This window comes from Triticum aestivum, chromosome 1B (assembly GCF_018294505.1).
Source record: "Triticum aestivum cultivar Chinese Spring chromosome 1B, IWGSC CS RefSeq v2.1, whole genome shotgun sequence".
Lineage (NCBI taxonomy): Eukaryota > Viridiplantae > Streptophyta > Magnoliopsida > Poales > Poaceae > Triticum > Triticum aestivum.
The window spans coordinates 40,685,668-40,757,756 of NC_057795.1; positions in this window are offsets into that span (position 1 = coordinate 40,685,668).

Here is a 72,089-nt window from a genome sequence, read left to right on the forward strand (position 1 = left end):
CCGTCACCGTTGGCAGGAGCACGGCGCGGTGGCCGGTCGGCCAAAGAGAAGCCGTGTGGGAGAAAAGGAGGGTGCAAGCGCGACCCTCTCTCTCTCTCTCGCCACAGAAAAGGAAGGGAAGCGCGGCGCCGCGTGGTGGCTTTTTGCCGCCGTTGCCGGCGACCGGCGCAGGCGGCCGGGGCGGTGCCCCTGTTTCACGGCCGCCGGACAGTGACGAGGGAGACGAAAGGGGATCGGGCGGAGAGAACGGAGTGGCGCTATGTTTCCGTCGGGGCCGGCTTCCGCTAGTTTTGTTTGACCGAACAGCACGGACGATCGTCCGATTCAAAAGAATGGCTGAGATTGAAAACCTAATTCAACGCGGGCCTAGAAGGCTGAAAAGGAGCTGAGGCCGTAGCCGTTGGCGGCCCAGGCCGGCTCAAGGCGGCTCGACTCGCTCAAGCGCGCGGGGGAGCAGGCCGTGGGCCGCTGCGGGCCTCCCGTGCCCAGGCCGAGTCGAGGCCGCTTGCTGCTGCTGTTTTCTTTTCGGTTTTAATAGTTTTTGTCCATATTTTGGGCAGATTTAAAATAGTTTTTCTATGCAACTTATTTTTCCGACGAAATTTTTTGTTTAGGAAAGTAAACATAAAAAGTTTCTGAAAATGAAAATAGAACATTTTCAGAAAAGAAATGTTCATGAATTTTATAAAGAAAATTAAAAAGTTCATGATTTTTTATTCGGTCAAAGAAAAGTTTCTGTAATGATTAAAAAGTTCGTGAATTTTTATTCACGTTTTGCCGCTGCGTAAATAATTAATAGTGCTCTTTTACAAAGAAAATAAAAGTTTAGATAGAATTAAATTTAAAGAGCGCATTAAAGTGATTATTAAAATGAATATGATTATGTTATTTTTATGACCAACGTTGTTAATAACATGATCATGTTTTATTATTGAAACTAAAGGTGCATTTATTTCTATTTTTGTCCAACGGTGATATAGTTTTAATTGCATAAACAGTAAAGGCCTATGCGGGCGGGTGCATATTGACCATGGGTCAATTTTGCGGCTGGGCCGCATGCACAAAGTACACCTTGTTAGTCAAAGTCTATCCTTTTAGAAGCATATTTTTGATGAATTATTGATCTCTACTCAAATTGAACCAACGAGATATTTGTTTAGAGATTACAAAAGTAACACCAATGCTTCTGAATAGTATGTTTTTTTTTCATGATCTAAAGATGATTTAATTATGATGAGTACAGATGAGTTTTTCCCTGTGTGGGGAAACAACTTTTAAGCTTAAAGTTCATAAAGGCTTCTGCTGTTTTAAGTGAAAGAAAAGTTGAGCATTAGTTTGTTCTTACAGTTAAATCCATAAAGATGAGAAATTCTCAAAGAAAAGAATTTTAAAATTAATTATGACGTTGTCATTTAATGATCATAGCTGACGATGACAACATTATTATATGATATTCGCAAATCCCGTTTCCGCCCAACGGTGGTCTAGGATTCAAAGTACAAGAATATCGTATGTTTTAATTTTGACCAATGTTAAATTAAAACACAATATTTTTCCTGGAAGAGAGAAATTTTGCAAACAACAGTTGATTTCCATCAATGCTCCAGTTAAAGTTTTAGTACTTACTCAGCTGCACTGCTGATGTTAAGAAAGAAAAATCGAGCGTCGTTCTGATTTTTTCTCGGTACAATAAAAGAGAAAAGGGAACAAATATGTTCCGGAAATGAGTTATCATTTCTCTCTCTCTAAAGTTTTCATGATGTTTCAGTTTGTTATTTTTTTTCTGATTAAATTGGAACCAACGAGAAAAATTAATAGGAAAAATAAAGTATAAGTGCATGCTTTTAAGTCATTATGACTAAAGGTAATCAACATATTGTCCTTCAATAGTGATTGAAATAAATAACACACATGTTCAATTTGACCAACGTTGAATTAAATATGTGGGTTATCAGTGCATTGATTGTTAACAATGCATTTAAAGTTTAATACCGCATGTCAGAAAAGTTTTGGCACTTGTGTCATTCATAACTTTGCATGGCAAAGAAAGTTTTTGCGATGACTCACGTACTACTTCAGTATCACATACAAGTGAAGAAGTCTGGGGGAGCTTTTAAAGCTATCCAAACAAATCCCATGCATTTCCATAGTGTCATGCTGGACAGTGACTTCGAAAGAGCCGAAGGACAAAATAAAGTTATATGCGAACAAAAGTCAAGATTGCAAGCATAACTTGCAAAAGTGTACCAATATCAAGAACTCTGATGAGTTCTTGAAAGTGCAACAGAATAAAGAACTCTGATGAGTTCTTAAGAGGAATGAGGAAATAGTACTCCCGTTGTTCTTGCATGACTTGATCATGTGACCACACCAAGTAATAAAAGACTCCTCGTTCACAAGTGTTACAAATAGTTTTGAAATTATGGCAACAAAGTAGTTTGTGCCATATTTCGAGGGGGAGAAAGATTAGGAAGATAAGAAATTCTCCTCAAAATTGAATACGATGCATACAATGTATGTTTAAAGTAAGAATGATCTATTAAAGAAGAATATGATCGAAAAGGGAGTACATCGCTCATATCATTGATACCCCAAATCAAATAAACCCAAACGAAAGCTAGTAAATATACCATCTTTACAATAGATGGGATAATCTGAGGCGTAAAGTATGTTGAGAACTAAAGCTTGAAGAGAAGTGGGACCATATGTTCACTTCGAATGATTCAAGCACAACAGTTGTCTCGGTGTTGTATGAACGACAGAAGTTGAGATGACAACAGATGTACAACACCTGTCGTTAACTCTTCAAAAGAAAATAAAGTCAAGGGAACTCTTGTTACTCAGGACTCTGTAGTATCAACCGTCTCTTGGCAATGAAAAATAGAAACAACCCCAGATAGAAAATAAAGTGATTCCGCCTCTTTTGGTGAAGCCATGAGAGGCGCTCATTCGTCGAAATGGCAAGAACAGAAGACGTCATGAGACCTAGAAATTCCTACTCATTTTGGAACAAAGAAAGAGTTCACAATGAAGCCAAAATAGTAGGCTGTAATGGGTCTACAAGATTAAAATGTGACTCCAGAGGGAATATGAAAAGCCACTAAGCGCGACTTGTGGCAAAAGGCTTTATGCAAATAAAAGATAAGTGATAATGGCATTAGAATCACAATGGCATTAGAATCATAATGGCATTAGTGGCATACTAATATTTTGGAATTGCATCAATTGGATGTAGCAACAACATCCCCCAAATGGAGATTTGTATGAGAAAACCCTTACACAACACAACCCAAGGTTTTTGTTGTGAAAAGAAAAGAAAAATATGGGATGCCACATGAAGAAATCCATTTATGGATCAAGGCACGCCACTGAACAGTGGTATCTAAAGATTAAAGAGGACGAAGAGAAGTTTTGAGTTTTAAGGAAGGTCAGGATGAAAAATTGAATATTTGCAAAGTTCAAAGATGGGAAATACTTTCCCGCTTTTGACGTGTAGACAATGTACTACTTACTAGTAGTGATGTTCAATCTACTGTTGAAGAAAACGAAGATTATTTGTGACATCAAGTCATGATCACAGTAATCTCAGTGAAGGTCTATTCGCTCAAAGAATGGAAATTCACCGGGATAAAAGAAGAGGGGTATTAGGATTATCGCAAAAAGCATACTTAGAAAAGGATTCTAATGAGATATAGTATGCATGCGAGTAAGCTTACGCCTGTCTTATAGTCAAGGGTAATAGTTTGTGAATATTAAGTATTCCAGGAACCAACATGAGATCGATCAAAAGAAAGAGGTTCCATGTGCTTCAGCTGTTGGAAGCAAAATCAGTGCTATTTACCCTGACATAGCTCAATTACCCGGGAAATTTTTGGCAGAAGTCTAGTCCAGCAATAGATCACTGGAATGGAGTTAAAGAACGTTTTGCAATCTTACAAAGTATTGCAAGCCTTATGCTAAATAAGAAAGGGACACATACTCTCAAAAGGTTGTGAGTAAAAGAACTAAGTTTTGGCGGGATGTTTAGTGAAGCCACACTAGTAGCTAAACACACGTACCTTTGGAGTTTTATTGTGGAAAAGCTCCAAAAGCAAAATAGTTGTGGTGTCATGAGTTATGTATACCGCAAAGTATAGCATGATATGGGGCTACATGACATGCTAAATGGTTAAAGAAAACCTTACCCGGAATTGATGATGATATGCAGCAGCAATATATCATCCAAGTATTTTATCTCCTACGTCAACATGTCAGGTGTACTGCCAAACACATTGACAAAGAGTTATATGTTGCGAAGGAGAAAATCCAAAATCATATGATAGCACTAACGGTGTAAGTACCAAACAGATGCTTACAGATCTGATTATCAAAGGCCTACCACCCAGCGTGTTAAGAGAACATGCAGTCGACATGGGCAATATGGGAGGTCTATGATTTCTGGATTACTAAAGGGCCCAAAGAAAGGTTAAGGTCTTGTTTCAATACAGAAAGATGCATTGTGGCTGTTAATCTGACGGTAACTGATAACTGTTATGAGGAGGCACGCCCTACGTATTGATCTGCACTAAGACAAGGACCAAGAGCAAATCAAGAGAAAGTCAAAAGAGTTACGTCAAAGTGTGAAATTAAAAGTATAAGGTGAGATCAAGAGAGAGAATGTTAGTGTTGATCTCCTCTTAGTTGGCCCAACGGCCAACTGGACCCTTGACTCAGTCCTGATCGGGGACACTCAACTCAACTGGGTTGCGGTCCCCTGTCGCGCAGCTCCATATAAGGGAGGTGGGGGCCACGAGTGCAGTACGCCAAGAATGATTCGCACCCCACCAGCCCTACCTAATGATCGAGGCGGAGCTGACAGCGACGGGAAGCTCCGCCACCGCTATTTCTCTGTCCACTCATCGCCGCCGTCATCATCCCACCATGGCCACTGGCGGCAGTTCATCACACCAGGAGAAGGTAATACCTATCACTACTACCGAAAATCTCAGGCCGATCCGATCCAGAGGGATCTATCACCCCTATCAATGGAGACTCCTATTAATAATGTCTTCTAGCCAGCGGACTGAAATATATTGCTTTCCGCTGCACCCTGAAGGCCCAAAGCAGGCAGGCAGTAGCTATCAGTGGTTCCCATAGACGCACATGAGAGAGAGAGAGAGAGAGAGAGAGAGAGAGAGGGGTGGATTCCCCTTTGTTCATGGGAAGGAGAGGGATCGGAAACTAGGTGGGCTCATTGCGTTCATCTGGACGAACGGCGATTCTTTTTGTTTGAGAGCGTTCTACCACAGAACTTCATGCCGAGAACGATAGTGTCGGGTACCAGATAAATCATGCTTGAAAGATCTTACTACACTTAGCTACGGTTCCACCATACACTGGCGAAAAGTAGGTGCTGCAAGAAATTACCTCACTTCCCGTCGTGTTCCCGTGGTGAGGCCTGACAACTAATAGAAGGTGCCTTTGTTGCATACAAAGCACCAATTGATGAAAAGATTTAGGCTGCAAGCTTTGCGGACCTTCTACATAGGGAGTGCCATGCCCAATACCATGGATCAAGAGACACCATACAGGAGCTGCCTGTCTGGTACTGGGAGAGCATCAAACAGTAGCTATGGACATCTGGGTTTCCAACTGTTCAGATTTTGCATTGATGTACGGAGTATCTAAGCCAAACTCTTTCTGAAATCATAAAAAAAGGAAGAAATTTGGCAAGTAAAACTCTAGCTTTTTAACACTGTTATAGTTGTGTCGAATATTATTGTATAAGGTAGGTTACAGTTGGACTTGGTTTTGGACTATGTGTAGACAGGGTATGAGTTGTGTCCTAATAGGACGCCTGTATCCTAGGCCTCTCATATATATCGGGGATAGACACACGTACGATGTAACCCGGCGATATTGTGACGGTGTCATGGGGAGGAGCCCCCGTAGTCATGCCTCGGGGATGTAGCCATATCGGTGAACCTCGTTAACAAATCTCGGTGTCGTGCTTGCGTGATAGCTTGATTCTCGGTAGATCGACGGTGGCCTTGGATTTATTTTAACAAGTGGTATCATGAGCAAGGTTCAGTTTGAGGCCAATGTGCGGCTGTAACGGGAAAACTCAGATGGAGATGTGGTTTGCAAGCGAGCTTGACAACATGTCTAAAGTGCTGGAACGCTACGGAAAACAAAGGTGCGGTCGCAAGTCCATGAAAGATTTGACAAGATGCAAGTCGATGAAGATGGACGTGTGCGGCGATAGCCGCGTGCGTACACTGCTCAGGTGGAGTCTGGAGCATGTTGTGGCAGGATCATGCATACGCAGGGCGTCAAGCAATGCATGAAGATGTGCGGGAGGACACGACGTAGGGTGGAGCATGGTTGCAGTCGGACAAGATCGGCTGGGTCGGACTGGATAGTCTGATGGACTGACATGGATGTTGGTCAAAGCAGAAGATGGCGGTGATTTCAGCGACGACGACGTAGGAGCGTGATGCTGATGGTGGCTGACTTCTGGGGCGTGGAAACACGTGGTGCAAGCCTGAGGGCTTGTGCGGCTTCCACAGACTATAGCGCAGAGTTGATTCAAGATGGTGCACACATGAGAGAGCTTGAAGTCGACAGGGTGAAGGGTAGCATAGCGCAACTACATGGAGTCATGTTGAAACTGGAGCTAGAGTCTGATGGTCACTCTGTGCTGATGGAGGGGTCACTAGTAGAAAAAGGGTCAAATGTGAGACACATTAGTCCCGGTTTGTAACAGAACCGGCACTAATGTGTCCATTAGTGCCGGTTCCAACGGCTAGGCGGGAGGAGCTCTTTAGTACCGGTTCGTGGCGAACCTTTAGCACCGGTTCGTGCCACGAACCGGTACTAAAGAAAGTGGTGGCAGGATGTTGTCAGAGTGGGGCCCTTCCAGCACCTTTAGTACCGGTTCGTGGCACGAACCGGTACTAAAGGTCGTCCTATATAAACCCTTCGTCCACCCGCACTCTGTTCTTCCCCCTTTCCCCTCTCCCTCTCCTCTGTTCTTCCCTTCTTCCTCTCGAGTTCATCACAAAATTTGCCCCAAATTTGTCAAGATTTGCAGGGCCCCATCCATTCAAATGATCACCAAGGTTAGCAACTTTGTCCTTTCATCTCTCATTGCTAGATTAGCTCTTGCATTGGTTTATATAGTGATTAATTGTGGGTTTTAGTAATTTGGGAGGAATTATATGTGGTAGTATTTGATTTATATGCAATTTGAGGTCAAAATAATACTTAGTTTGCATATGTAGGCGTGTTTTACTTAGTGCCTTCTAAATCTTCGTCGTAACCACCGTCGATCGCCCGCACCGTCCCTTCGCCGGCACCACCTTGTGGTGAGCCTCTTGTTCATGAAATTTTATATAAAAAATTGATGTTTGTGTGATTTGGATATATAGTTACTCGTATAATTATCTTACCCGTACGTTGTTTGTTATACATAGTGTCATGGTTTTGATATCCGTCCCCGTCGACCCTCGTCCTTGTTATGATTCGGATGTGGTATATTCTCTTTTAAAACTATTTGTTGCATTTCGTGTTTATGACAAATTATGCCCATCAAGTTGACATAGATATTTTTATCTAGGAGGTATGTGAACCGGAAATTCCAACCGACCCTATTGTCGAGAGGTTAAATTTAGTTGAAAGAGAAAACGAGTACTTGAAAGAAAAATTGAAAACAATTGAGGGGGAGAAGATGGAATTGGAGTTGCATGTTGCCGATGTCGTCGATGATCACAAGATCAAGATGGAGAAAATGCGCTTGAAGATTAGAAAGATTAGAAAATATGCCATCGATAGTGAGGCTTGGTATCATTATGCTGTTGGATCAATTGTTACCTTAGTTGCAATCTTGATCGCATTTGTTGTTGCATTTAAATGCTTTAGCTAGAGAGTTATTTTTTTGTTGCATTTAAGTGTTGTATGAACTTTATGTATGAACTTGTATTAATTTGGTCTATTCGGTGTTGTGTAATGAAGATGAGCCGGCAATGGATGTACGATGACCGATGCTCTCCCCAGCTCGTTGAGGGCGTGCATACTTTTCTGCTTGCGGCTGAGGCAAACAAGCGGGCGGATGGTTTTATGCCTTGTCCATGTGCTGGCTGTAAGAATGGTCGCAATTACTCTACGTCAAGAACCATTCACGTCCACCTGTTTGAGTCCGGTTTCATGCCCCACTATAATGTTTGGACCAAGCACAGAGAAAGAGGGGTTATGATGGAAGACAATGAAGAAGAAGAGGACGACGACAGCTATCCTGGCCATGGGTTCCCTGAATACGATGATACAACAATGGGGGAAGAAGCTGAGCCGGTAATGCGGGAGGAAGTTGAGCCGACAATGCGGGAAGAAGGTGAAGAAGAGGCATCAGATGAGCCTGTTGATGATCTAGGTCGGGCCATTGCCGATGCAAAGAGAAACCGCGCAAGTGATTTGGAGAAGAAGAAGTTGCACCGCATGTTAGAGGATCACAAAAAATTGTTGTACCCGAATTGCGTAGGTGACAAGAAAAAGCTGGGCACCACACTGGAATTGCTGCAATGGAAGGCAGAGAATGATGTATCTGACAAGGGATTTGGAAAGTTGCTGGTAATGATAAATGATATGCTTCCAAAGGACAACAAATTGCCCGAGAGTACGTATGAAGCAAAGAAGGCTGTCTGCCCTCTAGGGTTAGAGGTGCAGAAGATACATGCATGCCCTAATGATTGCATCCTCTACCGCGGTGAGTACGAGGATTTGAACGCTTGCCCGGTATGTGGTGCATTGTGCTATAAGATCAGCCGCGATGACCCTGGTGATGTCGAGGGCGAGCGCCCCAGGAAGAAGATTCCTGCCAAGGTGATGTGGTATTCTCCTATAATACCACGGTTGAAATGTTTGTTCCAAAACAAAGAGCATGCCAAGGTGATGCGATGGCACAGAGAAGACCGTAAGAAAGACGGAAAGTTGAGAGTACCCGCTGATAGGTCACAGTGGAGAAAAATCGAAAGAAAGTATGGGAAGGAGTTTGCAGATGATGCAAGGAGCGTATGGTTTGGTCTAAGCGCAGATGACATTAATCCTTTTGGGGAGCAGAGCAGCAACCATAGCACCTGGCCTGTGACTCTATGTTTGTATAACCTTCCTCCTTGGTTGTGCATGAAGCGGAAGTTCATTATGATGCCAGTGCTCATCCAAGGCCCTAAGCAACCTGGCAACGACATTGATGTGTACCTAAGGCCATTAGTTGAAGAACTCTTACAACTATGGAATGGAACAGGTGTACGTGCGTGGGATGAGCACATGGGGGAAGAATTTAACCTAAAGGCGTTGCTGTTCGTGACCATCAATGATTGGCCTGCTCTCGGTAACCTTTCAGGACAGACAAACAAGGGATACCGCGGATGCACGCACTGTTTGGATGATACCGACAGTATATATTTGAATAGTTGTAAGAAGAATGTGTACCTGGGACATCGCCGATTTCTTCCGAGCAGGCATCCCGTAAGAAAGAAAGGCAAGCATTTCAAAGGTGAGGCGGATCACCGGACGAAGCCTCGCCACCGTACTGGTGCTGATGTACATGATATGGTCAAGGATTTGAAGGTGATATTTGGAAAGGGTCCTGGCGGACAACCTGTTCCGAAGGACGCTGACGGACGCGCACCCATGCGGAAGAAGAAATCTATATTTTGGGACCTGCCATATTGGAAAGACCTAGAGGTCCGCTCCGCAATCGACGTGATGCACGTGACGAAGAATCTTTGCGTGACCCTGCTTGGCTTCTTGGGCGTGTATGGGAAGACAAAAGATACACCTGAGGCACGGGAGAACCAGCAACGTATGCACGGAGAAGACGGCATATATCAGGGTCATGCAAGCTACGCTCTTACCAAAGAAGAGAAGGAAATCTTCTTTGAATGCCTGCTCAGTATTAAGGTACCGTCTGGCTTCTCGTCGAATATAAAGGGAGTAATAAACATGGCAGAGAAAAATTTCCAGAACCTATAGTCTCACGACTGCCACGTGATTATGACGCAACTGCTTCCGGTTGCATTGAGGGGGCTTCTACCGGAAAACGTTCGATTATCCATTCTGAAGCTATGTGCATTTCTCAATGCAATCTCTCAGAAGGTAATCGATCCAGAAATCATACCAAGGTTACAGAATGATTTGGTGCAATGTCTTGTCAGTTTCGAGTTGGTGTTCCCACCATCCTTCTTCAACATGATGACGCACGTCCTAGTTCACCTATACGAAGAGATTAACGTTTTGGGTCCTGTATTTCTACACAATATGTTCCCCTTTGAGAGGTTCATGGGAGTCTTAAAGAAATATGTTCATAACCATGCTAGGCCAGAAGGAAGCATCTCCAAGGGCCATCAAAATGAGGAGGTCATTGAGTTTTGTATTGACTTTATTCCTGACCTTAAGCCGATTGGTGTTCCTGAATCGCGGCATAAGGGCAGACTGGATGGAAAAGGCACGCTAGGAGGGGAACAAATAATATGTATGGACGGACATTCTCTCACTGAAGCACACTACACAGTTCTACAGAATTCCGCCTTGGTGGCTCCATATATGGATGAACACAAGAATTTGCTACGCTCCAAACACCCGGAGCGGTCTGATGACTGGATTACACGTGAACAAACCAGGAGTTTCGCCAGCTGGTTGCAGATACGTACCATGCATGACATCTCTATTGAAGATGACCTGTACTTGCTGTCCCAGTTACCATCTTCGAATATAATGACTTTCAAAGGGTAAGAGATAAATGGTAATACATTTTACACGATCGCCCAAGATAAGAAGAGCACCAACCAAAACAGTGGTGTCCGCTTTGATGCAGAAACCAAGACGGGAAAGGAAACATATTATGGTTATATACAGGACATATGGAAACTTGACTATCGACGTGGCTTAAAGGTCCCTTTGTTTCGGTGCAAATGGGTCAATATGACACGAGGCGGGATAATGGAAGACCCGCAGTACGGAATAACAACAGTGGATCTCAACAATCTTGCGTATGCAGACGAACCATTCGTCCTAGCCAATGATGTGGCACAGGTTTTCTATGTGAAGCACATGTCTACCAAGCCAAGAAAAAGAAAAGATAAGGAAGCGAATGCATCGTACGATGAGCCAAAGTGGCACATAGTTCTTTCTGGGAAGAGAAACATCGTGGGAGTGGATGACAAGACAGACAAGTCAGAAGATTATGAAAAGTTTAAAGAAATTGCTCCATTCACAGTGAATATTGACCCGAGCATCCCATTAAATGATGAAGATTTTCCATGGTTACGGTGCAAAGGGACACACGCGAAGAAAAAGTTTCACACCCAAAGATCTGGGATGTGATCGGCTTCACTATCATCACTTTCTTCTGTGTTTCACACCAAGAGGGGATTCTCTGTAATAGTTAGGGTAGTTATGTGTTTTGGCATTTGAAACGCGAAGAAATTTTATGTGCAAACAAATTCTTTCATGCCTTTACTGATTTTTATAGTTAAGTTATTCACAAACTAGTGATTCACACTAATTTCAAATAATTCAAAATTTAAACTATTCAAATTTGAAAACTACGGGCACTAACAGAAAGTTTGTAATTTTTTGTACCTAAAGCAAAAATATTCACAAAGAAACTCTAAATACACAGAAAAACAACACAAAAATAAATAAAGCAAAAAAAAAGCCCGCCTACTAGGCCAGAGCAGCCTGCATACGACTAGAAACCCAACCTGTTGTTGGGCCAGGATGCAGGCCCGCAAAGGCCAAGTGGGCCCACAGGGCAGCAAAGAACATGTACGCCCAGTAGGCCTGCTTTGGAGAGGAGCTCGAGAGAGCGACCGCACGGGGGTTTATAAACCAGTGCGGTCGGCCCCTCGGCTAGTGAGGTGGGACTAAATTTTTCTATTTTTTAGAAATTGTTAGAAATTTTTCCGTTTTTCAGAAATAGTTAGAAATGTTAGAATTGTTAGAATAGTTAGAAATGTTAGAATAGTTAGAAATGTTAGAATTGTTAGAAATTTTTCTGTTTTTTAGTTATTGAAATAGTTATAAAAATGTTAGTTATATATATAGAAATGTTATAATTTTTTTCTGTTTTTTAGTTATAGAAATATTAGAAATGTTATAGAAATGTTAGTTATATATAGCATTGTTAGAAATGTTATAGAAATGTTAGTTATATAGAAATGTTAGAAATTTTAGTTATCAAAATCCAATCATTAAAAAATGTTACTTTTTGCGGGCATATAGCTAGTATTTGTTCTCGACGATGCCCGACCCGCATCCTCGCCGTCGACACGTCCGCGACGACGTCCGGCTGACCCATGTCCAGGACTGGGCTCCGCCGGGCTGGCACTGGGAGGTGCTGCCTGGAGGGGCGCACCGCTTGATGAGGAACCCGGCCCCGGGTCCCGTCGTCGACCCTGATCTCGTTTGGTGGCGTTCGCGTGGGCCAGTTTCAGCGCGGAGGGAGCCGGCCCAGCCGGAGGTGGTACGTCGTCGTGTCAGGGAGGAGGACGAGCACGTCCATCGCTACATGGTTGCGTTAGAGGGCGGCAGGTTCTCCAATACCTGACAGTTTCTTCAGGGATCTCACTTCAGCTATGATCCTATGAGGGTTCCTTCTCTTTGGGTGTCCACCGCCCGCGCCGCAGGAACCGCGAGTGTCCTAGATTCTTCTGTAGTATTCGATCTTTATTAGCTACCTAGCCAGTGATGTATTCGATATTATATCTATTATTCGAGATGATGTATTCGAGATTATATCTATTATTCGAGACGATGTATTCAAGATTATATCTATTATTCGAGACGATGTTTTCGACATTATATCTATTATTCCAGATGATGTATTTGAGATTATATCTATTATTCAAGACGATGTAATTTGAATACTAAATTGTTTTATATTTCTTTTGGATTAGTTAAATAAAAGCTATGGCGGACAATACCCGCAGAGAGGGAGAACAGGCCATGTTCGATATGATACGCCATCCTCACGGGCCAGATGATGATCAGAATGAAGAAGATTATGACGGCTCCGAATTTCTAAACAACACCGGAGAGGGTGATATGATATTCGATCGCGACTACCGAATTGATGAAGTCATGAACTATGATTATGATGATGACGAAGAAAATGTTGATCTTGAAACAACAAAGACCGGCGAGGTATATATATTTATATAAGCAGGCATCTGGTGATCATCACATGTTTTAAATGACTTGAAGATATATTAACGAATCTATCTTTGTTCTTTCAGCCATCCGGATCGAGCAAATCTTCAGGCAAAAAGACGAAACGAGGCCCGAACAAAAAGTTGAAGGAGGGCGTAAAGTACAATATCGAGGCAATCAGACCTAATGGCGAACCATTAGCGCCTAAGAAGATTGCGGACAAGTTCGTTCGTCAGTGCGGAGTTGTTGTGAAGGACCAACTCCCGATCTCCCTTCAAGAATGGAGAGAGCCAGCAAAAGACAAAAGATAAAAAGACAAAAAGGACGCTGCTCCACGTCCAGATGTTACTTTTGTCGACAAAAGACAAAAAGATCTGCTTTGGGATACTCTCATGGAACATTTCACCCTACCGGATCATTTCACAGAAGCAGATGTGCAGAAAGTCAAGGACGCTGCTCTTCGGAAGATGGCGGTTGCATTCAAGAACCACAAGAATCGTGAATGGGACAAGTACGTCATGGGAGGAAGGAAGACTCCAGTATTCGAGGGAACACTAGAGAACCAACGTGCTCATTGGGACGATTTCGTGAAATTCAAGGATTCGGAATTAGCTAAGGAACGGTCGAGAATAAACAAGAAGAATGCCGAAAAAAAGATAAGTTCCATAAGCTGGGGCCAGGTGGCTATGCGGTGGCAATGCCTAAGTGGGATAAGTTTGATAAAGAGATGGAGGATGCAGGTGTCACTCCGGTTACTAAGAGCTGGCCCCCCTGGTGCAGGACTTGGTTCTATGCGCATGGGGGGGAGTTGGACCCGAAGACAGGCAATGTTTCGACGAGGGCAAGTCTGAAGGGAGCCGACGATGCGATACTTGTTGCAATAGAAGAGGCACGATCGGGGGTGTTCCAGCCCAACAGAGAGAACGACGAGCTTACGCGTGCCCTGGGAAATCCTGAACACCCGGGAAGAACACGAGGCAAGGGCGCTATTCCGTGGTATGAGGGGTTTTCAGACTGGAACACCGATTACAGAACCCGTGCGAGAAAGAAGATTGCGGAGGAGAAGAAGAGGAAGATGGAGGAGGAGCAGAGGAAGCGGGACTATGAACGCCTTCAAGGCCTAGAAGCAAGTCAAGCAGAATTGGCAGTCAAATTCCAGCGGCAGCAGGAGCAGATCGACTCACTTACCCAGCAAAGGGGGTCTCAGCAGCTGCAACAGCTAGCGAATGATCCAGCATTGGATAGCACCGCCCCATCCATGCCGAGAAGCAGCGTGGGTTCCGCCCCGGACGATGCAATGCTGGGTAGATACCCCATGGATGACATCACGAAGAACACTAACTGCGAGCTACACGTCAAAATGAAGAACATATCCATGAAGGTGGCGGACGCCGTTGCTTTTACAAATCCCCCCGAGGCAACCTTCCATTGCAACCCGATTCCAGCGGGCTATGCTCGTGTCTTGGTTGATGAGGTGGTGGATCCATATTCGGAGCTAGAGCTTGACATTCCTGGAGGTGACGACGAGCACTTTCTCGGAGAGGCCAACCATCATATCATCCTATGGAAAAAGGATTGCATCATCTTTCGAAGGCCACCGACACCGCGTCAGCCGACTCCTCGTCGAAGTCCGCCACCGAGTCAGCAGACTCCCGCTCCTGCAAGTCCACCAAGTCCGACAAAGTGTCAGGCCACTCCTCCTCCAAGTCCGGCAAAGTGTCACGCCACTCCTCCTCCAAGTCCGGCAAAGTGTCAGGCCACTCCTCCTCCTCCAAGTCCGCCGAAGCATCAGACGTCCACTCCTCCTCCAAGTCCGGCACAACCTCAGGCCATTCCTCCTCCAAGTCCGGCATAGCTTCAGGCCACTCCTCCTCGTCCAACTCAGCCCCGTCAGCCGTCTCCGCCGCCTTAGCAATCGCAGAAGAGACACCCCGCAGCTATGGTGCGTAGCGGTACGAGTCGAGGTAGTACATGAAGTACAGGCGAAGGCAAGTGATATAAATATGGTCCAAGCCTCAAGCCTCTTCCGCAGAGGCCTTATGACAAGTCCGAGGAGGAAAACACAGCCATATCGAAGGCCGAGGTGGAAGCCCATTTTGCACCGAAACCGCCACCGCCACCAAGGGAGAAAGTGCCTGAGGAAACGATTGACCACTTCATTCGTATGGCTCAACCACCAGCTCCCAAGCCTGTTGACACAGACTATGAGCGCCACATCAGGAAGTTAAATCGAGCACGTCTACGTAAGGAGGCGAGCTCGGGATCGAGCAAACAACAAGCAGCTGTAAAAAAATGCGGGAAAACCATTCCCCAGCTGGGAGAACAGACGGCGCAATCGATCCCCTCGCTTGTTGTGCCAACAACACGTGACAGTACGCACGCCAATATTATTGTGGGCAAACAGTTTACGTTCCCGAGGTGGGCAATGTGGTAATAACCAAGGACCATATAATGCAGGCTGAAGTTCTCAACATCACTGTTGGACAACTCCTCGAGATCGAGCCCATGCCTGTGCTTACAGAGGATGAAATAAAACGGAAATATGTCCGGGGCCAACCTTTGGTCGAGCCAGACAAGGTCAAGAACCTCCCAACGAGAATGTATGAATTGCATCAATGGTACATGAACATTACCAAGATTTCCGATCGATTGTCCCTCATGGTGAATGTCAAGGAGGAGCATTACTTCCATGAGAAAGCTCTGTCCATTGAGTATTCTGAACTGTTTCAGTTATACAATCAAGACGCACTCGACAAATCTATCGTCAGTTGCTATTGTCTGTAAGTGATTTTTTTCTGTAATTTAAGTCTCAAGCTAGTTGTAGTGATCCTTTTGATCAATCATTACCTGTAATTATCCTCACTATATTATTTTCTGTGGTATTATGCAGGATGAAGATGTATGAAATGAGAAAAGGTGGACGCTTTGGCATTGGGTTCATTGACCCAAACACCGTTAATGAATACACATGGCTAATAAATCCACATCATGAAAAGGCCGTAGAGCACAACATGCTAGAGTTCTTGAAGCGCCTCAAATACAATGAAGATATACTACTTCCTTACAACTTCCAGTGAGTCACACTGTCTTGTACTACAAATTCTCTGTTTTTGCCTACTAGCTAGCTACATTTTTTTGCTTACACATGCCCACTAAATTAAGACATGCAAACGTGTGTGGATGCAGATTTCACTGGATCTTGTGTATCATTAAAGTTGACGCCGGAACAGTTGAAATACTGGACTCACTACTCAAAGAAAATACTGACTATAACATCTTGTTTGGGATAGTCAACAGGTAATTTCAATCATTATTAACTATATATCTCGGCCTATTTAGTTCGTCATTTCATGATATGAACTATTTAATAACCCCTTTATTCATTTTCTTTGTCGACGGGCAGGGCTTGGGCAAGGTTCATCAGCGTCACGGAAGGCGAATGGAAAAAAAGCTTAAATGGTTTCGACCCAAGGTAAGTAATTAAGTAGTACTAGCTAGCTAGCTAGCTGCCATCTCTTTAATTATCATGCTTGATTAATTATTTCTGATCAAATTCCATTCTCGTAAAGGCCCTGAAGCAGGCGCAGGGGACTGATATGTGTGCATTCTGCGTTTGCGAGAACATTCGCATGATGGCGTCCGAAAGGAGCAGATCTCAAAGACAGGAATGGGTACGCTTGTCAGAACACTATTCACAATTTTTACACCATTATCGATATCTAGTCACACAACTAATACACATGCATATTGATCTCCTTCTTAACAGTTCAGAGAGGTGCGGGAGAAGCTCCTATAAACGGAGCGCGTAGAAGCACTTCAAGAGGAAATAGCGGGATTTTTGCTCGACCAGGTCATAAATCCGAAGGGAGAATACTATTACCCGCTACCGCCCCCATGAAAACCACTTCCAATTGTCATCGTGCTCCGAAGGCACCAATTAGGCTAATGCCACTGGCTCCGAAGGCAACATGCATATGTAGGAGAAATTGTATATAGCTATACATGTGTGTATGTGTGAATTAATTAATATGGTGGTTTGTGAGACATTGATGATATATATATGCATGATTGGTTCTACTAGAAATTCTATTTATATATATATATATATATATATATATATATATATATATAACGTGTACAATGTGTAGTATCGTAAAATACCAGCAAATGAAAAAGAATTAAAATGGAAACACAAAATTAAATGAAAAAGAAATCATAAAACTAAAACCCCCCCAAACCTTATAGTACCGGTTGGTCTTACCAACCGGTACTAAAGGGCTCCAGGCCCCCGGAGCTGGCTCGTGCCACGTGGTTGCCCTTTAGCACCGGTTCGTGCTGAACCGGTACTAAGGGGGGGGGGCTTTAGTGCCCACACTTTAGTGCCGGTTATGGAACCGGCACTAAAGGGCCTTACGAACCGGTGCTATTGCCCGGTTCTGCACTAGTAGGCTACGGCGTAAATGCATGGAGAGTCGAAGCCTATTTCAGCGGGATGGCGAGAGACACATGGATCGGATTGGGTACCAATGGACTGATGGAGACATGATACTTGGCATCGGTCGGTGATGATTGGTGGTTCTCTGTAGTAGTGGTTGAGTGGTGTGGGTACGCGACCCTTGAGACTCGACTAGGACAGTAGAGGCTCGGTGCGGTGATAGCGACGAGGCGTGCGGTAAGCACGGGACACAGGGACAGGCCAAGACACTGGTGGTCAGACATGTGGTCAGACAAAGTGTGTAGGGGTGCTGAAGCAGTGTTGACGAGTACCAGATTCAAGTTGGTGACTGGGTCTATCGGTGCCGGTTGATGGATAGGAGTTGACCATGAAGAATCTGAGAAAGTGGCGGAGAGTCTGAAATTTTCAAAAGCTGAGAGTACATGGCCGTATATTCTGTGGTGTTCAGTGCACATGGCAAAATGTGGATGGAAAGTATGTTGGGGAACGTTGCAGAAAATAAAATTTTTCCTACGGTTTCACCAAGATCAATCTATGAGTTCATCTAGCAACGAGAGAGAGGAGTGCATCTACATACCCTTGTAGATCGAGCGGAAGCGTTCAAGAGAACGGGGTTGAGGGAGTCATACTCGTCATGATCCAAATCACCGGAGATCCTAGCGCCGAACGGACGGCACCTCCGCGTTCAACACATGTACAGTTGGGAAGACGTCTCCTCCTTCTTGATCCAGCAAGGGGTAAGGAGAGGTTGATGAAGATCCAGCAGCACGACGGCGTGGTGGTGGATGCAGCAGCGATCTCGGCAGGGCTTTGCCAAGCTTCTGCGAGAGGGAGAGGTGTAGCAAGGGGAGAGGAAGGCGCCAAGAGCATGGGTGCGGCTGCCCTCCCTCCCCCCTCTTTATATAGGGCCCCTAGGGGGGAGCCGGCCAAGGGGGTGGCTTGCCCCCCAAGGCAAGTGGAGGCGCCCCCCACCCCTAGGGTTTGCAGCCCTAGGCGTAGGGGGGGCAAGGGGGGGCGCACCAGCCCACCAGGGGCTGGTTCCCCTCCCACTTCAGCCCATGGGGCTCTCCGGGATGGGTGGCCCCACCCGGTGGACCCCCGGGACCTTTCCGGTGGTCCCGGTACAATACCGGTGACCCCCGAAACTTTCCCGATGGCCGAAATCTGACTTCCTATATATAATTCTTTACCTCCGGACCATTCCGGAACTCCTCATGACGTCCGGGATCTCATCCGGGACTCCGAAAAACTTTCGGTTTACTACATACTCATATCTCAACAACCCTAGCATCACCGAACCTTAAGTGTGTAGACCCTACGGGTTCGGGAGACATGCAGACATGACCGAGACGCCTCTCCGATCAATAACCAACAGCGGGATCTGGATACCCATGTTGGCTCCCACATGCTCCTCGATGATCTCATCGGATGAACCACGATGTCGAGGATTCAATCAATCCCGTATACAATTCCCTTTGTCAATTGGTACGTTACATGCCCGAGATTCGATCGTCGGTATCCCAATACCTCGTTTAATCTTGTTACCAGTAAGTCACTTTACTCGTACCGTAATGCATGATCCCGTGACCAGACACTTGGTCACATTGAGCTCATTATGATGATGCATTACCGAGTGGGCCCAGAGATACCTCTCCGTCATACGAAGTGACAAATCCTAGTCTTGATTCGTGCCAACCCAACAGACACTTTCGGAGATACCCGTAGTGCACCTTTATAGTCACCCAATTACGTTGTGACGTTTGGCACACCCAAAGCACTCCTACGGTATCCGCTAGATGCACAATCTCATGGTCTAAGGAAATGATACTTGACATTTGGAAAAGCTCTAGCTAAACGAACTACACGATCTTTGAGCTATGCTTAGGATTGGGTCTTGTCCATCACATCATTCTCCTAATGATGTGATCCCGTTATTAATGACATCCATTGTCCATAGTCAGGAAACCATGACTATCTATTGATCAACGAGCTAGTCAACTAGAGGCTCACTAGGGACATGTTTTGGTCTATGTATTCACACGTGTATTACGATTTCCGGATAATACAATTATAGCATGAATAACAGACAATTATCATGAACAAAGAAATATAATAATAACCATTTTATTATTGCCTCTAGGCCATATTTCCAACAAAGTACATAAGGAGGTGGAGTGCTATAGCTGTGGGACATGCCAGAGACTATCCGGAAGAAGGGTGAGACAACTGTGAATTTGATTCAAGGTGACACAGGGCGACGGTGAAATTCCTTCAAGTTTCAGACAGACAGTCAAGAAAGAGTGGTGACGTTGAGTTCAGGAAACTCTTATATGTGGCGTCTAATATGTGAGTTGTTCATTTTCACGCACACAGTGGTCGGTGTGTGATGACGTTGGACGGATACTCCGGAAGTTGGGAGCACAAGGTAGAGTAACGAGGAACTTAATTTTACTCGAGTGTTGACTGTAAAGAAGATGAGAAGGGACTACAGTTGCAGGTGGAGTCACATGGAGTCTAGGGGTAGCAGCGGTGCTCATGGCGTATCTTAAGTCCAATATACATGGAGGTTCGATGCATTGATGAATTCAAAGCGGTGAAGAATATTCGCCAATGTGGAGTTTGTTAGAGTTGTGTCGGATATTATTGTACAAGGTAGGTTACAGTTGGACTTGGTTTTGGACTGTGTGTAGACATGGTAAGAGTTGTGTCCTAATAGGACGCCTGTATCCTAAGCCTCTCATATATATCGGGGGTAGACACACGATGTAATCTATGCCAACATAATAGCACATGCACGCGGGGGAGACGGCGATGTGTGCCGGCGCCGGGCGGCCAGAGGTGTGATATTGTGACGGTGTCATGGGAGGAGCGCCCGTAGTCATGCCCCGGGATGTAGCCATATCGGTGAACCTCGTTAACAAATCTTGGTGTCATGCTTGTGCGATAGCTTGATTCTCGGTAGATCGACGGTGGCCTCGGATTTATTCTAACAAACACAAATCATTTTTAAGCTACCTTAGGCATACCCAGTAAGGTAAGTGTCGATTTCGTATAATACTTGGACAACGATTCGATGCAGCATTTCGTTGAGAAATACTACTCCCTCTGTTCTTAAATATTTGTCTTTCTAGAGATTTCAACAAGTGACTACATACGGGGCAATATGAGTGAATCTACACTCTAAAATAAGTCTACATACATCCGTATGTTGTGTCCGTTTAAAATGCCTAGAAAGACAAATATTTCGGAACGGAGGGAGTATATCGGTATTATATTTTTAGGCTATTGTTGCTAGCTAGGAAGGGTGAAATGCCTCCTGGCTGCATGTCCTCAATGGATGAACAGTAAACTTGAAAGCACATAACAGATTGAGTTTTTATATGTTCTAGTAAGTTTTCATGGGAACTTCTGGTGCCATTTGTAAAATACAGTTCTTATCAAAAAGCGACTTTTGTAAGGCTAGACCTTTTTTACACAGGGTGCAAAGCTCATTTTTTTGATGAAAATTTGCAAGGCCTCGAAGCATGTACTCCCTCCGGTCCTTCTACTTCGCGCATTAGTTTTGTGTCAGGTCAAACATTGCAAAGTTTGACCAACTTTATATTAAAAAATATCAATATTTACAATACCAAATATATATGCTATGACACTACATTCCATAATGAATCTAACAATATTAATTTGACATTGTGAATGTTGATACATTTTTCTATAATTTTGGTCAAGGTAGATACTTTGATTTCGGACAAAACTTATATGAAGACTAAAAAGAACTGGAGGGAGTATATAAACAACATGTGCAGAAAATAGGACAAAGCATTTATATATGAAACATGTATTGGTCATGATGGCTACCAATGTACTGTATGTGTTCGATAAGATGAAATTTTCTTTCCCCTTGCTTGCTTGGTCTTTGCTTCAGCGGCTGGAGGGCCGGGAGATGGTTAAGGAAGTAGACACAAAGGTAGAACGGCGACCAGCGAGTTGCCTCACGTCTGCAAGGTCGACCCGTAAACCTCGCGCATATGTTTGGACTGTGTTATCGATTTCTCCACGCCCACTTCTGACCGCCCTGACCCATCCAAAATCCCTCCTCCATCACGCGCACTTTTGGTCAGCACTGCTTCAGAGTGTCAGTGTTCGCATTCATGCTCGGCTAGAGCAGACGAGACCGCTCACTGGCGCGTGCATTGAAGCGACATGTCGGCTTAGAAAGTGCCGCTTCCCGGTGCATGCTACTGCCGCGCGTTCAAACGACACGATGGTCACCCGTCCGTCCGTCCGTCTGCCGTCCACATTGATGGCATGCGGTTGCCGAGGCGTCTCCTCCGGCGCCACCCATCCGTCCCTCTGCCACCCACCATTGCTTTATAAACCGCTGCCTCGGCCATAGCCGTAGTCATCCACCTCCGATCGCTCTCTACATCACTCCCACCATGGATTCCTCCCCCGCCAAATCTCTCTGGGACGGGCTAATGCCAGACTAGAAGAAGGAGATGGCCGCCAATGCTGCCGGCTCGCTGGTCGGCAGGCAGCCGAAGGGCGACGATGTTCCAGTGGAGGACGTTGCTGACGACGAACCGGCGCCACTCTCCTCCTCCGCGCCAACCTCACCGGTGCATTGCAACATGACCATCGGCAAGGCTCGTGCCCATTACATCGACGTGGTGCGGGAGGAGCAGTTCCGGGAGGCGCAGGCCGACGCCGCCTACAACCAACACCTTCTCTAGGAGCATGTGCAGGCGGAGGAGCATCTCGCCGCGGGCAGCGCGGTCACGCTGGATGCGGTCCCGGGCGAGCAGGAGGCGCTGCTCAAGTCCTACCGCTCCGCCCGCGAATCCACCTGTGGCGGAGGGGGCGGCCGCCTAGAAGGAGTGTGACGATGCGGGCGAGGCGGTGTTCGGTGAGACCGACGAGGAGGAGGAGGACATCGCCGAGGCTGTGCCCCGCCGTGACGACCACGAAGCCGGCACATCCGCGGGCACCGCCGGCAGCGAGGAAGAGTAATGCACGGTAGGCCGCCGCCGCTTTGGTCTTAGGAAGGCCACCGCTCCTCTCCTCCCGTCGACACCAAGCTTGTTGGGCTCAGCCTCGGCGGTCGATTAGTCGCTTGACGGTAACATGGAGGCGGACAACTTCACTTCCTGGGTCACTGGAGGTGGAGCTGGAGAGCGCTGAGGCGAAACTGGAGAAGGGGAATGTTCAGTTCTCGGGGCTTATGTCCGGACACGAGGAATGGACGCCGGCGACCATTCAGATTAGATATTAATTATATCTTCAGAGCCGGACTAGCACTGCTTAGTTGATGTAGATGTAATAAAATCCCTCATGTTTATACAAAATCCGGCCGTCTTTATATGAAATCTAGCCGTGTTTGAACGTATTTCATCCGATTAGTTTAAACAGTTGATAAAATGTATGCGGCTATGGTAGGAAATTTGTGGGTTGCCATTGGAGATGCCCTTAGTGTTTGTCCCCTTATTTTTTTTCTCAATCTTTGGTACTACTATACCTGCGCATTATAAAACCCTTCTATATATTGGTTATGTGCATCCTCAATTGTTGAGATCGGAGATTGAACTACTACACAGTTGTATTGGTTTGGCAAGATCATAAAATAAGTATAGGTTCCTATATAAATGAAATAATTTAACATGCGGTCAGGATGCTTGAATAAAACACTGCTTTATGCACCTAAATATCTTTGTTCCTTTATAGTTTTCATATAAAATGTTAAAGTCAGGTAGGTGCAAAATTTCCCACAAAAAGATGTACGTGCAAAATTAATGTGTGTCCATGAAGTTAGATGCGACATGATGTTCCGGCGGTGCGTCTAGCATCGTTGATTAGTAGGTATGTGGACGTGTGTCTCCGGCGGATCTATCTTTGGTGGATTTGCTCGGATCTTGTCGTTGCCCGTCTGCGTTCATGTGTCTTTGGGTTGGATTCTTCCGATCTATGTTATTTTTCATTGGCGGAGGTTGCTGTTCTGGTACGCTGGTCCTATGGGGCCATAGCACGACGACTTTTCTACTGTCCACTATAATAAGTTGTGCCTGATTCAGGCGATGGGGGGACGATGACGGCGGCGCTCCGGCTCGCTTCAGTGCTTGTACCTGTCGCTAGGTGGTCAATGAATCTGGATGTAATTTTTATTTTTTCTAGTGTTCGTTATACTGTCATGATAAAGATGAATAGGTCAGAAGTCTTTAAAAAAAGATGCGACATGTTTTTTCACCAGGGCTCATACGCAAGAACAAATTCATTCAGGGAATTCACTCCCTCCCCGAGGAAAAAACCCTCCTATTAATGTCTTGTAGCTAGAATATATTGCCTTCCGCTGTAGAAATATACCACTTTCCGCCTCACCCCCAACGCTCAAAGCACCCCCAGTAGCTACCAGTGACGAGAACCAGTGACTCTCGTAGAGGCACATGCGGAAAAGGGAAAGAAGTAAAGGATGGTAGCTCGCATATGCCTCATGCAGGCCTGCACGGAAATGTTTTGGCCTATTTGGGTATCCATATTCACTGTTGTGCCTGCATAAAATGAATTTTAAAGTACTTTTGGGCCTGCATCCACAGAAATGCTTAAATCGGCTGTTTTTGTGGAGCCAGACACGAGCGGTGCAACCCTAGACATGTGGGCAGGGCGGTTGCACGTGTGGATGCGGTCTCGAGACGTCATGTTGTTTTCCGAAGCGTCGTCATAAATTACCGTCACCTCCCTTCCTCGCCGTTCCCTGTGTCCTCTTCCCCACTCACACCGGTGGCGGCGACCACCGGAGCGACTGCAGGACGATCCAAGACGGCGGCTACCACCGGAGCGACTTCAGAACTCCACCAGTGCATCGGCCATGGCGGTAAGTCCTTGCCTTGTCTCTAGATTTATAGCTTTCGACTCGGGCTAGATTTGATTTGAGCACACGATTGGAGAGTTAGGGAGGGGATTGAACACATCAGAGGTGGGGGATTGGATTAGGGGAAACCCTTTTGATGAACACTCCAATCCATAGATTCTGCACCGACGACTTCTAGGGTTAGGGTTCAAACTTTCTTGTCCAGCCGCGGCGACCCTGGAGTCGCGTCGAGCGGCGGCGGGGGGGGGGGGGGGGTAGCCATCTTATTTTCTCCATCATCGTCTTCGTCAAGAATGATGGGTCTTGCACGGTCGCCTGCCGTCGGCGCCCTGGCCACCATCTGCACCGCATCGTTGTCGTCCTCTAGCGAGACGAATGTCCAGTACGTTGCGGCACGCTAGTCTTGAGGCTCCTTGTACTCCCTGTACTTGGCCCATCTTGCCCCTTGTCCAGCGGCGCCTTTTTGAACAAGTTTCAAAAAGAAAAATATAGTTTAAAAAGGAGAAAAATGAATTACCTAAAAAGAGAAGAAGAAAAATGAAAAAATAGAAAGAAAAAAACAACTTAGGCCTTGGCCCAACTAGGTGACGACATCGCTCTGGTCCCGCGCCTATTAGGCCGGGCCAGGCGATCACGGATTTGAAAAAAGTTCAACGATTCAAAATGTCCCTGTTTAAAAAATTTATTCACAAAATAAAAAAATGGTCCCTTTTTTCGAAGTTGTTCAGAAACTCAAAAAGTGTTTGGGGAGTTTCAAATAATGTTCACGGTTTCAAAAATTGTTCCTATTTTCTGAAAAAAATATACAGAAATAAAAATATGTTCAGGGCAAAGTAGTTAGTTTCAATTTTTTGTTCATATTTTATGATTATTTAAAATTAAAAATTTGTAATGTATTTAAAAAATGTTTGTGTTCAAAAAAATTCGCTCTTTTTTTAAAAGATTTGTTTTTTGACATTTTGAGGAATTTTGGAAGACACAAACATTTTCTAAAAATTTCTGTACAATTTTATAAAATGCGAATATTTGTAAGTTTTTTTAAGATAGCAAACTTTTTTTTTGAAATTTTGAACAAATCCTGCGTGGCACCATCTTTATAGGATCTCCAAGTCATCGCTTTAAGCGGCGTGTGTGTGCAGAACACACACGCAGACACCGTGGATCATGGACGTCCTTTTGCTGATTCGTGAGTGGGGCGCAAGGTGATGATCTACTACACGGAAATGCATGAAAGTTGACACGATGATTTCCTAAGTTCGGGCCACATGGTTGCGTAATACTCTACTCCTACTTTGTGTGTGGTTTTCTTTAGTGGACATCGAGCTACTAGTCCTCCCCGGGAACGGAAGAGTAGTGTGCTCATACTGGTGTTCTATCAAGTGTCTAACCTTGTTCTCTGCCTCTCTTTTTCCCTTTCTTCCTTTCTTCTCCCCCTCCATTAGTAGCTAGGTCCTCCTTTTATACTTTTATAGATCAAGGGGTGCCACAATGGCTTCACCCCTAAGGAAGTTACGTGGGTCTGACCAAGTAGGTAGATGCATTAACTGCTTGGTGAAGGGTCTTTGCCTTCTTGCTCCTGGGAGTGACCACCTGTCTTAGCACAGCTGCCCATGGTGTCACTCATGTGGAGCATGACACGTCTCCATATAGGTGTGCGCCATGTGACAAAGTGAGGGAGTGATTCATCCCTGCTAATGTCTTGTCCCTGTACTGGCGCGCCTTCCCTCTTGCCGTGTGGCGCAAAACCTCTATGTGCACAGAACAACCACGCCACGCATGGGGGAGGGGTGATGGCTTGCTGTCGACGCTTGCTGAATGCGGGCCAACTGGAGGTGGTCGTTGTCGGGCGTGGTCGTTCCGGGGTCTTGATCATCCAGGCTCGTTGCCGGACAGTTCCATCTTACTACTTCCACCTTTGGTGAACTCAGATGCTAACTATGAAGATCTTTTGAAAAAGATCTGCATGCCACCACGGAGCCTGAGCTCCTTTCTAAAGGAGTTGTTGATGTAGTTCCTGACGAAGATCTACATACCACTACTAGTTAGGGGAAAAGAAACCTTTTCATGAGCACTTCCTTTGTCCTTGTGAGTCTTGACCATAGGCGACCGCGGCGCTTGCGTAGTTGGGTCCGTGAACCCAGCAGTCACCGTACCGACAGAGGGTGAGGAAATAGGCGCTCGTGCGCATGCCAGCAGACCGCGGCCCAATATTGCGCAAGCTAGCTCGCCCGCTTTACACACTCGCTCGCTTCGCTCACTAGCTTTGAAAAATGATCTTGAATTTGAAAAGTTGAGAAGTTTGAAATACACTTCATGAATTTGAAAATTGATCACAAGTTAAATTTTAAAATGTTAATAAATTTGAGAAAAGGTCATAAGTTTGAAAAAAAGTTTGTAAATCTGAAAATTATTAGGAGTTAAAATTTTAAAAAATACTATGAATTTGGGAAAAGTTCATCAATTTGAAAATTGTTCACGAGTTAAAATTTTGGAAGTTTCACAAATTTGCAAAAGTTCACAAGTTTGGAAAACATTCACAAATCTGGAAAAAGTTTGCCTATTTAAAAAAATGTTTCACGAATTTTCAAGAAGTTCACAAATTCAGAAGAAAGTTTGTGAAAAATTAAAATGAAAAAGGGAAAATTAAATATAAAACGGAGATGAAAAAAAAGGAGAAAAATCCGAGGGGAAACCATGGTACAAAACAAAAAGAAAAATAGCATGGAAAACCTATGCAGAATCTCAACAGAAAATATAGATAACAAGAAGAAAAAGAAGTGGAAGCGTGCAGCAAAGGTTATTTATATGAACTGGTAGCTGTGGTAAGAAATAACCTGGAGGTATTGAGTTTGACTCCCAAGTAGTGCAATGTTTTAAAGCTAAAAAAGGGGAAAATATAAATGGGCCGTGTCCAGGAAAAAGCCTATAATAACCAACTCCTATACGACATATACATACAAAACTAGGTATGACTTGTGAAAGGGCTATATTACCCTTTGTAAGTTTTGTGTGTGTGTGTGGTGGTGCGGGGGGGGGGGGGGGGGGGGGGGCTTGTGAAAGGGCTATATTATTTTATCAGGGCTCAAATCTTAACTCAACCAACAACCGAGAATTTCTGATATATCTTGAGAGATACTTCCTCCGTTCCATATTAGTTGTCGCTCAAACGGATGTATCTAGCACTGAAATACGTCTAGATACATCCGTTTCAGCGACAACTAATATGAAACGGAGGGAGTAGAAACTTTAGCTTTTAATAAATGTCTTGCAAAAAGGGCTATATTATTTTATCAGGGCTCAAATCTTAACTCAACCAACAACCAAGAGTTTGTGATATATCTTGAGAGATACTTCCTCCGTTCCATGTTAGTTGTTGCTCAAACGGATGTATCTAGCACTGAAATACGTCTAGATACATCCGTTTCAGCGACAACTAATATGAAATGGAGGAAGTAGAAACTTTAGTTTTTAATAAATGTCTCGCAAAAAGTTTATTTGCACGTTATCACATTCATCGCTTACTCAGAAACTCTCTCTCCTCCTCCCCCCAAAGTAAATACACAAATAATCATAATCTCATGATATAAGATGAGGTAGCTTGCTTGCTTTTCCCATGTCACTTCTGATGTCCATTCATGAGATTGTAACTGCTAGAAATACAAGTTAGAAAGGAGACGACAAAAGTTTAAAGTCACGTTGATAGGACCGAGAGGCATCAGAAATAGATGCCGGATGTGTAGAATGTGTATGTTAAAATAATATCCAAAGAACTGCAGCCTTGCGTCGAGGTGATGTGTCACTTGTTACTAAACCAAGGCACAATAACATATTGGCATCACAAGCTAACTTTTCTTACACACCTTGTAAGTCCCGACGAGGGATGGTGATGACAGTGGTGTACGTTCGGCTCGCTTCAGTGCTTGTAGTCGTCACTAGGTGGTCCACGGATCAGTTTTTTTTTTACTTCCAGTGTTCTCTGTACTATCATTATTTATCATGATATCTTTATAAGTTTCTCCCACAAACAAAATAACAACATCTGATACATCTTGAATAGTAGATAGAAAGAAATATAGTTTTAAATTAATGTCTTATAAAAGTTTATTTGCACCTTATAGCAACTAGCTCAGTGTCAGTGCGTTGCCACAGAATGACAAAATAAAGATTGAGAGATTAATCACTTGGAATTTCTATTATGAATGTGGTTCTCTAGGATAATGTGTGTGTGATGTCCAACCAACATGTTTATCTTGTTTTCTCTCATTTCTTTGGCAACCACTATGCACCCCTCTTGTTGTTGTTTATCTATGCCACCTATCACCTACATGCCCATCTTCAACAGATTTTTTCTCTTCTTTTGTCCTTCATCTTCTTTTGCCACTTGGCTCTTTTGTTATTCTCTTCAAAAAAGAACCACCTTGCTACATACCCCTCCATATTCTTCCAAAGTGAAATAGTTATGATCCTTCACCCTCTCCAATTCCAGCCTCCCGTTCATGTGTTGAGTTGCATTCTAGGCTTGACAAGGTTTTGTCAAATAATTTTCCATTTTATGATACTACTACTTGCGCATTTTAGGATGTTGAGGCAGCAACAATAAGGAGCATGATTGCGGTTGAGATGTAAGGTAGTGTTGAGGGCACCACCAAGGCACTATGCCTTGGTTGACAATTGCATGAATAGGTATGCTATATCCTTTGTCAGCATATGTCTTAGGTAGCAAAGTTGGACACTATAGATAGTTTTACTTTTCTTTGGATTTCAATTAATTAGAAACAAAGGGACTAGTTATCTTAGTTATTTTGTATCCCCAAGAGGAGCATCTTGTGTTAACAAGTAATTGTCTACTCAATCAAGGATCGTCCTACATGTTGCTAATAGCTGTTCAAAATGGTATGTTAGGGTGTTGCTGACATTAATAGCACTTCTACCTTTGGGGAACTGGTGAATGTAAATGTGCTCCTAACGTTGGGTCAATTGACAAAATTTATTTAACCAATCATTTGTTAAACAAGTAATTTGCTGATACTTAATCCGATTCCAGTCCAACCATCACTTCTAGCTTGGATCATTGATGGTGCGCATTGCCGCGCTCGTCAATTTTGACAACACATTTAGATTTTTTGTAAAATATGGAGATGACATATGCCATTGTGCCTGTCCATTTTCATTTTGAAAGAACACAAATATTTGTGTAAGGCTATATGGTAATATTTTTAATAAAAAATGAATGATGCAAGCTAATATACACGGTGCAGTTGCTCAATTCGTATAAGATTTGTAGTGAAAGAAAACACAAAACATGAAAGAAATTGACGTCGAATTAGTGTTCACGTTTTTACATAAGTCACACACCACTACATGTTCGAAGTTGTAACTACTTCCGAGCAGCCTTTTGTCATCCTTTAGGCGGCTACACGTGTACCGTCCTGGGCATCATTGCCACCATTCCTGCAAAAGTGTCATATCAATCCAAAACGACCACAATAGCTCCATCTATGTTGCTTGTTCAAAGATTGCTCGCGGACAAGTTGATACCTAATTTGCAATTCAAGAGTAAAGAGAAGCAAGTCTTGTTTATTTTGTTACTCACAAATTTTTTGATTAGAAGTTGGCACGATGAAGTCTCGGTTGGAAACATCATTGACTTACATATTTGAAGATACAACATAAGAAATACTTTTATGTGATTTACATTAATAGCTTTTATCGAAGCACTGAGGATTGATGCGATGCAAAATAGATGGAACAACTAAAACAATAGTATAATGACATATTAAACCAAATGATCATTTTGAGGTATATTTTCAATACATGGAGATAAGATCGTAAGGTGGAGATGAAGTTAAATATAAGTGAACTGCAAAATGAGAAGAGCTGTGCAAGATTTTCCATGTGATAGTTTCTTAACTGAAAATAGCAATGGGAAACATACATAAAAATTAACGTTAATGTTTATAATGGAAAAGTAACAACAACACGTGGAAATACTATCAAGGGAATGCTAATTATATATTTGTGTTATGGCATCTATTTTCTAGTCAAAGTAGCAGTTTCTAGGAAATAAGCCAGCTTATACCTATGCCATGTATTAGGTGAGATACGAGATAACTCGTTTGAGAAAGTTGCAAGCGAAGAAAATTAGTACTCGTGATTAATTGAAGACTAAGGTCAATTGAGGATGCACCTCATTGCAGGGGCTGGAATGATAGCACTACCACACAAAACTTGGAATGCTATAAAGAAGGAAAATTTACAAGAGATATTGTCGTGGCATTGATCTCATTCATAAGAAGAGAACACGCAAAATGGACACAACAGAAATTACAACATTCTCTACCTCTACTAAGGAGGCTAGAATCTTCTGGTCTTGCACATATTTCAGCTCTTCAAGAAGTGAAATGGTCAACTATTCAAGAAGCAAAATGGCGTGCTCTCCAAAAACTATTGCAGTGCAATGTCATTCTAAAATTACTAGGCATCCACAAAAGTGATAAGAGCATACCTCCTAGTCTTATTTGTTGATTGAGTAGTCGTGCTGGTGGTGTGTGCCGTACTCCTGGACATGAATGCTTGTTCTGGCCCATGGCACCCTACTACTCCTACTACTACTACCGAGGATTCGAGGTGCTGGTTACGTACATCGAACACATTAACATGTGGCCCACCTCACACTGTGGCCAAATTTTCTGGAGTCTGTGGTACATTAAAAAGTGTTCTTTGTGAGGCTGGGTGGCTGGTCTCAAGTTTAAAACGTGTTGTATTACGTATACGTAGACGTAGAGATAGTGCAGTAGTTCTGAAAGTTTGAACCCAAAACATCAGAATGCAATTTCTACTGGACTCATCCGAGGACCTAGGATGATGGGATTCCCCGCTACAGTAAAAACACCCGCCTGACACGCGAAGCATGTGAAGCTAGTATAAATAGTGTACTATTGTTGATTGGCCTCATCCGATAACCTGTTGCAATGCACGCACAATTATGTACTATATGCTCCTTCTCGGTCGTCGAGAATCTATGTTCTTGCACTCTTTCGTTTAAGACATGAGCTTTGTTCATCCTTTTGCCGACACGCGGGACATCTATATGCCTCCATTTTAAAAAGCATACTATATGCCTCCATGACACACGTGACATCTAGCATTAAGGTGGCGTGTCATGCAAGAAAATGGAGATATGCAGTGCGTAAGTGAGTCGTGCACTTCGATGGCTCCTAGTACTACACAATATTTTTTCTCCTCGATGGCACGTGAATAGTGCACGTACTCATTGACAGAGCACGGGATGGTAGCCATGGACATGGTCGGCCCTTTTTGAAGAGAGTACCCATAAATAACTTTGATGTGTCCCATGAACTCGCAGAACGACGAGAAGCATGCTTACCTTGTCCCTCGCCAACACGTGTGTGGTGGCTCGCAGCATGAGGAGAAACTTTTTCTTACAAACGGTGGACGTGCAGCAGTTCATTTGGTGTCAGATTGCCAGAAGTACTACAATAGTACCATCATTATTGTTTGACTTCCGAAAGAGGAGAAGAGCCAAACGCAAGGTCACCTACTAACGTAGTACAGTACTACTATATCCAAAGATGGTCCACCTTTTTAGAGCATGGTTAATTAATATAGGCGGCTCTTGCAGCGACACATCATTTAGAGCAAGTACTCTCTTCGTAGGAACAAAGGAAGTGAAACAAAAGTTGGAGTGGATGCTAGATTGCCAATTAAAACATGATTACATATTAAAAAATCCTATAGTTCTATCATATGAATCAAATGACCAATGTAGGAAAATTATGAGGGGGGTCTCTCCAACAATGTTCCTCGGCTCGCACCTAGCATCAAGGTGGTCGAACTTGGAGTCATTCATCTGGTACATGTGGCATCTCAGATCTGGACACAAGGTGACGCGACCTATCACTTCGTCCGCCATTTGAAGCGGCGCGCCGGTGGAGGACTAGCATACTCCAATATTAGGTTGGCTCTATGTGATGTGGCAACTTCATATACTAACCGGATGTTGGCTACAGTACTATGGTACTCACACTCCAAGAAGTGACTCAAAAACCATTCATAAATTGAGCCTATGACATGCATTTGCAAATGTACCATTCTTACATACAACAAGTCATCAACACACAACGACAACGAGGATAAATGTTGGATTATAGATTATTTCCAACAAAACATTCTAGTAAATACTTAAGTTTATATCACACAACAAATAACAAGCAATGAAATGAACTTTAACTCAACCAATCCTCGGTGTTGGAAACGCTTGCTTTGAACCATAGGTGCTATGGGAAGGGCCAGCTATTATCAATATCGAGAGCAACGCAGGACTGATCATCCAGGCTAAAGCAGCACATATCAGGAGCAGGGTAGGGAACCGCCACAATGTCCAAGGTATAGATACAGTTGCTTCTCATAAATGGTAGTAATGTTGTGTCAATCGCAGCTGTATCGCCTTTAACCATCATTGGATAGTTTGGTCCAAGGAAGAGCGAGTTTTCTCCAAGACTATCAATACTAAACCAGGGAGAAGGTGTTGGCACTAGCACACTAGTATCCATCCCGAATACCCTGCAACGGGTGTTGGAATAGGTCCGGAGAGGGAGAACATGGGAGACAACATGTGCTCCCTCAGTAGTAATAATCTCAGTGCACTGTATACAGACAAGAAGAGGTGATCGATCGGAATTAGTTGCCAGGCACCACTAAGTATATAAGTCCTGCTCGTCCTCATGCTCATGATCATCACCATTGTCATCTCCCCCTTGGTTATAATTTTTTTCAAGTACAGGTGGTGGAATGTTCACAGGACCTTGGAAACATAGGAAGAAGGTTTATTAATAAAGGGAAACTTGCTAACTCATATGCATGTGGATGAAACAATTATAATTATGGTGGAAGACAAACGTACCGAAACTACGAGGATCCCATGCAAAAATAGTGCCATGAGTGGTGGAAGCAAACACAAGATCCTCGTATTCAATTGCGTCATAGTACTCATCATCCGTGTATAGAAACTGATTTTTGAGCAATATCCATGGACTAACCGTGGAATCAGTAATGATGGCAACAAGCTTGTCGAAGATAGCAAAAACTTCATAGTTCTTGTAATTCCAAGAGCGGTTGGGAACTCGACAAATTGCTATCTTCCGTAGACGACAACCACCATGGTCATATTTGAACGTACGTAGATCATCTGTGTGCTCAACCTCAGGGCACTCTGAGATTTTTGGAAGTGGAATCCGCTAACGAGTGTACACATTCACAAGTTCGCACTCACAATTGTACGCAATATAAACAACCCAATCTCCGTTTGCGCCAGCCCATTCCTTACCCTTAAGTGATTGCATCTTGACATCACACATATCATTATCAAGTGGCATCAACTTGCACAAGGCAAGGCCTCCGTCATCAGCGCCCATGCGAACATGCTTATAGCGAAGAAGACAGGGGAGATCAAACCGCTCCTGGACCCTTGGGTTCCTTGTAATGATGTTATTAGTTGAGTCGAGAATGGTCTTGAACGAACCTGCCATGCTAGCCGAGGTGATGACATCACACCGATCAATGAGTTCCTCCACCATGTCATCTTTCAAATAGGGGCAAGAATAACGGGGTCGTTTCCAGCCTGTTCCCTCCATGGAGAAGATGATTGAACAATGGCAGAAAGAAGGGTGAAGGCAAATGGAGGAGGGAGGAAGAGCGTGCGATAGCAGTTCCAAATCGAGAGGGAAAGGCGAGGAGTCAGTGGATGGTTGCCAGTTATCCACGGTACACGAAGAGGTGCCCCGGGGAAGAAAAGGATGTGCAGCGTTGATGCACTCGTCGTCGGCGAGCAAGGTCACGCACCGACGACAAGGCCATCCTCTCAGACCTAGCACCAGCGCGGGATGGCCTCCGTCCCCAAGCTCGCTGCCGTAGTGTGTGTGGAGGATGACGACCACGAGCGAAGCCACTTCCTGCCGACCCTCAGGTATGCTACCTCTTTTCGAACCATACCCTTGTTCTATTGCCCCATCTGCCATGGCGCTACATGTGGATCTTTTTCCACTCCACCATCTTCCCAATTTGCTATCCTCTGCTCTGTTGGTCACAAAGATGAAAATCTTAATTTGCACTATTAAAGGAAACCCAACTTCATGCAGACTAATCCATGTCTGGGTTGAATAAGGAAAGGAAGGGAGACTGGACTGTCCAAGAGAGTAGGCATCGAACCCGCATCTAGGTTGAAAAGGGGAAAATCAGTAGCTAAGGAATGAGTCTCATGTCTCTTGGTTGAAGAAGGGTAGAAAGGCATGCCAACGCAATAGAGAATGACCAGGTCGATCGGTTTGTTGTCCTCACATAGGAAAAAGGTGGATAAAGAGAACAAAAATGGGACGTAATCCACGTATGCTGCCTGGATATTTGTTGCTCTGGGCAACCATACCTCCCTCACCACTCTATGCATCCGTGGAGGTACATCGTACTGGTGCGCCCATTGTCCGAATGGGCCTCCCATGCTCTTATTGCCACTTTTTTTGCTGTTAGTGTAACGCCAGCAGTCAAGTCAAGCGTAAGTGCATCTAGTGCCCCTTAATGATTTTAGTGTATTGAAGACTTATAGGTTAAGGGACTAATATGTTTGTGAGAGTACACAGGCTCTATAAGTCGATGAGGAGTTTGATATTTACAGTGAAAGTCGACCCCTAAAAATGAATGTCTTCGGCTGAAGACTTTGGTTGTCCTGAAGCCTTTGAAAGTGAAGAAATTGGTGTCACCTTGAAGACTTGTATATTCATGCGAGCATTATGAAGCGCGAAGACTTTTGTTTTCATAGTTTGATTTTCTTCTTCTTGAGTCATAGGAAACACCGTACTGTTAAAGGGGGTTAAGGTAATACTAAGGAAACTAATTTCCAAGTGATGCTCATCTCAAAATCCTACACCTACCCAATCCTTCGAGTGAAGCCTTTGGAAATCTCATATAAGTCCAGTCAATTTCTTCAGTGACAGAGACGAAGATCTTCTGGTCTATGAGGAATTTGTTCTGACTGAGGATTTAGGAATGCGCGTGTGACGCCCGGATACTTAAGCTACAGTGAACCATTGCTAATGATGCCACGTCTCCCCGATTACTGTTGCTAATCTCGCGTTAGTTCGAAACCGATTCAGATTCAAATTGAAAATCAGGCAAACAACAAAAGTTTTCAAACTTTAAAACTAAAATGTTCGAGTTGTGCCAAAAGATTGCAAAGGTAATACTGGTGCAGAAACCCCACTTTTGTAAAATGTTTTACTACACTAAAAAAAATAAAGTGTAACTAAAATAAAACAGAAAAGAATAAAAAGAACAACAATAGAAGAAAATAAAAGCCCTCCCTCACTGGGCCTTGGCCCAGCTGGCCATTGGGCTTGCCAGGCCGGCCCAGTCGGCGCCCCACTCCCCTCCTCCATATCCCCCACCCCGATCGAACCCTAGGGCAACCACCCCCCACTTCCCCCCATCGATCCAGATCTGGATCGGGATCATCCCCGTTGCCCCGCACGAACCCCCCACTCCTGCCGCACGAACACCCCACTCCTCCTGACGGAGACACCCACCCTCTCCCGTTCTCCAGCGCCGCCAAGCACCCCGCGCCCGGCCCCCTTGCCGCGATGGAGCTCCACCTCGCCGGCGTGCCCGTTGCCTGATGTCAGGACCCCGACTCAATGCCACATCGACCTAGCATGTAACACCTCATATCACTTTGCGGCCTCACGCACAGTATTCCCACGGGTGTCGCCTTACCTTTGCCCGGGACCGTTTGCGCCTTTTGGCACACGTATATGACAGTGTCGCTAGCATCCATATGATAAGGAGCCCGGGCTGACATGGCTAGTCGTAAACCCAAAGTGGCACAGACTTACAGGGACAGGCATCCATGACCCAGCAACGAACGTGTCGGTCATCAGCGAGTGAATCCAGGCTGTAGCATTGGGCTAGCAGGACTCCGGTGAACCGGGCTGTAGCGGGCTAACAGGACTCCGGTATTCATCGCGTGACATTTCCCCGAAGGGACAGACACAGGAACGAAGAAGGACACATGCCGGCCAGCCTAAGTGTTCCGGAGCAGTAGCAAGCTACCAAGGCTCAATGGAAACACTAGGAGACATTTCCCGGTAAGAGAGGCTACTAAAGATAAACAACTAGATGGTCAGATCCCACACATACCAAGCATTTCAATAACATACACACAATATGCTCGATATGTGCAAATACAACATGGCATCACAACATGACTCTACGACTCAAGTAATTTATTCATTAGGCTCCGAGGAGCGAGATATTACAAACAGGGGTCTCATGACCCAACATTCAGAGCATACAAATCAAAGCACAAGCGGAAGCTATCATGTCTGGGTACAGACATCTATAAATGAAAAAGGCTGAGAAGCCTGACTATCTATCAGATCCTGCCGAGGGCACAAGATCGTAGCTGAGGTAACAAGCTAAACGTCGAAGTCCACGTGGAACTACTAGTGAGACTGAAGTCTCTCTGCAAAAACATAAAATAGGCAAACGTGAGTACAAATGTACCCAGCAAGACTTACATCAGAACTAACTACATATGCATCATTTTCAACAAGGGGATGGTGGGGTTTAACTGCAGCAAGCCAGCTTTGACTCGGTGGCTATCCTGAACTACGACTGCAAGTAACTCTTTTGAGGTGGCGCACACGAGTCCACATATTCACCATATCAATACACCACTATGGATCCGCTCCCGTCTCCCTACGAGAACGCCATCCATAGCACTCACGCTTATCTTGCGTATTTTAGAGTATCCACTTTCACTTGTCTATGAACTGATATAAGCAACCCAGAAGTCCTTTTCCGCGGACACGGCTATTCGAATAGATGATGTTAACCCTGCAGGGGTGTACTTCTTCACACACGCTCTCACCACTTACCGCCGTTTACACGACATGTACTCGGCAACCTTCAAGCGGAAGCCCAACGTGGGTGTCGGCCACGGCCTACCTAATCACCTAAGTCTCTAGTCCAGGTTTATCGCCTATTCGGGTTCCATCCATGAGGAGATCCGGCCGGAGTTTCGCTCACAGCCCCAAACGATGTGAACAGGGTTCCCGAGACACCAAACGGGCGCCCGGTACACCGTGCCACGTGCCTACTGCGTCACAGCCCACCCTTACGGTCAGCATTGCCCATGGCCTCCAGCATACTACAAACACCAGAAACTACTTGCAACTCCTGGACAGAGGACAAGGGTGATCAAGAAGCCGAGAGGGTCCATTGGTTTCGGGCCCAATGCGTGGTAGTAGCTGAATCATGGATCACAAACACAGAACTTAGTTCCTGAGGACGGCTGCAATGAGACAACCCACCATGTACTCCTACATGGCCTCTCACCGCTACCTTTACCAAAACGTGTTCACACACTTAGCTCACACACAGTAGGACATGTTCACACGCCTCTGATTCATCCCCGATGAATCAGACCTGACTCAACTCTAAGCAGTAGCAGGCATGACAAACAAGCATGAATGAGTAGGCACAACAGGGCTCAAACAACTCCTACTCATGCTAGTGGGTTTCATCTATTTACTGTGGAATGACAGGTCATGCAAAGGATAAAGGGGTTCAGCTACCGCAGCAAGTAACAGATGAATCGGTGTTGTCCTAATGCATTAAAAGAGAGCAGGAGCGAGAGAGTAGGATTGTATCGGAATGAACAAGGGGGTTTTGCTTGCCTGGCACTTCTGAAGATAACATTGAGTCTTCATCAGGGTCAACGATCACATCATCGGTATCACGTCTATCGAGAGGGGACAAATACCGGCAACACAGAAGGGAACACAATCAATGCAATGCACAATATGATGCATGATCATGACATGGCAAAATGAATGTGTTTTGGGCTAATGCATCTAAAACCAGATTAAATGAAGTTGGTTTGAATACAAGATTCAAATTCAAACTCCATATGTGATTATTCAAATGCCATTTAATTGATTTGTGCTATACAGCAGCTATAAGTTGTTCTAACATGCATTAAAATGGTACAGATGGATTCCTTGAATTTTTCTGATAATTTTTCATATATAATTTATTTAATTTGGAGTTACGGTTAATTTTCTATGATTTATTGAAGTTTAGGGCATTTTCTGAATTTAATAAATCATTTAAGAATTATTTAAATTCCAGAAACACTTACTACGTCAGCAGTGCGTCACCGTGACGTCAGCAGGTCAACAGACGCTGCTGCTGGTCAAACCTGACGTGTGGGGGCCACACGTCAGTGACACAGGGCTGTTTCACTCGCTGACAGGTGGGACCGGTCAACGGCCACGTCAGCGTAGTCAACACTGACGCGTGGGCCCACCGGGGTTAGTTAAAACTAAACAGGAGCTAAACTAAGTTAATTAGGCAGTGGGGGCCGTATGTCAGTGAGAGAGAGGGCTAGTTAGTGGAGTCATTAGCGACTAATGACAGTGCCACGTCGACTTCGCCGGAGTTCGGCCGGCGACAACCAAATCAACGGCGGAGGCTCGCCGGAGTTGAGCTACAGGCAATGGATGGGCGCGCGAAGGCCACCAGGAGGTAGCCCGTGCTCTTCCGCATCCAACGGAGCAGGAAGGAGCGGACGGGGTGCGCTCTACTCGCCGGAGTCGAGCTCGCGGCGGCGGCCGGAGCTCGGGCAACAGCGGAGATGGCGCTATAGAACATGGCAGGGAGCACCCGTGGGTGTTTCGGGTTCGCAGGAGCGCGGAGCTCGTTGACCATGGCGGCGGCGAGCCTCGGCGGAGGTGGGGGAGCTAGCTAGGGGAGGGGAACGACGGGGACTCCAGGGGGGAAATGGAGAGTGGCTCACCGCGGAGCTGCAGGGATGGTTAGTGGGCTCGGGGGCGCGCCGGAGTGGCCGAATCGACGGAGAAGGGCGCCGGGGCCGAAGCTTGAAGACGATGATGATGGCGGCTGCTCGGGGCCCTTCTGGTCGCGTGAGACGACGAGGAGGACGAGGGCGGAACAGTGGAGCTCGGGAGCGCGTCGGAGAGGAGAGGGGGTGGCGGTGGTCGCGGCAACGGCGAACGGCGGCGATGGGCGTGTTCGGTGGCGAGAGAGAGGGGTCCAGGGGAGAGGATGAGGGCGAGGGAGAGCGAGAGGGGCCCGGGGGGGGGGGTGCGTGGCGATGCCAGGAGAGTCCAGGGCGAAGCGGCAAGCAGGAGGTGGCCGTCGGTGGCCGTGCGCGTGCTGGCGCGCCGTGGGCACACGCCCTCCTGCCCACTGGCAGGAGGTTGAAGACAGTAGGAGTGAGGAGGAGGTGGGCTGGGCCTAGCTGGGCCGGTCCTGTTGGGCCACCAGGTAAGCGCCAGGTAAGATGCTCTGTTTTATATTTCTGTTCTGTTTTATTTTATCTGTTTTGCCACTGTTTTGAATTTAAAAATAATTCAAACAATGCCAAAAACTCCTCTGAAAATATTTATGCTGCTTAATGGACTTTTCCAAAAGCACATAAAATGTTTCAGGGTATTTGGAAATATATTCTATACAAATTATGAATATAGTTCCAAATGCAAATAAAGTAATGATTTAAATTCAGTGCTCAAAATATTCCTCAAAAATGTTCATTATTTTTGGTTTGGTGCAAACCCTTGCCAAAATATAACCAACATTATTTAAGGCCATTTTGAAAACATTGAATGCATTTTCCAGGGTTCTTTGCCCCTCTTTTATTTAAGTTTTTGAGGCTTCCAAAATTCCTCAGTTCAAGTTTTGAAAATATAGACATGATGCACACATGAAGCTAGCCTAGAGCACTACCAGCAGCTAGGGATGTGACAACTCACCCCCACTAAACAAGAATCTTGTCTCGAGATTCAAGCGTAGGGTAGGGTGAAGGGGTAACGCAACTAGTACAATCTTCACGATCCAGGTTGCACTTCATAGGAACGTTGATTCGAACACCATCTTTGTCTTGAAGTCTTGCTCTGAGAAATCCTGTCAACATGACATGGAGGGAAGAAGGAGACTCTAGAAGGGTCGATCTTCTCGAAGATCGAACAACTCACGGAATGAGACATAGGACCATCTCTCGGGTTGAGACACGAGATACACATCAAGAGGGGTGGAAAGAAACGGATGACGAAGGTTCACTAGGTGGACAACAATTCCACACTTAAGAAGGTGGTAAACGATTGTCCACGTAGCAAGGAGTTGAGTTGCCATGATACCACGACGAAACATCCTGGAGGAGGGTGATTCGTAGATTATTTCCTTAAGTGGCAAAAAGAATTACCTTTGATTCAGAGATCATTGAAAAACCTTTATACCAGCCTAAGGCAATTCTCAAGCGATCATTTGGAGGGGGTCAGTAGAATGGCATACTCGGACTTGGATGATGTGGATTACCTTGTTGAAGACAACGCAATGGATGATTTTGCTTATCACCGGAAATGGAAGAGACCCATGGTAGAATGACACATTGGCGGTGCAAGCTGGGAACAAAATGCAAATGCTGGGAATGATTCTGGTAACTGGGGAAGAACCCAACAATAGGGAGTGAATTCACTGTTTGAAGAGGTCATAGCATTGCCGAGGAAACTGAGAGTAATCCCAGTTAGAGCCGATGATAACACGTAACGCTTGTGCGTGCTCTCAAGAACTTGAGCATTTCCACAATCATCAAGGTTTTATCAACATCCGTGTCAAGGGTGCCGACAGCACAACATACTACCATGATGAATGGTGATGGAGGATGCAGATGCAAAGGAAGATAACACTTCTCAGATTTCATCTTAGCAGGGCCAAGGAATAAAATCTGGATGATCGACCGAGAGACATTTAGCACTCCGCTTCTAATGTTCTCCTTGAGGTGCTAGTGTAACCCATTCATAGATATGGTTTGATATCTAAAACATCAAGTAAAAGGTCGGACTTCGGGAACACAAAAATCCATAGGGGCAACTAGGGAGTAAACCCTACGAAATCCCTATGGGGAGGTGGCCAACTTCATCAATCAAGATATTATAATAACAGGTCTTCCGGCTGGGTGTGTTGGCCACGACATCCACCTTACCGGTTTCCGAGGGACCAATATTATAGTTCTTGGGAAATGTTCCAAACCATCATATCTGCCTGAGATTCAGATCTGGTTGGTGTCAGGACATTCCAGACTCATCGAGTCTAGGAAGGAAAACGAAAGTTTGCAACACAAATCGACGAGATGACGTTGCGAGATTCTCGGGAAATGAACTACGATAGTAAGCTCCAAAACATGAGCTGGTTCTGCTACAAACATGTGAACACGTTGTCCCAGACAAGCATGACCACGTGGTAGTGTTATAATAAAACACTACCGAGTTCAGGAGGGGGAACCATCATTAATGACATCGAAGTCTCCATGCGTGGAAGTCCAAAGAGTTCACCTTGGACAGACTCCTTTATCTTTGAACAACTCAATCAGTGGCTTGGTGTGCTCGGAACACATATGGAATGAAGGTTGCAAGTCTCCAGACCACAGAATACTTCGCACGTATGCATGACTGACTTGGGATGATTCCAGAGGAAGCAAAACTAACTTTGTCAAATCCACGGCGGCAACTTTCACCAAATGCACGTGTATAAGAGTAAGTCACTCCTTTCATCAAACAAATACTTCATGAGTTAGCATGAAGAAATGCTTTCAAAAGTTTCCAACACTAGCTTAATGTTCAACAAAATCATGGAGGAGATAAGGATGTTGTCAATGGGCTCAACAACAATTCTTCCGGGTTTCCCTTTAAAAGGAATTCCATAGTTAAGAGAACAAGTGTTAGCATTGGTCAGACCCAAACGATATAATGGTGTATGCTCGAGGGATCAACCACGAGTAAGACAACATTACGAATATCGTTGGTTCTGGTCTGATTGGATGATAGCCCATACTCAAATTATAGATGGGGTAAGACAATAGGTCCAACAACTGATCACAAGGACCAATTAATGAAGATATCATCTTTCTTCAACACACACACATACACAGAAAGATATCCCTTAACATGAACTAAGTCAGACAAGCTTTTATCTTTCAACTCTCCAAGTGGTTGTTTAGCTTATCCAACTAGCTCAGGGTATCCAACACGGATTCTTGGAGAAGGGGTGGTTTACAGGAATAAACCAACTTGATCACGAACTCAACATAGCAGTCAGGTGACAACCTGGTAATACTTCTGAGAAGATATTCAGAAAATCACGAACCACCGGTATGTTACTAAGCTCGAGAACAATCTTGCTTTTCAGGGCAAGACGATATGATCAGTAAGGCAAGGATTTGAAATAATCCTAACTCATCGATCGAGGAGTGAACCAGGAGAATGGACTAGGTAGCACGATCAATCTTAGAATGATGATTCACTAACCAACATGCTAAGAATGAAATTATTGTCCTTTAACTACCAAACAACGGAGTTGCTAGCAGTATTGATTTCACACATCACGACTCACTTGTCGACATTCCGGTTGCATCAACACGAAGACCGAGGAATGACTAATGATGGTGAGAAGTATCACTGTGTCAAGAGTTCATAGGATGGTGTGCAATTCCCATGACATTCTTGATATAAAGATGGTAATACTCCAAGGTAGAACAGAGCAAAAGCTGGATTGGCATTTTGATCTGCGGAGTACAATTGTTTTGACCCAATCCTAGATATGGATGAGGTACTGGAGTTTGTTTCTCCTAGTCATTCCGGAATAGAATGGCTTGACGGACCACAAGAGTAATAGGTATCGATGAACGATTGCACGCATACTCTTGACTATCAATTGATAAACGAGGGTCAGAAGACAACTAAAGAGGGACAACTCAAAGGAACATACGATTTTCTGAGTTGTGGATGCATGGTTTAGCATGTTGAACGAAGTTCAACATATTTCTTCCGGATAACCCATGCAGAAAGGTAGAACTGGCAGAGTCACGATTTATGAATGGACAACTCCTCAAGAATAATCCTGTTGTGATATTTCAATTCAACGAGGAACTTCTGCCATAAGTAGTTCATGGTATTTGGAAGAAGAAGATACCACGGACTTCAAGGACTATCGCAAAGGTTACTAATATCCTAAAGGCACTAGCAATTACTATCAACATGAAGTGGGTAGAGTGAATCTCGGGTTCAAGAACCCAGGGACAGAATACCTATTACTAAGTAGCATCACGGGATGCTTTCGAGAATGATGGCCAGAATCATCACACTGGGAACACAAATCATGGCTAAATTACTAGATGATCCCCTAAGACACCTAGGGTCATAATAATATCTCCAACATATATGTCAAGGTAACAGAGTACCTCAACTCACTAATTAGTGTGGTTAATCTGGCCCAAAGGAACATTGAAACGGGAGGAAGGAATTTGCAAGTGCATCAGACTGTTTAGAGACCTGAGATGACTCGGACAACGTAACGGCTGTAAATGCTCAAAAAAGATTTGAGACATTCACAAAAATGGTGGCATAACCACCCAGAAACACAATATCAAGGTTTCAAGATCAACAATTAACATACGGAAGTAATAGGAACTGAAACGAGGCTTAATTCCAACAATTCTATAAGTCTACGGATTAGTAACACGTGATCCTGATAGAAAGAAGAGATAGCCTAGTTCTTAATCCCCGTAGAAGAGAAGATGATGACTCAGATTAGAAGGCCATGAGGTATAAGGAGTAAAAAGAGCCTTACGTTCCATCCCACAATCAATTCCCTTACATAACTAAAGAATATCTAGACTCAACTTCGACCAGTTTGGCTTGGTAATCCTACAGGCAGTCAAGCTCTGATACCAACGCTGTCAGGACCCCGACTCAATGCCACATCGACCTAGCATGTAACACCTCATATCACTTTGCGGCCTCACGCACGATATTCCCACGGGTGTCGCCTTACCTTTGCCCGGGACCATTTGCGCCTTTTGGCACACGTATATGACAGTGTCGCTAGCATCCATATGATAAGGAGCCCGGGCTGACATGGCTAGTCGTAAACCCAAAGTGGCACAAACTTACAGGGACAGGCATCCATGACCCAGCAACGAACGTGTCGGTCACCAGCGAGTGAATCCAGGCTGTAGCACTGGGCTAGCAGGACTCCGGTGAACCGGGCTGTAGCGGGCTAACAGGACTCCGGTATTCATCGCGTGACATTTCCCCGAAGGGACAGACACAGGAACGAAGAAGGACACATGCCGGCCAGCCTAAGTGTTCCGGAGCAGTAGCAAGCTACCAAGGCTCAATGGAAACACTAGGAGACATTTCCCGGTAAGAGAGGCTACTAAAGATAAACAACTAGATGGTCAGATCCCACACATACCAAGCATTTCAATAACATACACACAATATGCTCGATATGTGCAAATACAACATGGCATCACAACATGACTCTACGACTCAAGTAATTTATTCATTAGGATCCAAGGAGCGAGATATTACAAACAGGGGTCTCATGACCCAACATTCAGAGCATACAAATCAAAGCACAAGCGGAAGCTATCATGTCTGGGTACAGACATCTATAAATGAAAAAGGCTGAGAAGCCTGACTATCTATCAGATCCTGCCGAGGGCACAAGATCATAGCTGAGGTAACAAGCTAAACGTCGAAGTCCACGTGGAACTACTAGTGAGACTGAAGTCTCTCTGCAAAAACATAAAATAGGCAAACGTGAGTACAAATGTACCCAGCAAGACTTACATCAGAAGTAACTACATATGCATCATTTTCAACAAGGGGATGGTGGGGTTTAACTGCAGCAAGCCAGCTTTGACTCGGTGGCTATCCTGAACTACGACTGCAAGTAACTCTTTTGAGGTGGCGCACACGAGTCCACATATTCACCATATCAATACACCACTATGGATCCGCTCCCGTCTCCCTACGAGAACGCCATCCATAGCACTCATGCTTATCTTGCGTATTTTAGAGTATCCACTTTCACTTGTCTATGAACTGATATAAGCAACCCAGAAGTCCTTTTCCGCGGACACGGCTATTCGAATAGATGATGTTAACCCTGCAGGGGTGTACTTCTTCACACGCGCTCTCACCACTTACCGCCGTTTACACGACATGTACTCGGCAACCTTCAAGCGGAAGCCCAACGTGGGTGTCGGCCACGGCCTACCTAATCACCTAAGTCTCTAGTCCAGGTTTATCGCCTATTCGGGTTCCATCCATGAGGAGATCCGGCCGGAGTTTTGCTCACAGCCCCAAATGATGTGAACAGGGTTCCCGAGACACCAAACGGGCGCCCGGTACACCGTGCCACGTGCCTACCGCATCACAGCCCACCCTTACGGTCAGCGCTGCCCACGGCCTCCAGCATACTACAAACACCAGAAACTACTTGCAACTCCTGGACAGAGGACAAGGGTGATCAAGAAGCCGAGAGGGTCCATTGGTTTTGGGCCCAAAGCGTGGTAGTAGCTGAATCATGGATCACAAACACAGAACTCAGTTCCTGAGGACGGCTGCAATGAGACAACCCACCATGTACTCCTACATGGCCTCTCACCGCTACCTTTACCAAAACGTGTTCACACACTTAGCTCACACACAGTAGGACATGATCACACGCCTCTGATTCATCCCCGATGAATCAGACCTGACTCAACTCTAAGCAGTAGCAGGCATGACAAACAAGCATGAATGAGTAGGCACAACAGGGCTCAAACAACTCCTACTCATGCTAGTGGGTTTCATCTATTTACTGTGGAATGACAGGTCATGCAAAGGATAAAGGGGTTCAGCTACTGCAGCAAGTAACAGATGAATCGGTGTTGTCCTAATGCATTAAAAGAGAGCAGGAGCGAGAGAGTAGGATTGTATCGGAATGAACAAGGGGGTTTTGCTTGCCTGGCACTTCTGAAGATAACATTGAGTCTTCATCAGTGTCAACGATCACATCATCGGTATCACGTCTATCGAGAGGGGACAAATACCGGCAACACAGAAGGGAACACAATCAATGCAATGCACCATATGATGCATGATCATGACATGGCAAAATGAATGTGTTTTGGGCTAATGCATCTAAAACCAGATTAAATGAAGTTGGTTTGAATACAAGATTCAAATTCAAACTCCATATGTGATTATTCAAATGCCATTTAATTGATTTGTGCTATACAGCAGCTATAAGTTGTTCTAACATGCATGAAAATGGTACAGATGGATTCCTTGAATTTTTCTGATAATTTTTCATATATAATTTATTTAATTTGGAGTTACGGTTAATTTTCTATGATTTATTGAAGTTTAGGGCATTTTCTGAATTTAATAAATCATTTAAGAATTATTTAAATTCCAGAAACATTTACTACGTCAGCAGTGCGTCACCGTGACATCAGCAGGTCAACAGACGCTGCTGCTGGTCAAACCTGACGTGTGGGGGCCACACGTCAGTGACACAGGGCTGTTTCACTCGCTGACAGGTGGGACCGGTCAACGGCCACGTCAGCATAGTCAACACTGACGCGTGGGCCCACCGGGGTTAGTTAAAACTAAACAGGAGCTAAACTAAGTTAATTAGGCAGTGGGGGCCGTATGTCAGTGAGAGAGAGGGCTAGTTAGCGGAGTCATTAGCGACTAATGACAGTGCCACGTCGACTTCGCCGGAGTTCGGCCGGCGACAACCAAATCAACGGCGGAGGCTCGCCGGAGTTGAGCTACAGGCAATGGATGGGCGCGCGAAGGCCACCAGGAGGTAGCCCGTGCTCTTCCGCATCCAACGGAGCAGGAAGGAGCGGACGGGGTGCGCTCTACTCGCCGGAGTCGAGCTCGCGGCGGCGGCCGGAGCTCGGGCAACAGCGGAGATGGCGCTAGAGAACATGGCAGGGAGCACCCGTGGGTGTTTCGGGTTCGCAGGAGCGCGATGAGCACGCTGGTGATGCTCGGGCGAGCGGCCGAGCTCACGAGCGCGGAGCTCGTTGACCATGGCGGGGGCGAGCCTCGACGGAGGTGGGGGAGCTAGCTAGGGGAGGGGAACGACGGGGACTCCAGGGGGGAAATGGAGAGTGGCTCACCGCGGAGCTGCAGGGATGGTTAGTGGGCTCGGGGGCGCGCCGGAGTGGCCGAATCGACGGAGAAGGGCGCCGGGGCCGAAGCTTGAAGACGATGATGATGGCGGCTGCTCGGGGCCCTTCTGGTCGCGTGAGACAACGAGGAGGACGAGGGCGGAACAGAGGAGCTCGGGAGCGCGTCGGAGAGGAGAGGGGGTGGCGGTGGTCGCGGCAATGGCGAACGGCGGCGATGGGCGTGTTCGGTGGCGAGAGAGAGGGGTCCAGGGGAGAGGATGAGGGCGAGGGAGAGCGAGAGGGGCCCGGGGGGGGGGGGGGGTGCGTGGCGATGCCAGGAGAGTCCAGGGCGAAGCGGCAAGCAGGAGGTGGCCATCGGTTGCCGTGCGCGTGCTGGCGCGCCGTGGGCACACGCCCTCCTGCCCACTGGCAGGAGGTTGAAGACAGTAGGAGTGAGGAGGAGGTGGGCTGGGCCTAGCTGGGCCGGTCCTGTTGGGCCACCAGGTAAGCGCCAGGTAAGATGCTCTGTTTTATATTTCTGTTCTGTTTTATTTTATCTGTTTTGCCACTGTTTTGAATTTAAAAATAATTCAAACAATGCCAAAAACTCCTCTGAAAATATTTATGCTGCTTAATGGACTTTTCCAAAAGCACATAAAATGTTTCAGGGTATTTGGAAATATATTCTATACAAATTATGAATATAGTTCCAAATGCAAATAAAGTAATGATTTAAATTCAGTGCTCAAAATATTCCTCAAAAATGTTCATTATTTTTGGTTTGGTGCAAACCCTTGCCAAAATATAACCAACATTATTTAAGGCCATTTTGAAAACATTGAATGCATTTTCCAGGGTTCTTTGCCCCTCTTTTATTTAAGTTTTTGAGGCTTCCAAAATTCCTCAGTTCAAGTTTCGAAAATATAGACATGATGCACACATGAAGCTAGCCTAGAGCACTACCAGCAGCTAGGGATGTGACACCTGAGATCTCCGCCGACGGCGCCATCGCCCCGCGTGCCTCGGCCTCCTCCTCGCCCTGTGCCGAGGCCGCCGTTCCCGCGTCGCGCCCTCGACCCCGTGGCCCCGCCGCACTCGTCGCCGGCAACCTGGACGCCGCCCCTTCCTCGTCCTCCTCCTCGAGCATGCCTCGCTCAACTACAGGGCTATGTGAGCCTCCCCCCTCGATCTCCTTATTTCCCCCCTTTTTCTGTTTCTTCGTCGCCGGAGTTCGCCGGACAGCCGCAACGAGAGCTCGCTAGGCACTCATGCTCACCACCACCGGTTGCGCACACGCACGCTCGCGCCAGGGCGCCCCCCCTGGCCGTGGCATTCACACGCACGTCCCGTCGTGCCCGTCAGCTCCGACCACCGCTGCACGTCGTCACGCACGCACGACACTGCCGCTCGGCCGCACCACCAACCCCTGCCGTCATGCGCCACCCATTTCCATGGCCGCCCTTTGCCATACTCCGACATCTTCCCCGCCTCCGGCCACCCCTCTGCCGCCCCTGGACTCGCTGCGGCGCGAGCTCCCTATCACGCCCACCTGTGTCCCTCGACGCCCGCGCCTCGCCTCTCCTCACCGGGCCGGTCGGAGCTCTGCCGCTCCGCTCATCGCGGCCACCTGCACGCACGCGTGCCCCTCCGCTGGGGCCCCTCGATGGCTGCCGCACCGCGGCCGTCCGCCGGTGGCCTCGCCCCGCTCACCCCTGGTCGGGCTCGCCCCCTCCCACTCGGGCGACGCCCATGACCCAGCACCCGACGCCCGTTAAGGCCCCTGGCCAATGACAAACGGGGCCCAGCCCCAGAACGTTTTATTAAAAAAAGAAATAGTAATAAGGACAATAAATAAAATATTTATTAAATAATTAATTAAAGAATTAATTAACTTAATGAATCATAATTAGATTAATCTAATCACTAATTAACCTAATTAATTGTTAGTTAATTACTCAGTCAATGACACACGGGACCCACACGTCAGTTTGACCAGTCAACACCTCTATTGACTGCTGACGTCATGATGATGTCAGCAAACACTATTCTGGATAATGTTGGATTAAATTAATTAGATAAATTCTAACAATGATTTTAAAACTTTGGAAAATCATATAAAATAAACCGTAGCTTGGATCAAAAAACTTTGTACATGAAAGGTGCTCATAACGACGAGACGAATCCGGATACGTAGCCCGCTCATCCGACACACATCCCTAGCATAGCAAACACGTAACTTTTCCCCTCCGATTCATCTGCCCGAAAACGCGAAACACCGGGGATACTTTCCCGAATGTTTCCCCCCTCATCGGTATCACCTACTACCGCGTTAGGGCACACCGAACACCGCGTATTGTCTTGTTACGCTTTGTGATGCTTTGATTGCTCTGTTATTTATTGTGTTCCCCCTCTGTTACTTCTTTCTGGTAGACCCTGAGACTGCCGGCGACCCCCAGTTCGACTACGGAGTTGATGGCCCCTCCTTGCGAGAGCAACCAGGCAAGCCCCCCTGATCACCAGATATCGCCTATTCTTCTCTATACTGCTTGTATTAGAGTAGTGTAGCATGTTACTGTTCGGTTACTCCTATTCTGTTGCATAGCCTGTCATTGTTGCTACAGTCATTGATAACTTACCCGCAATCCTAAATGCTTAGTATAGGATGCTAGTTTATCATCATTGGCCCTACATTCTTGTCAGTCTGCCTTGCTATACTATCGGGCCGTGATCACTTGGGAGGTGATCACGGGTATATACTATACATATATACATACTATACAGATGGTGACTAAAGTCGGGTCAGCTTGTTGAGTACCCGCAAGTGATTCCGATGTGGGGGCTGGAAGGACAGGTGGCTCCATCCCGATAGAGGTGGGCCGGGGTTCCCGACGGCCCCCGACTGTTACTTTGTGGCGGAGCGACAGGGCAGGTTGAGACCACCTAGGAGAGAGGTGGGCCTGGCCCTGGTCGGCGTTCGCGGATACTTTAATTAACACGCTTAACGAGATCTTGGTATTTGATCGGAGTCTGGCCACTGGCCTATACGTACTAACCAACTACGCGGGAAAGATATGGGCACTCGACGTCGTGGTATCAGCCGAAGCCTTCTTGATGTTAGCGACGGAGCAGCGCGCGCCGGATTGGACTGGAACGCCTACTCTTGTATAAGGGAGGCTAGGTCTGCTTCCGGCCGCCCTCGCAATGTACAAGTGTGCAATGGGCGATGGGCCCAGACCCCTGCGCGCATAGGATTTAGACCGACGTGTTGACCTCTCTGTTGTGCCTAGGTGGGGCTGCGACATGTTGATCTTCCGAGGCCGGGCATGACCCAGGAAAGTGTGTTCGGCCAAATGGGATCGAGCGTGTTGGGTTATGTCGTGCACCCCTGCAGGGAAGTTTATCCATTCGAATAGCCGTGTCCCTCGGTAAAAGGACGACCCGGAGTTTTACCTTGACCTTATGACAACTAGAACCGGATACTTAATAAAACACACCCAGACAAGTTCCACAGACAACCCGGTGATCGCTTTTCCACAGGGTGACGAGGGGAGGATCGCCGGGTAGGATTGTGCTATGCGATGCTACTTGGAGGACTTCAATCTACTCTCTTCTACATGCTGCAAGATGGAGGCTGCCAGAAGCGTAGTCTTCGATAGGACTAGCTATCCCCCTTTTATTCTGGCATTCTGCAGTTCAGTCCACTGATATGGCCTCCTTACACATATACCCATGCATATGTAGTGTAGCTCCTTGCTTGCGAGTACTTTGGATGAGTACTCACGGTTGCTTTTCTCCCCCTTTTTCCCCTTTTCGTTCTACTTGGTTGTCGCAACTAGATGCTGGAGCCCAGGAGCCAGACGCCACCGTCGACAATGACTCCTACTACACTGGAGGTGCCTACTACTACGTGCAGGCTGCTGACGATGACCCGGAGTAGTTAGGAGGATCCCAGGTAGGAGGCCTGTGCCTCTTTCGATATGTATCCTAGTTTGTGCTAGCCATCTTATGGCAACTTGTTTAACTTATGTCTGTACTCAAATATTGTTGCTTCCACTGACTCGTCTATTATCGAGCACTTGTATTCGATCCCTCGAGGCCCCTGGCTTGTATTATGATGCTTGTATGACTTATTTATGTTTTAGAGTTGTGTTGTGATATCTTTCCGTGAGTCCCTGATCTTGATCGTACACGTTTGCGTGCATGATTAGTGTACGATTGAATTGGGGGCGTCACAAGTGGGTTTCAGAGCCGACTGCCTGTAGGAATCCCCCTTTCCAACTCCTTGGCCGAAGTGGAGTCTATACATTGCAAAACTTTTACTAACGACATGGCTGTGTGTCTTACGTGCACACATCGCCATTGGGTGGTAGTAGGATCTTTTATTCCTCGACCTATACTCTGGGACACTGACATCTCTTCTATTCGGGTTAAACGATTATACTAACTCTGACTCTAGGTTCTCGATAATACTTTCTCCCGGAGAGCCCTTATTACAGATGATCGTCTGTTGCATCAGAAGAATTCGAAGATACTCTCCGATGTTCTCTTGAGACTTTATGGCGTCGCTTTTGCAATTCCCCTCCATCGATAAACCCCTTTGGATAACCACGTATACTCGCCATTCATACAATGCTTCCCAGTTGATCTTATTATTACAAGATACATCGAAATTCTCTCTATTGTTTCAAGAATACTTTGTGCCTACTACCTTGTAGTTCTTTACCACATGAATACCCCTGCAAATAATTACACGCACTTATCGAGTATTCATCCATCCCCAGTTGTTCATATGTTTCAACTGATACTTTGAAATTCTATCTGATCATTCGAGAATCCACTTTAAAACTATTGATCTACATATACTTGTCTGCTTGCATTATGGATGCTTCCCATAGATCTAGCAACATTCATTAGTCTCCTTTGACATCGTCATTTTGATCCTATTGATTCCACATGAGTGCGAATGCATGCAATCATCGGTTGATTCTTTTAAAATTATCTTTCCAGCTGAGATGTCATTTGAAAATGATTTGTTTATCGACCAATCAGATGGTCGTCGAATGTACCCCTAAGACTCTTCAACTTATCCATCCCTAATCAGAGCGTTGCTTCGGATCCCTTGACTGGGAATTCATAATTCTTGTGCAATTGAACTTTGAGTTATTCAGTTGTTTCTATAATTTGATCCCCTTGCATTCTTTCTTCTACTGGTTGAATACCGATGCTCACATCAGATCCCTTGTGGACCACCAGATCCTTTATGGATTTCATCCGACAACATCCTACGTATCCAATAACTTTGTGAGTCTTTTCTCGGGTACATATTGCCTTTGGTAAATTGTATCCTCTCCCTTGTCGAATATGCTCTGCTTTCGAGCTTGTGTTATCTACTTCTGAAGTTTGTGGTATATGTTCCTAAGAGGCCCTGATGGGTTGAACCTATGCCTTTTCTAATCTTGTGAACCCGGAAACTACTACGGGTCACAATCTACTGATGTTATGCCAGATAAAATTTCAACACTACAACTTCGTCGAAGGTGAGAAGTGAGTGAAAGGTTATGCATTAGAGAAGTGGTAGTCGACCTTGAACTTTGTGTTCATGCCCATGGACACGATGTAGATCCTATCATGGAAGGTTCTTGTAATAATAACTATTTCCTTGATATAATATCTTCTAGTATCGGTGAATTGATCCTTTGCAATCGTGGTTCTGACCATGTTCTCCTTTAAATACCATTTCTCGTGCATGTTTAAGCACTTGTCTTCTGCAGAGTAATACCCCAGTCCAACCTCTACTTTGATTTGTCGTCGAGTATTACCCCCTGGTATCTCAAGATTATCACAGAACTGCATAACTTCTTACGAGGTCTTCATCAAGTGCTACATTCTCATTGATTCCAATTTTTCACGGGCTCTGAGTTATTAAACCCTCAAGGACACCGATAACTGAATCGAGTTCGCACCACGACTAAATAGCTCTTAGTATTCTTCTTTGCTTACGAGTTTGTACTCGATCCGTCATTCCTAGCCTGCTCGACTATATCAGTATCGTGCTGATCTTAACTGTGCTACCTGGTCCTTCTTCTCGAAGCACAATTTTCGACGATGAGCTAAGCTTATGTCAACTTTCCTCATCATATCATTTTGCCTTGAACAACAAACTTGATTCCGAGTGTGTGTCGTACCCGTGGTTTCAATAACTTTTCGCTCCATCCTTCCTTTTGCTTGATGTCATCGATGAGCGATAATATCTTCATGAAACCTCTCAATAAATGTGTCATGATCATCATCAACATTCTGAGCTCTTCAAGGATATCGATTGAATTCATGTTGAGAAATACCATCCTTTCCCCTCGATGATTTGTGTTATCATCGATAACATCCTTGTCTTCCTTCAACACAAATGTGTTCTTGTTTTGGATTGAATCTTGAGTTCCTTGCTATCCAACATTTGTTCTTCTTTAGCTTGGAGTATTACCATCTTTTATGTCAAGAATGTCATGAGGATTACTCCACCTCTTAAGAATTCTTGGTATAGTGATACTTCTCACCATCACCATTCTTTCTTGGTTCCTTTGTTGATTCTAACCGGGGTACCAACAAGTGAACAGTGCTGTTTGGATTCTGTACTTCTGGCAACCCTAATGCTTCGAAGTTAATGATCGATAGTTCATCCTTAGACCAATGGTTATCGAATTACCATTCTAACCTTGATCGTGCTATCGAGCGCATATTTCAGGTGCAACTTTCAACCAATGATTAAATATGTATGTTTTGCTCAAGCATAAATCATTATATCATTTGATCTGACAAATGATATCTCCTTGTTCACATAATTGTGGAAATACATCTTTTTGGAAATCTCGATGAGTTGTCGCTGAGTCCATCAGCCACCTCCTCATCCTCTCCTTAGTTTAATGATGAACTCTCGTTTCGGAACTCACTCCCATAGTTCATTCCCCGAGTCTGAGATATCCTGACACCAATCATATCTGAATCTCGATCAGATATGATGATTGGAACATATTTCCAAGAGTTATAACAATGGTCTTTATGTGACCCGGTAAAGTGCTGTCGTGCCTAGCACACCTGGCTGGAGGCCTATTGTTATAGATTCCTTTTCAGCAAGGTTATCCATCCATGAGGAAACTGTAAGACTTATTCTATAAGTTTATCTTGATGGATCCCTTGTGTATCCAAAGTCTGACCTTTGCTTGAAGACCTTGTCAATGCTATCTCGAAGCATGACTGTGCTACTCCGATCATCAATAAAAGCACTTGAAGCACAAAGCTAAATTCTCTTTATCAATTATCCAAGCACTGTTGTATGGGTAATGTCATGAAAATTCTCTCCCCTACCTAAGGAGTTTTCTACATTATATCCTGTCATGGATATCATGCTCTGCTCGTCCTTGGGAAGGATATACCCTTGAAATATGTGTTTAAACACATTTTCCTTTCCCTTGTCCTGTTTAATCTGATAATCATATTTTCTTTTCCATTGGTTGGTTTAACGTTGCTTGTGATCTATATGATCTAAGCAGTAATATTCTCCTGCTTATGTAAACACCTTGTTGTACCACTCTGTTTGTAAGGCCTTGTAAATATTCTGGATGACATTCCGGTAGCCACCAATGGATGAGAACTTTGCCAATTGGTTCGCCTCGTTCAACAAGCAGGAAAATTGCTCTCTTCGTTCCCCATCCTTGGTACCGACATTGTTGCCAGCATAGCTGACAAGCTATTCACTCACATGCCTCCCTGTCGTGGCTGTGCAAGATGTCACCACCCTTCCTACTTTCAACCCACATGGTGGGCCCATAACCCACAGGTCCACTGGACCGAGACCTGCCTCTTCTTTACAACCCGGATTCTAATGTATCCTTTGCACCTGGCTTTGTATGTGATTCATGAGCTAAATTCTATACCATTAATCATTCTAGAATCAAACACCATGTTATTCTCGTTGTTCAAACCCCCATTCCAGCTTCTGTCTAGTCATCGAATTATTGCCTACCCGTTTGAAACTTTGGTACCATCGTATATTGCACACAACGAATACACTGAAATACAACTTGTGGGGAGCCTTGTGTATTTTCCACTGACTTCACCGTCAGATTCCCAGCATTGTGGAGATGCGTTCTTTCAGAGTTTTTCCCCTTACTCGTGTTCGTAGGCCGATGGAGATCCCTAAGAAAGGATGACCACTTGATCATGGTGACTTGAAGCAGAGAAATGAAGGCATCAACGAAAGGGGTCAACCTATTCGAGAAGAGCAAGCCAGGATGGGAAGACCCACTAGATTCGTTACCAAACCTTCCCCCCTTTCACAACCTCTTAAATCTCGGGACAAGATTTCTTATAGTGGAGGAGAATTGTGATGCCCGGATACTTAAGCTAGAGTGAACCTTTGCTAATGATGCCACGTCTCCTCGATTACTGTTGCTAATCTTGTGTTAGTTCGAAACCGATTCAGATTCAAATTGAAAATCAGGCAAACAAGAAAAGTTTTCAAACTTTAAAACTAAAATGTTCGAGTTGTGCCAAAAGATTGCAAAGGTAATTGTGGTGCAGAAACCCCACTTTTGTAAAATGTTTTACTAAACTAAAAAAAACAAAGTGTAACTAAAATAAAACAGAAAAGAATAAAAAAACAACAATAGAAGAAAATAAAAGCCCTCCCACGCTGGGCCTTGGCCCAGCTGGCCATTGGGCTTGCTAGGCCGGCCCAGTTGGCGCCCCACTCCCCTCCTCCATATCCCCCACCCCGATTGAACCCTAGGGAAACCACCCCCCACTTCCCCCCATCGATCCAGATCTGGATTGGGATCATCCCCGTTGCCCCGCACGAACCCCCCACTCCTCCCGCACGAACACCCCACTCCTCATGATCGAGACACCCACCCTCTCCCGTTCTCCAGCGTCGCCAAGCACCACACGCCTGGCCCCCTTGCCGCGATGGAGCTCTACCTCGCTGGCGTGCCCGTTGCCTGAGATCTCCGCCGACGGCGCCATCGCCCCGCGTGCCTCGGCCTCCTCCTCGCCCTGTGCCGAGGCCGTCGTTCTTGCGCCGCGCCCTCGACCCCGTGGCCCCGCCGCACTCGTCGCTGGCAACCCGGACGCCGACCCTTCCTCGTTCTCCTCCTCAAGCATGCCTCGCTCAACTACAGGGCTATGTGAGCCTCCCCCTCGATCTCCTTATTTCCCCCCTTTTCCGTTTCTTCGTCGCCGGAGTTCGCCGGACAGCCGCAACGAGAGCTCGCTAGGCACTCGTGCTCACCACCACCGGTTGCGCACACGCACGCTCGCGCTAGGGCGCGCCCCCTGGCCGTGGCCTTCACACGCACGTCCCGCCGTGCCCGTCAGCTCCGACCACCGCTGCACGTCGTCACGCACGCACGACACTGCCGCTCGGCCGCACCACCAACCCCCTGCCGTCATGCGCCGCCCGTTTCCAAGGCCGCCCTTTGCCGTACTCCGACATCTTCCCCGCCTCCGGCCACCCCTTTGCCGCCCCTGGACTCGCTGCGGCGCGAGCTCCCCAGCACGCCCGCCTGTGTCCCTCGACGCTCGCGCCTCTCCTCTCCTCACCGGGCCGGTCGGAGCTCTGCCGCTCCGCTCGTCGCGGCCACCTGCACGCACGCGTGCCCCTCAGCTGGGGCCCCTCGATGGCTGCCGCACCGCGGCCGTCCGCCGGTGGCCTCGCCCCGCTCCCCCTGGTCGGGCTCGCCCCCTCCCACTCGGGCGACACCCAGCACCCGACGCCCGTTAAGGCCCCTGGCCAATGACAAATGGGGCCCAGCCCTAGAACGTTTTATTAAAAAAAAGTAGTAATAAGGATAATAAATAAAATATTTATTAAGTAATTAATTAAAGAATTAATTAACTTAATTAATCATAATTAGATATCTAATCACTAATTAACCTAATTAACTATTAGTTAATTAATCAGTCAATGACACGCGGGACCCACACGTCAGTTTGACCAGTCAACACCTCTGTTGACTGCTGACGTCATGACGACGTCAGCAAACACTATTCTGGATAATGTTGATTAAATTAATTAGATAAATTCTAACAATGATTTTAAAACTTTGGAAAATCATATAAAATAAACCGTAGCTCGGATCAAAAAACTTTGTACATGAAAGTTGCTCAGAATGACGAGTCAAATCCGGATACGTAGCCCATTCATCTGCCACACATCCCTAGGATAGAAAACACGTAACTTTTCCCCTCCGGTTCATCTGCCCAAAAACGCGAAACACCGAGGATACTTTCCCGGATGTTTCCCCCCTCATCGGTATCACGTACTACCGCGTTAGGGCACACCGAACACCGCGTATTGTCTTGTTATGCTTTGTGATGCTTTGATTGCTCTGCTATTTATTGTGTTCCCCCTCTGTTACTTCTTTCCGGTAGACCCCGAGACTGCCGGCGACCACTAGTTCGACTACGGAGTTGACGACCCCTCCTTGCCAGAGCAACCAGGCAAACCCCCCCTTGATCACCAGATATCGCCTATTCTTCTCTATACTGCTTGCATTAGAGTAGTGTAGCATGTTACTGTTCGGTTACTCCTATTCTGTTGCATAGCCTGTCATTGTTGCTACAGTCGTCGATACCTTACCCGCAATCCTAAATGCTTAGTACAGGATGCTAGTTTATCATCATTGGCCCTACATTCTTGTCAGTCTGCCTTGCTATACTATCGGGCCGTGATCACTTGGGAGGTGACCACGGGTATATACTATACATATATACATACTATACAGATGGTGACTAAAGTCGGTTCAGCTCGTTGAGTCCCGCAAGTGATTCCGATGTGGGGGCTGGAAGGACAGGTGGCTCCATCCCGGTAGAGGTGGGCCTGGGTTCCCAACGGCCCCCGACTGTTACTTTGTGGCAGAGCGACAGGTCAGGTTGAGACCACCTAGGAGAGAGGTGGGCCTGGCCCTGGTCAGCGTTCGCGGATACTTTAATTAACATGCTTTACGAGATCTTGGTATTTGATCTGAGTCTGGCCACTGGCCTATACACACTAACCAACTACGCGGGAAAGACATGGGCACTCGATGTCGTGGTATCAGCCGAAGCCTTCTTGACATCAATGACGGAGCAGCGCGCGCCGGATTGGACTGGAACGCCTACTCTTGTATAAGGGAGGCTAGGTCTGCTTCCGACCGCCCTCGCAACATGTAGGTGTGCAATGGGTAATGGGCCCAGACCCCTGCGTGCATAGGATTTAGACCGGCGTGTTGACCTCTCTGTTGTGCCTAGGTGGGGCTGCGACATGTTGATCTTCCGAGGCCGGGCATGACCCAGGAAAGTGTGTCCGGCCAAATGGGATCGAGCGTGTTGGGTTATGTGGTGTACCCATGCAGGGAAGTTTATCTATTCGAATAGCCGTGTCCCTCGGTAAAAGGACGACCCGGAGTTGTACCTTGACCTTATGACAACTAGAACCGGATACTTAATAAAACACACCCAGACAAGTTCCACAGATAACCCGGTGATCGATTTTCCATAGGGTGATGAGGGGAGGATAGCCGGGTAGGATTATGCTATGCGATGCTACTTGGAGGACTTCAATCTACTCTCTTCTACATGCTGCAAGACGGAGGCTGCCAGAAGTGTAGTCTTCGATAGGATTAGCTATCCCCCTCTTATTCTGGCATTCTGTAGTTCAGTCCACTGATATGGCCTCCTTACACATATACCCATGCATATGTAGTGTAGCTCCTTGCTTGCGAGTACTTTGGATGAGTACTCACGGTTCCTTTTCTCCCCCCTTTCCCCTTTTCTTTCTACCTGGTTGTCGCAACCAGATGCTGGAGCCCAGGAGCCAGACGCCACCTTCGACAACGACTCCTACTACACTGGAGGTGCCTACTACTACGTGCAGACTGCTGACGACGACCAGGAGTAGTTAGGAGGATCCCAGGTAGGAGGCCTGCGCCTCTTTCGATCTGTATCCCAGTTTGTGCTAGGCATCTTATGGCAACTTGTTTAACTTATGTATGTACTCAGATATTGTTGCTTCCGCTGACTCGTCTATGATCGAGCACTTGTATTCGAGCCCTCGAGGCCCCTGGCTTGTATTATGATGCTTGTATGACTTATTTATGTTTTAGAGTTGTGTTGTGATATCTTTCCGTGAGTCCCTGATCTTGATCGTACACGTTTACGTGCATGATTAGTGTACGATTGAATTGGGGGTGTCACATCGCGAGTGCGGATTGCCTACACAGTGAGGAACATGATAGGCCTGAGGAATTCGAACCTCAAATATCCGACCGTTGTTGCGCTACTTGCCAGCAGTCCTAAAATAGCTACCCACCCAACGGTCATATCCTAGAAGGGCATTTATGTCTTATCATGTTGGGTTGCTCCCTAGGCTATAAATAGCCGCCCCTACAACCACTAGTTGGTTGGCTGCTCCGAGAGAAACTAACACTTGTCATTTGAGAGCATCCCATCCTCTAGGACTTTGAGCGAAAATCATCCAGTGAGGAAATACCAAAATCCCAAACCCAAACACCTACAAACCCAAAAGGGATTGAGCATCACTGAAGAGATTGTTCCCGCGTGGAACCGACGCTTGTTACCTTTGAGGACTGTGTATCCTCCAGATGGTTAGGCGTCATGGTCTGAGCATCCAAGAGGAATTGTGGATTGCCGAGTGACCTAGTCTGTGAAGGTTTGGAAGTCACCTGTGAAGACTTACCACTACTGTTGGGCGAGATTTGCATGATCTTAGCTCAAGGAGAATATGGTGAGGACTGTGTGTCCGGGACTGTGTGTCCTTGAGTTTAAATACTCAGCCGCTCCAACCAGATGTACAACTGTCACAATAGTTGGAACTGGTCGACCAAATCATTATCTTCACCGAGCCTACTGGTTCTATTTCCTCAACCCTCTCATTTCCTAAGTTATGTGTTGATGAACCTGATCATTACTGTTTGAAGACTTTGACTAAAGACTTTCTCAAATTCCTCAATCCTATTTCTCCAGTCAGTTTGTCTTCATTCCGCTTATCCTGTTTTTACGCTTTCTGTACTCTGTGTTTTGTCTTTTATTTCATCATGAAGACTATGCTATTGCTCTGTTATGCTTATACCTAAGTACTTACTCCGCTGCAAGTAGTTCTTCGCCTAGGTTTTTCCTCACCTTAAAATTTCTCAGTGAAGAATTCTAAAAAATCGCCTATTCACGCCCCCTCTAGTTGACGTAACACACTTTCAATTGGTATCAAAGCAAGGTACTCCCTTATTCTATGTGATTTTGGTTTAACCACCTGCAGTTTTGGTTATGTCGACTACAGGTATGATCAAGGTCTCGGCTGGGTGTCCTACCTTTGATGGGACGGACTACCCCTACCGAAAGAACAAGATGCGTATGCATCTTGAGGCAATTGATAAACATATCTGGTACATTGTGGAAAATGGCGTTCCCTCAATCACTCCGTCTGTGAATGCTGCTGACGTGAAGAGATTCAAGCAACTCGATTCTCAAGCGAAGAATATCATATGTGGTCATCTGAGCAAAGGACAGTACGACAGAGTGAGTGCTCTGGAAACTGCCAAGCCGATTTGGGACAGGCTGTCCAAGGTCAACAAATGAGTCTCAACTCAACATGACTCCGGAGTTGATGTTCTTCGCAATCTCTTCAACCTCTTCAAGAGACTCGACAATGAAAATGTTCAGCAAACCTTCGATCGCCTCACTGACATCTCAAATGAGCTTCAAGCACTTGGTGCCATTGACATCACCGACCATGAGGTGGTGAAGAAATTGCTGAGATCTCTTGATACCTTGTTTGATACCCTCGCACTGATGATTCAAGAGCGAGGTGATTACAAGTCACTAGATCCCGCTGATATCCTCGAGAGGCTAAACACTCATGAGTTCCAGCTTGCTCAGAAGAGAGATCTCTATGGACCGAGCTATGGAAGATCACGTGCACTGAAGGCCAAGGCAGTATTTGAGTCTAAAGCTGAAGACTCTGGTATCAGCCTTGGTGATCCTGAAGAATTGAGCCAGGAGCTAGCAATGCTCGTGAAGAAATTCCAGAAGTTCTCTCGCCGTGGTCATTTTAGAAAGTCTTCAAGAAATGATGATTCCTCGTCTCGTGACTACAAGAAGAGAACTTGCCACAAATGCAAGAAACCTGGTCAGTACATGTCTGATTGTCCTCGGTGGGAAAAGGAATCAAAGAAGAAGAAGCACAAAGATGATGACTCTAACAACTCAAAGAAGAAGAAGAAATCTTCAGTCTTCATCATTAAAATCTTCAAAGTATTCATCTCACAAGAAGAGCAGTTCCAAGAAGGCCCGGGCATTCATTGGTAAGGAAATGGACTTTGAAGCTGAATATGAGGATAATGTGGAAGAGGAGGAATCTGAAGAGTCAGACTCTAGTGTGGCGAGCCTAGCCCTTGCTATTGCTTACGTCAGCAAGTCCATCTTCAACACTGAAGAAAATGACCTCCCCAACTATGCTGACAAAAGCGTCGATGACTGTGCTCCCACCTATTGCTTCATGTCAAAAGGTGCCAAGGTACTCAAACATTCCCCCTCTGACTCTAGTGAGGATGAATCTGATAACAATCTTAAGCCCAGCTATTCCAAACTTGCTAGAATTGCTGTTAAACAACTGAAGGCTTTAGAAAAGATTCAAAATCAACTAGACAGAAGCAATGACCTGTTGGGTGAGGAATTGAATCGAACCAAGTCTCTGACTGATAATCATCAGAGACTTCAGATTAAGTTTGACAACCTTCAAAATCATCATAACACTCTCTTAACTGATCATGAGAAACTTTCTTATGAATTTCTTCAGAGAAAGCAAGATCTTGAGAAGTTAAGAGTGAGGTATGAAGATCTTCAGAAGGAAAATGATTCATTGCTTGCTCAATAGATCAGTTCCGCTGAGGAAGAATTTATTCCACCATGTCTTAAATGCATTGAACGTGAATCTGCTAATTCATCACCTGAATGTTCAAATGCTTCTACTGCTGCAAATTCTTCAACTAGCTCTGTGGTCACTATTTCCTCATCTGAGGATACCACAAGTATCACTAACGATAATGCAGGTCTGAAGGAATTGTATGTGACAGGCATTTACAAAAGCCTCAAAGGGCATCAGACTTTATGTGATGTGCTTAAAAAGCAGATCTTGAACAGGAACCCTAGGAAAGAGGGTGCTTTGAGAGGAAACTCAATGCTGATGGAACCTACTGGAAACCTGAGCAGTATCCCAAAACCTCATGGGTTCCTGCAAAAGGACCTCTTGTAGATCCATGCACTTTATCTGGATTTACCTGCGATTCTTCATATTCCTCTGATGAGTCATTTGACTCCAACTATAAACCGTTTAAGAATCAGAATGGTGAAGTATTTGCGCGATATGTTGGAACTAACTACAGGAATGGTCACCCTATGAAGAAAATCTGGGTTCCTAAGAGATGCCTTTAAAATCTTCAGGTGAATGTCATCATGACACCACCCATGAAGAATAGGAACCCCAGATCAAATTCTTCATATGGATCAAATTCCTCACGTGGATCAAAATCCTCATATGAACATCATCGTGCTAACACTTCTGTTTCGCAGGGAAAGACTGAAGGCTATGATAATTAGCATTATTCTTCAAACCATTATGTTCATAAGTCCTCAAAGAATTTCTCTGCTTATTCATATGCTTACCCTAATCACTCTTCTGTGAAACAAAGTGCACTGGCTTCAATGCCATCTTTTTCTTATGGAGCTCGTAGAATGATGAACTCTTTTCCACCCCTCCAGATGTGGGTGGTGAAGAAAAAGAACTGATCTCTTATGCAGGGTCAGTTCTCCAGACAAACTTGAACGTCTGAAGAATTTGCTGGAGACGTGAATGTTCTTGAATGGACGCAAGCTAATCATAAAGAAATGAAATGCTGATCTCTCACGTCCTCATATTACTATTGCCATATCCGTTACTGTTGATGAAATTGCTATCATATTCTTCACTGATGAAGTATATGAGTTCGTAAGTTGCACTAATTCATCTGCAGGATGAACAACCTAATGCTACCGAGTGGGTCCTCGATAGTGGATGCATGAACCACATGACTGGTGACAGGAACTTGTTGATGGACACTAATTTTTCACCATCTCATCTGAATCACATCACCTACGCTGACAAAGGCAAAAGCAAGGTATTGGGTCTAGGTAAGGTTGCGATCTCAAAGGATCGACACATGGACAAAGTCATGCTTGACGAGTCCTTAGGATTCAACCTCATGTCTGTCTCAATGCTTTGTGATCTTGATATGGTTGTCGTCTTTGGAAAATATCGTTGCATTGTGCTAATGGAATCTGACAACTCCAAAGTCTTCGAAGGCTTTAGGAAAGGAGACTTGTACATTGTTGCTTTCTCTGCAGGACCACAGCCTGCCACATGTCTACTTGCAAAAGCTTCAGAATGCTGGCTATGGCATCGATGACTTGGTCATGCTGGGATGAGGAACTTGCATACACTCGCAAAGAATAAGCCTGTCATTGGCATCGAGGGGGTCAAATTCCTCAAAGATCATCTTTGTGGGGCTTGTGAGGCTGGAAAGATTACCGGATCCAAGCATCCCTCGAAGACTATCATGACCACCTGTCGTCCATTTGAATTACTTCATATAGATCTCTTCGGCCCTACTCATTATGCCACTTTCGCTAGCTCTACATCTTTATATGGCTTTGTCATAGTTGATGACTATTCTCGTTACACATGGGTGCATATCATCACTTACAAAAATGAAGTGCAGGAAGTCTTCAGACGTTTTTCCTCAAGGGCTTCCACTAACTTCGGTGTGAAGATCAAGCATATCAGGAGTGATAGTGGAACAGAGTTCAAGAACACTGGACTTGATGAATATCTTGATATTACTTGGTATTACTCACGAGTTATCTGCTCCTTATACTCGTATGTAGAATGGTGTCGTGGAGCGCAAGAACCGAACTCTTGTTGAGATGACTCGCACTATGCTTGATGAATACAAGATGCCTCAGCACTTCTGGCCTGAAGCCATCAATACTGCGTGCCACATCATCAACAGGGTATATCTTCACAAATTCTTCAAAAAGACCTCATACAAACTCCTCACTGACAAGAAACCAAATGTAAGTTATTTCAAAGTCTTCGGTGCAAAATGCTAGATTAGAGATCCTCACCATCATTCTAAGTTTGCACCGAAAGCACACGAGGGTTTTATGCTTGGTTACAGAACGGACTCGCACACCTATAGAGTCTTCAACCTAAATCATCACAAGGTTGTTGAAGCTGTAGACGTGCGGTTCGATGAAACTAACGGCTCGCAAAGAGAGCACCTACCTCCTGTGCTAGATGAAATGTCACCTGAGGAATCAATGAAGTTCAAAGATACTGAGGATATCATCCGTACCGAAGAATCTGCTGAAGAAGTCATTCCAGATCGTGAAGAAAATCATACTGGTGCTACTGAAGAAACTGGTCCTGAAGAAATTGCTCAGCCAAAGCAAAATCTTCAACCCGCACATCCTCGCTTGGCAAACGAAGTGCAGATCGGGAAGATCATCGATGACATCAATGCACCAGGTCCTCTCACATGCTCAAAAGCTTCACATTTATCTAACTTTTGTGGGCATTTTGCATTTGTCTCTATCACAGAGCCCACCAAAGTTGATGAAGCATTCATGGAATCTGAGTGGATTCATGCCATGCAAGATGAATTGCATCAATTCGAGCTCAACAATGTGTGTGAGCTTGTCAAGTGACCAGACCCACGCAAGCACAATATCATCGGTACCAAATGGATCTACCGCAACAAAAATATGAAAATGGCCTTGTGGTGAGGAATAAGGCTCGTCTTGTAGCTCAAGGCTACACACAGGTTGAAGGAATTGATTTCGATGAAACTTTTGCACCTGTTGCTAGACTTGAGGCTATTCACATATTGCTTGCTTATGCCAATCATCATAATATCAACTTACATAAAATGGATGTGAAAAGTGCATTCCTCAATGGTAAGCTTGAGAAAGAAGTATATGTTTCTCAACCACCAGGTTTTGAGGATCCAAAATTTCTAGATCACGTCTACAGACTCCACAAGGCCCTCTATGGCCTCAAGCAAGAACCTTGGGCGTGGTATGACACACTGAAGGAATTCCTCATGAAGAAAGGCTTCAAACCCAGTTCACTTGACCCAACTCTTTTCACAAAAGCATATGATGATGAATTATTCGTGTGCCAAATATATGTTGATGACATTATTTTTGGCAGTACTAACCAATGTTCCAGTGATGAATTTGCCTATATGATGAGTGAAGAATATCAAATGTCTATGATGGGAGAATTGAAATTCTTTTTAGGTCTTCAGATTCACCAACAATACAATAACATATTCATATCCCAAGAGAAATACCTCAAGGATGTATTGAGAAAATTCAGCATGCAAGACTGCAACGGTGTCAAAATCCCTATGCCCACAAATGGCCATCTGTGCACTGATGAAAATGGTAAAGACTTCGATCAAAAGGTATACCGCTCCATGATTGTCTCTTTATTGTACCTATGTGCATCTAGGCCATATATTATGCTTAATGTTTGCATGTGTGCCCGATTTCAAGCTACACCGAAGGAATCACACCATAAGGCTGTGAAGCATATTATTTGATATCTAGCTCACACACCAACACTTGGGTTATGGTATCCCAAGGGCTCTTCATTTGATCTTATTGGATATTCAGACTCTGACTATGCTGATGATCGTGTGGACCGCAAGTCAACGTCAGGCACATGTCATTTCCCCGGACGATCCTTGGTATGTTGGTCCTCGAAGAAACAGAACTGCGTATCACTATCTACTGCTGAAGATGAATACATTGTTGCTGGATCCTGCTGTGCTCAGTTATTATGGATGAAGCAAAAACTCAAGGACTATGGCATCAATGTGAAGAATGTGCCACTCTACTGCGACAATGGGAGTGCCATCAAGATTGCTCACAACCCAGTTCAACACTTGAAGACAAAGCACATCCAGATTTGTCATCATTTTCTTCGTGACCATGTGTTGAAGGGAGACATCTCCATCGACCACGCAAGTACTGAAGACCAGCTGGCGGATATCTTCACAAAGCCCTTGGGTGAAAAGAGATTTAGCAAGTTGCGGTGTGAGCTAAATATCCTAGAATCTTCGATTGTTCTTTGAAAAGGACACACATCCTAACACTTATGCTAACTTGATGACTTAGATGTGGAACACAAGAAGTAATGTTTTTCTTCAATCAATGAAGACTAACCCTCTTAGTGTGAATAAATTCATGAAGAAATTGATTCTCAGAACCCTACGACAATTGTACTCGGTGTCTGAAATCATCTTTCTTATACGGTGGGTTACGCCACCAACCAAAGTTGAAAATCTTCAATTTGAGTTTTTCTTCATTTTTGAAATTCCACAGTTTTTCAAATTCTTCAACTTTGCATTGTCTTCACTCCTTCCATCATTGTTATTCATTCACTATACATATACTTGAGTTTATGTCCTCTATAGCATTCACTTATTGCTAATTCTTCAAGTTGACTCTTCCGCTAAGTGAATGTGATCGGACCCGCTTTCCCTCTATACTAAACTCAACCCAGTCTGTTCACAAAATCTTCATGTGCGTTCTATTTGAAACTCGTTTCAAAATCTTCACTGTGTCCTTGTCAGCTGAAGAAATTACGAACGAAACTTTAAAATATTCTTATCTAAAATTTTGGCTTTTGCCGCTCAAACCGTTACACATTCCACGGTAAATCTTATCTGTTCACCCACGATCTTACACGATCTACACTACGCAGTACGTGGGTGACATATGTCGCGCGAATGAGAAGGGTGAGGGGCAGGTTCATCCTAATTCTTCAGGCGAACAGTTTTCACCGTGGCTATAAATACCCCCTCACCCTCCTCACTTCACTTTTTACTCCGCTCGACCTCACTCCCCTTGCTCGAGCTCTCAAAACCTAGTGCCGCCGCTACTTCCATCGTCGCTGGTGAGTAAGAGATTCACTGCCTCTACCTCGTCGCCGTCATACTCGCACCGGACACGGATTTCTTCTCACTGCTGCCGCCGTAGTTGTCTTCCTCCACCAAGTTAGGGCGTGGAAGATCTGAGCCGATGAACTTCTAAATCTACACCTCCTGTTCGTCGTGTTCTTCATCAAGGGTAATTAAAAGTTGCTTTTACTACCCTTATTGCAACTAATGATTTTCATCAAATCTTCAAAAGGTGTTTATTCTTCAACTTTCACACTCTAAAACACCTCGCGCAATCTTCTGCTCTTGATCTGTTTCTCTAAGTAACGTTTTTTTCTCCAAGATTCCTCAATTGTGTGAATTTCACAATCCGCACAACTCTGGAATCTAAGTCAAAGAACGCTTAGTGAAATTTTTCAAGACTCAACTGGTCAATTTCCTCAAACTTGTTCCGTTTTACAAAAACTTCTGAGAACACATATGACCTCTCCAAAGTCTTCACACCTATACTCTGTTCACAGGTACACATGTCTGCTGCTGAATCACTAGGTTCTCATCAACTTAACTCATTTGCTGCGTTCCTCGAAGAAAAGCTGCATACTTCCTCAGAGAATTATATTGTTCAAATTCCCCAGCTGAAGAAAATGGCAGATGGCAAAAGGCCTCAGAAAGGAGGAAAGAAGCTTGAAGTTAATACTACCTTTGATATCCCTGATGACATTTATGCAGGGTATTGCACGCCTGATGAGGCAACTCATGGAAAAGAGACCAAGAACGAGCGCAAGGTGCGCATTCAAAAGATTGAACGCAGATGGGCACGGGAATGGAGGGAGTACAAATATGTTACTCCCAAATATATGAAGAAATTTGCTCTTAACCCTCCATGCCCAGGACCTCCGTTGGCACCTGGCCAAAGAGCTGATCCAACAAGCCTTAAACGTGGTGAGGATTATGCTGATGAATGGGCCAAGAAGCAGGCCAAGTTGGCAAAGCAGGCAAAAGAAGCAGTGAAGAAATTCAAAGAAGATTTTGCTGCTGCCGCTACTGAGGCCACCATGAGCAAGAATGCTATGCCCAAGAAGCCTGCTCGGAAACCAAACTCCTCAGCCATGCCCTCACGGCCAAGCTCCTTTGTGCCATCAAGGCAAATTCCTCAAGCTGCCCCAGTTCCTCAGACTGGAAAATCCTCAGCTCCTCCAGAAAAATCCTCAGCACCTGTGCATCTCGCCACTTGCCAAAGGACCACATGTATATCTATTGCCTCAGGAGCTTCTCCTAGTTCTTCGGCTCCGCATCTGTCTTCAAAAAGCCCAACTATGCTGAAGACCAAAACCACTGCTTGACGAGGCACTAGACCAAGTCCTCACAAGAAGCAGGTGGTCTTTCAAATTCCATCTGATGATGATGAAGCTGATGATGAGGAATTAGCTGAAATCATCAGGAACAAACAACAAAGGGAGTGTTGTGCCCCTTCTATTGGATCCGAGGAAGATCCCGATTACATCGACATCTGGCACAAGGATCCAAAAACTCCTCTGCCAGATCTGGGCCTCACTCCTAAACAAAGTCACATGTTGGCTGCGTTCATAGCTGAAGAAAAGTGGAAGTATGACCAAGCCAGAACGGTGAAGAAAGCGCAGTACAAGAAACCGCGCTATCTAAAGGACAATGTACTCAGTCTTTCACCTGATCAACTTCTCGCTTTGCAAGCTGATATTAAAAAGCTCAGCGATGAATTGGAAATTTACAAAGCAGATTGGCTGGGAGCCAAAGTCAGGTTCGTCAAACTAACAAAGAAATTCACTTCACCTGAAGAAGTTTCTCCGGCTGAAGCTTCTGCTCAGCCGACTGAAGGAAAAGCCAGCACTGCCGATGAAAATCAGGGTGCTGATGAAACTGCAAGTACCAGGACTGCCGAAATTCCAGTCGCTGAAGAATCTACCAGGGTAACCACTAGTGTTGTGCGTGAAGAACAAGCCAGGACAACTGAAGAATCTAAAGTTGTGGCTGAGGAAACTGCTCAAGAAAGGCCAACTGCATCAGTTGTTCCTGAAGAAAACGAACCAATTCCCTCTGCTCCGCCTGCACCAACACCAAGTCTAATTCTTCCTTCTGCTCTGGAAGTGAAGAAAACAAAGGCTGCAGAGCGGGCTGCTTTGAAGAAAAGGAAAGCATCTGCTGCCTCAGAATCTTTTGCTCCTAAGAAGGCAAAGATTTTGACAAGCTCGATTGAAAATCCCATTGATGCTGTTCCTCTCTCCAGCATGCCATCAAATGACCTTGTTCCTTTTGGTGAAGAATATTGGATTCCTCAAGAATCTGCTGAAGAAGATCCCTCTACTGCTTCCATAGAGAAGATGGATAAAGAAATTGATGTTGATACCCTCACGTCAACTCCCCTGGTATCATCGCCAACGCCTCAGTTCACAGCTGAAGAGGCCGGTGTTGAAGAAATGGAAGTGGATGAGGATGTGGACATTGGGAGCACCACACCTATCATGAATGATGACTTTTGGGAAAGTCAGCACCCCAACTCTCCCATGTTCACACTCCTGCAGCAAATTCCTCAGTCCCCAATACCCACTGAAATTCATATGGGCTCTGATGAAATTCATAATACTCCTTCCATTCCTGAAGAGATTCCAGCCACTAGTGCTGATGACAAAACTGCTGAAGAAATGGAGGCCCAGGCTGTTACTGAAGCAGAAGCTGATATTCTTCAGCCTGTGGCTTTGGAGATTGACATTCCAGAGGTTATTCTTCAACTAACAGATAAACCTCATCCAACTCTGAAGAATCCATTCTCCAAGACTCCTAAATTCAAGGCTGATGCCTTCTTCAACGAGCATGTATTCTTCACTGAGTACAATCCCTATGATTCTGCTCGTCTGAGGACGAAGCGCTTCTGGACTGCCAACCAAGCAAATTTCTATTCTTCAGTGCTCTTCAACAAAGACAAAGTCTTCGACCACACGCACATTCCTCATGTTAATATGGAATCACTGCCCTGCTTCACTCCAGTCCTTGCTGGTATTCATGATGCTGGATTGCTCAATTTCTGCACTGAAATCTGTGATTGGAATGAAGAACTCATTCTTCAATTCTATGCGATGCTGCACATCCCTGGCAATGATGAAGATGTGAACTCTTGGGTGTTGGATTGGATGGCAGAAAACACTCACTATAAGGCACCGGCAACTGAATTGCTTCGTGCCATACCCATCAGTCCTCTCCCAGAAGCTGTGTGTCTCATCTATCTGAAACTGAGCTATCTGATCATTATATGCAAGTTCTGATGAAGCCATTGAAGCCTGGTCAAGCCTCAAGGACAAAATTCCTTGTGAAGGAATTGCAATATGTGCCAAGGATAGTATATCGTGTTCCTACCAAAACTCTGAGTCCTATCAAAGGCCACGATTCGAATGATGAAGAAGTCGTTGGCATCATGAAGAACCTGCTTTTCAATATCATGCACGGTATTCCCGTGAACTACCATGATTTCTTCATGAGGACTTTGGCGAATGTTACAATGTCTCCTTTTGAGTTGAATCCTTATGCGCCTTGGATTATGAGATTCCTCAGATCAAGGTCTTCACTCAACTACAAAGCTGATACACTCAACCATGGCAGCTACTTGCCCCCAATTGAAGTCCTCAAACGGACATTTTCCTCTGTTGATGAGAAGGGCAAGGCCACTGCTATCATTGATGAAGGTAATCGTCCATTGGATGGATAGTTTCACAAAGCTGCTTCTTATTCCACCAATGATGATTCTGCTACTCATGGCTCTGCCGCCAATGCTTCAAAGCAAAGTCCTCAAGCTACAGCTCCAAGGGTGATGACTGATCGTGAACTTCTCCTCAGTCTTCATCAAAAGGTGGATCGCAATCACAAATGGGTAAAACGTCTGTTTGGCGCTATTCTTCACAACATGACTGCAACATATAATTCAGTGAAGAAAAACCACTATTACCTCAATGAAGGTTTTGATCGCACCTGGGCTGTTCTGACTCATCTCTATGGTGATGAAGATTTGAAGCAAATGGGTTTCCAACAGGACTTCGGCTGGTCTAAACCTCCACCGAAGAAATTCAAGAAAGTTGAAGTTCCTCCTCTGGTGCCCAGCTCATATTCCTCATCCCGCGAGACGGATGAAAATGAGGATTTGGACGACACTGCGGCAGGCCCTACTACCACAACCGACCTTGACAACGCTGGCGCTCCTCCATCGACTTCGTGAAGAAATTCTTCAGGGGCGTTAGTCCTCACTTTTCGTCGCTTTTGGTCATTTGATGACAAAGGGGGAGAAATTTGAGTTAGTCTTCAAGCGGGTCTATCTATATGTGCGTTTATTTTGTTGTTGTTGTTAAGTTGCAACTCTCGCTCTTCTGAAGTATTTGTTGAATGAGTTGTAAACTTAAGTACGATGGCGACCTGATACTTTTGCTATGTTTTCTGCATGCTATTTCATCATATATCCTTTGCACGCATGCTGAATTACATTAATCACCATATTTCATC